Here is a 70,547-nt window from a genome sequence, read left to right on the forward strand (position 1 = left end):
TGCGAGCTACTCAACAGGTAAAACACCTCAGATACTTGCACCAGCAGTGTCGTACCTGGAGCACTATCCTGATATGACCCTTTGACACAGATTGAATTGGAGCAGCAGTTGAAATAAAGGTAAAGGTAAAGGATCCCTGGATGGTTAAGTCCAGTCAAAGGCGACTATAGGGTTGCAGCGCTCATCTCGCTTTCAGACCGATGGAGCCAGAGTTTGTCCACAGACACCTTTCTGGGTTATGTGGCCAGCATGACTAAACTGCTTCTGGCACAACAGAACACTGTGATGGAAACCAGAGCGCATGGAAACACCGTTTACCTTCCCGCCAGAGCGGTACCTATTTATCTACTTGCACTGGCATGCTTTCGAATTGCTAGGTTGGCAGCAGCTGGGACAGAGCAATGGGAGCTCACCCCATCACGGGGATTTGAACCACTGACCTTCCTATCGGCAAGCCCAAAACACTCAGTGGTTTAGACCACAGCGCCACCCATGTTCTGTAGCAGTTGAAATAAGCCACCCTTATTTGATGGGCACTTCAGCTCCACTGTGGTAACCCCTGGATAAGAAAATATAGGTTTACAGTGAGGTGTGATAGAGCTTTTTCAACAGTAGGCATAATGATCAGGCAAGCAGCAGTCTGGTTCACATGTGACTATGCCTTCTAGATTACCTCATTACTTTACGCTTGTTGACACTGTGCCAGGGACTGGCAGCACTCTGAAGAGTGTGTGGCAGAGGCAGGGACCAGGGAGTGACCCAAGAGAGGGAACCAGCGATTTTTGGGGTGTGGTGCCACCCACAAGGCAGGAGCCAGGGAAGAAGGGAGTGTCAGGGTAGACCCAGGCAGAGAAAGGATCTGACAGAGGGGCAGTTCAGGCAAGGGATGGGTCAGTAGATTCACCACCTTCCCTTACCCCACTGTCTCCCAGAACCAGGAGGGACTTGAAAAGGGAAGGGCAATGGCGACTTCCACGCAGGAGACATCTCAGGCTGCAGGGACGCAATATATCAGAGAAGGGTATATAAGTCAGAAGAGGGGACTCCCCCCCCCTCTCATTTGCTGCAACTGTTCCATAGGCTCTAGACTTGTGGACAGCTGCTTAGAGGCTAGAAGCCGGTGTATCCCTGAGCACCATGGAAGATGCTTTTAAGTGTTTCTCCTGCAAAAAAGAGTTACCATATATACTCAAGTATAAGCCGACCCGAATATAAGCCGAGGCACCTAATTTTACCACAAAAAATGGGAAAACATTGACTCAAGTATAAGCCGGTTCACCACACCACAAACCTCTCCCCCCAGCCCCTCCCGCCCCCCGCCTACCTAGGGTGCTGCCGAGAGGCAGAGGCTGGGGGTGGCAGCGGCGGAGGAAGAACAAGCAGCCCGAAAGGGCTACTTTCAGGCTGCTCCTTCCTCCTCCTCCTCTTCCACCGCTGACAGCCGCCGACAGGGACCCTCACTCGAGTATAAGCCGAGGGGGGCTTTTTCAGCATAAAAATTGTGCTGAAAAAGTCGGCTTATACTCGAGGATATATGGTAACTGTCAGACGTGTGTCTTCCTTACCTGGGATGGGCACACTAGAGTTCTTCAGGCGTTAGTATTAAGTGCTAAGGTACCAGAGAGGTGGGGACAGGTCTGCTTGCTTCCTACAACCCCCATCCCTGCTCCAGTCACCCTTCAACTTGTGGAGAGTGGCTGTCTGAAGAGTGGCTCCCCATGCATTGAGGCTTCAAAAACATGTAGGGAACCCTTCAAAAACATGTAGGGAAACATGTAGGGAGGTTCCCTGCTATAGACAGCTGCCCTCTATAACTTGGAGGGTGACCAAAATAGCTAGTGCCGTCATCCCCACTGCCCCCCAATACAGTAACATGTAACACATGAAGATGGTTTAAACTGAAATCTATTGTACTTGAGGTCAAGGTCGGAGTCTTTCCGAACTTGGTGCCTTCCAGGTGTTTTGGACTGAAACTCCCATCAGCCCCAGCTAAAACAGCTGTGCTAGAAAAATGCAATCTGTGCTGTTAATAAAGATAGTGCAACTTGTACAGCACATTGGAGACAAATATTCACACAGTTGTTCAAAAATAATTTTGTGTGTTGTTTTCATTTTTACGTACATTTTCCCCCCAGTATGTGCATTTTTGTATGCATTCCTTGGTCGGAGAACTGTATTGCAAAATTCAGAGATGTGTGGATTCAAAAGGCAAGCTGAGTTTTGGTTTACATATTGGTTCCAGAAGTGCAATTTTAGATAGTTTCTCTTTTAAAAAAAATGCACACCGAATCAAACTTCTCCCGCATCCCTAGCTGAGAACAACCCTTGCCTGAGAGCCACTTGCAGTCAGAGGTCCCACTGGGCTAAAATGATGAAAAGCTCGCCTGAAGTGGTTTAAGGCAGCTTCCCCACATAGATCACATTCACACAGGTGTTGCTGCTGGTGCAGGAAAATCCCCTCACATCCTGCATTGGATTGTTCTGGTTCTGATCCAGAGATTCCTCTGTTTACTGATCACCAGTCTCTTCTTGGGGAGAAAAATGAGTAAATGCTACTTCTCCTCATCTGTCTGAAGCAGGATGCAAACAAAAATATCTCTGCATATAAGGGATGCCTCAATGGAGAATATGAAGCAGTTGTTTTGCATCTGAGCAGATGGGCCAGCTGTCCTGTCAGTCATAACCAGTTCATGGCATTAAGGGGCTTCTAGGATTACTTAGAAGGCTGGCAGTCAAAACTGTGAAAGGTCATTTCTCCTAAAGCTGGTTGCAGCCACCAAGATCTTTTTTCTGAACTGGTGCTATGCTCAAACACACACACACACACACACACACACACACACACACACACGCACACCGAGTGCATATTTTTCATAGCCAGAAAATTGCCATCAATTATCTGATATTGTAAAAGATACTGTAACATGCTTCTCCAGATTACATCCCCTTTGCATCTGTCTATTAGGATAAGATTTATATTTCTCTTGGCTCTTATTCCCAAACATTTGTTTCTACTTGTTTATTAAAGAATTACAAGTGATCTCATTCAAATCTTTCTGCTCTTAATGATGTGATTTCTTAATATTTCATTGGCCTGCTTCCGATTAGAGCAGAGATCTTTCTTCGGGGACCAGGTTATCAGAACAGGTACAACAAATAGTTTCAGGGTTTTTTAAAAATGAAAGAATCCTAGCTGGTCCATTAACCAGAGCCTACTGGGCTATCACAATTTAGGGTTATAGCTCTGAAAAAAAATTATGCCCGAAGTAGAAAACCCAAATGTTTCCTTCTCCCACTATGGGCCAATCAAGACATTAAATGTGCAGGATTTTTTTAAAATGCAAATATCTATAGATGGTGGGGTGGTGTGAGGTCTGATAATTATCCCCTGAAGCTGGTTATTTACATCTGGAGCAAATCCCCTATTGGTGCCAGAGGATGAATTTTTCACTGGACCCAATTTGGGAAGGAAAGGGTTAAATTGCCCCTCAGTTCCTGCTCTGATCCTAGTCATTATCAGCTCCTCCTCACTGATGCAACTGTTTAACTGTGTGTGTGTTAATGCAAATATGCATTTAACAACACATCTTTGGTTTGGTTTAACACTAATGGTTCAAATCCCATTCATTTCTATGGAATTGCATAGAAATCATACTTTAAAGGGTCAAGCCCACAACATAATGGCACCCAGATCTTATCCCCTGAGCCTATTGCAATATCTAGTCTTAGCTCCATCTTAGTCATGTCACATGCCTTACAAGCTGTGACTTCTGCTTAAAACCGTGGTTTTGAGAACATCGCAGAGAGTTTAGAGGCCACTGGATTGTGGTGGAACGTGACTGAAGTAAATGTTCTGCATAACATTAGGAGACCAGGACACATGCTTTGCTGTATCCTGTGCAAACTTGATGACAAATTCAGTGGTGGCAATGAGGCGAGTGATATGTCCATGGCTGCCTCTATTGCTGCTGTCGTCATCCAGGGCCATCTGCACAAGACTGATACCAGCACAAAGTGTATCCACCAAGAACAGCAACAAGCAGTAAATAACAAGATAATATGTCTCCGTTTGCATTTTTCCTCCCAAGTCAAGATGGTGGAGAGATCTTAAAGGTGACACTTTTTTTTTTTAACATGAAGACTGCATGACTAAAGTTCTAGTAGGGGCTGCTTGCAGTCTATGCCTTTAAAACCCTTTGGGGGCTGTTTTTGTGTGTTTCGTATTATTCATACCAATATGAACAATTTTCAGTTAAGAATAAACTCTGCTGCGACCAACTAGATGCTTTTAGAAAATCCACAAGCAGGACTTCTAAGCTCAATGGCACCTTCTCCATTTGTGAGGTATGCAGATACCTCTTCCCTCTGATAGTAGAGGGAGAACAACCAGCCAGGAAAATTGTTATCTTCCACAAAATCTATCCCACAGGCCAGTCTTAGCCTTAAAGCACTAGTCCACTTTAAACCACCATGGGTTTTGTACCCAAAGAATTCTGGGATCTGTAGTTTGTCAAGGGTGCTGTTAGGAGACCTTAATTTCCCTCACAGAGGTACAATTTCCAGAGTTCCTTGCAAAAAGGGATTGATTGTCAAACCACTCCAGAAATTGTGGCTATGTGAGGGGAATAAGGGTCTCCTAACAACTCTCAGCAAGGGACGCGGGTGGCGCTGTGGGTTAAACCACAGAGCCTAGGACTTGCCGATCAGAAGGTCAGCAGTTCGAATCCCCGCAACGGGGTGAGCTCCCGTTGCTCGGTCCCTGCTCCTTCCAACCTAGCAATTCGAAAGCACGTCAAAGTGCAAGTAGATTAACAGGTACCGCTCCAGCAGGAAGGTAAACGGCGTTTCCGTGCGCTGCTCTGGTTCATGCTGGCCACATGACCCGGAAGCTGAACGCCGGCTCCCTCAGCCAATAAAGCAAGATGAGCCTCGCAACCCCAGAGTCGGCCACGACTGGACCTAATGGTCAGGGGTCCCTTTACCTTTACCTAACAACTCTCAGCAACCTTAACCAATTACAGATCCCAGAATTCTTTGGGGGAAAGCCATAACTGCTTAAAGTGGTATCATAATACAGTACTTTAAATGTATGGTGTGAATGTAGAAAGCAGATGTGATGCACTAATTACGATAATTGAATAATAATTCTTATAAACGTATAGCCATTCTCAGTCCTTTAAAATAAAATTAGCGGGCAACACATCACATTTGTGAAGTTCAGACTAAAAGCATAACCTGGGAAGATATATATGCTATCTATCCATAGATCTGACCCTCAAAGAATACTGGGACCTATATGGGACATCCGTCTGTCTTGAGAGAAAATGGAGTGCGCCTCTGAAGGGGAAGTCAAACCTCTGGAGAATTGCAACACCTGCTGTGGCTTCAGAGAAAGGTAATTCGTAACTGTTGCTTCCCATGTTGTTTTTGCTGTGTTGGCAGCACGGAAGTGACCTCTCTGAGGCACAAGCCTGGGCGGTGTGTATGGAGGTCTTGGGCTGTCTAGACAACAAGACCCCCATCTCAGCCTCGCTGAAGTGGTCCAAAAGAAAGCAGAGCAATACATTTGGCACCAGCTTGGCTGCAGGACTTGCCAGAAGGAGGTGTACTGGGCACCATCCAACCATCTTGGGGGACTCCGCTCCAAATTTGTGCAGGGCTTATTCCTTAACCTTTCTTCTCCTGAACATGTCCCACGAGAAGGCAGGTATAGATTTTTCCTCAGGGTTTACTCCTGAAGCCTTTCTCACAAATGAATATAGCCACAAGACAGCAGAGGTTTAAGATCAGAGATTTCCTTCTCCTAGAAGGGCCACCTTCCCAGACTGACGAGCCCCATCTGCTAAGGGTGTAGGTAATAGTAGCTCTGTGGCCAATGCCATCCTGGGTATAGGAGAATAATGGTGGATGTTTCATATAAAGAGATTTGTGTATGTTCAGTTTTTTGGAACACAGTGGTACCTCAGGTTACATATGCTTCAGGTTACAGACTCTGCTAACCCAGAAATAGTACCTCGGGTTAAGAGCTTTGCTTCAGGATGAGAACAGAAATCATGCTCCAGCGGCGCGGCGGCAGCAGGAGGCCCCATTAGCTAAAGTGGTGCTTCAGGTTAAGAACAATTTCAGGTTAAGTACGGACCTCCGGAATGAATTAAGTACTTAACCTGAGGTATCACTGTACTGTTCATCCCAGCTTATATATTTCCTAGAAGTTTAGCTGTTGGGTGTGATTTCATTTTGTGCTTCCTTACAGATTTGTAAGAGCTCCAAATATACATTTGCACTGAGGTACAGTGGAAAGCGACTCAGCTATTAAACACATACAGTAATCTAATGAAATACAGAGCTGCCTAAATTCCAGGCAACGACGAGTGCAGCTTGTTGATAATTCATGTATCTAATCTTCAGGACAAAAAACCTGCCCTTCAAGATGCACATAAAATGGAATCTCTGACATATTTTCAGCTAGCTTTCCTGCCCACCCCCCAAAGGAAATACTATAAAAGACCAACATGCACAACTTCAAAATGCAGCATTTAAAAGTCTTGAAATCACTAACTTTCCAGGAATTTAGATTTTAAGGGATATGTTTTTATTCTACTTCATCAGGCAAAATCAAGTTATATACTAGCCCACTGTCAAGTTACTTCAGTGTCGACCACAGTGACTCATAATGCCACTCAACTAATCCGCCAGGGCTCTGGAAAACAAAACATGTCTTCGTAGAAAATATAAAAGGGAAAGGCATCAACTCCTTTCTGCATAAGTTCCAATGCTGTATAAAACTTTTGAGCAAACTCGTTTTCTGAATGCCAGTTCTTATGTGGGCAAAACAGCGCCATCTGCTCACAAAAAGGCTGTATCAGAAGACTCCAGGAAGCCTCAAGCTTTGCAAAAGTACAAAAAATCTTTAGGAAAAACCTTGTTATAAGAGACGTCCCCCCCCCCCCAAAAAAAAAAAACCAGACCAAAGGCCCAATAAGGGCCAAACATAATCAGTGGACATGGAATGCTTACTAACCTTTGGGAAAAGGGAGGGGGAAAGGAATGACAAATCTTTGAGAAGGGCAAGGCTGCCTGCAAGCTGAAATCTTGACCAGGAACATGGGACACAGTAATATTTTTGTGCAGGTCTCATTTGTAAAAGCTGCAATGTTGGAATTCTGATTATGTTCTTAAGGGATGGGGAATCAATGGATACGTGGCACAATATATTTAAAGTGATCTTATGTGGGGGATGCGGGTGGCGCTGTGGGTAAAACCTCAGCGCCTAGGGCTTGCTGATCGCATGGTCGGCGGTTCGAATCCCCGCGGCGGGGTGCGCTCCCGCTGCTCGGTCCCTGCGCCTGCCAACCTAGCAGTTCGAAAGCACTCCCGGGTGCAAGTAGATAAACAGGGACCGCTTACTAGCAGGAAGGTAAACGGCGTTTCCGTGTGCTGCGCTGGCTCGCCAGATGTAGCTTGTCACGCTGGCCACGTGACCCGGAAGTGTCTCCGGACAGCGCTGGCCCCCGGCCTCTTAAGCGAGATGGGTGCGCAACCCCAGAGTCGGACACAACTGGCCCGTACGGGCAGGGGTACCTTTACCTTTACTATGTATTAGTGAGCGACTGGTTACAATATTGCTTGCATTCTTTTCCTTTGATCTCCGCAGGTAAGAAGGCAAGAGACCTACTTTGTAAATGAGCGCTAACCATCTACAGAGAGATAGATCTGTAAACTCTAAGCCTGTATAGATATATGTCAGGAAACTGTGAGGCTGTAATATGCAAATAATAACATAAATGAACGCAAGCCAAAACCCAAACTATTCCACACTTCTTGCGATTCCTTGTGACACTACGTTGTCACAGTCTGCAAAGCTTTGAAATGAGTACTGAATTGTGTTGCAATGACTTTGAAGTGAACTACTAGAAAAAAAGGAAGCCTCTCAGGGTAAGGTGGATTGCAAAGTGTCTCCCGTCAAACCTATTAAAAGGAATAGGCCCATTGAACCAACGAACCTGCATACTTCCCTAAATGTCAGCGCAATATAGTATGACAGGAGCCATCAGGGGCTATCCATTACAACAATAGAGCTGCCAAAAGCAGCAGGACCCCCCACCCTGCTTTCAGCTTAACATTGCAGAGGTCACACAACCACACCGGCTGCAAAAGAGCTGATCTCACGGGAGTTTGGGGGCTACTTTGGGCTTCAGGGGGAGCCAGAGGTCCTTGGTGCCATTCTGGGGGTGGGTGGGTGGGTGGGTGAGTGAGTGGGAAGCTCCTAGGGGTCATTGAGTGCAAATGAATGGCTCTTGCATTGCAAGCATGTCCAGACAACGCAGAACTTTGAAAGAACACAGGACGCTAATGGCATTTGGAGTTCGGCAACAGCCACACTTTCCATGCCCGTAATCTGAAACGAGCATCCCAGTGTCATAGCTAAACTATCTGCACCTGACCTCCTTTTTAGACTTATTAGATTTATTTCCTATTATGTCTGTGCAAAGCCCTGCATTTACAGGCATTAATGTTTGAATAAACCCATTTAATCAGAAGGCTGCACAGCAATTCTATCCAAGCATTTCACAACTGGGCAGATCATCCAATTACTTCCCTATATAAATAAGCCCATGTAACAGACCTGGGTTCCTGGACCTGTCAGAGCTCAGGGCAGCTGCTCATGGTTACCTTCAAGAGTAGGCTGTCCTCCCTTCTCTGCCATCCCATAAGACCAGAGAAGCCCTGATCAGCATGGCATGGTGGTGGCAGTGGAGAATAGGTACCCCAGATCCAACCATCTCCTCTCCAGCAGTTCCTTTATCCACGAAGTGGGGAACCTTTTTCAAACAGAGAGTCACATTCCCATCGGGGCAACCTTCTGGTGGTCACCATATGAGGTTGAAGATGTTGGCCTAGCATGCAGCACATGTGAAAGACAAATTCCACGTGGAGATCATTAGTAAAGGGACTGAAAATAAGACTGTGGTGGTGCACTACACCAGCATGGTGTAGTGGTTAAGAGCGGTGGACTCGTAATCTGGGGAACCGGTTTCCCGCTCCTCCACATGCAGCTGCTGGGTGACCTTGGACTAGTCACACTTCTCTGAAGTCTCTCAGCCACACCTCACAGAGTGTTTGTTGTGGGGGAGGAAGGGAAAGGAGATTGTTAGCCGCTTTGAGACTCCTTGAGGGGCGTGAAAGGTGGGATATCAAGTCCAAACTCCTCTTCATCATCATCATCATCATCATAATGCTATTATACATAACTATGGGGAGGCCATAGTGTACATATTGTAGAGCTAGGAAAAGTTCCGGGAAGGGCAACCAAAATGAGGAGACATAATGGAATTGCATATACAGTGGTACCTCGGGTTAAGTACTTATTTCGTTCCGGAGGTCCATTCTTAACCTGAAACTGTTCTTAACCTGAAGCACCACTTTGGCTAATGGGGCCTCCTGCTGCTGCCGCGCCGCCGGAGCATGATTTCTGTTCTCATCCTGAAGCAAAGTTCTTAACCTGAAGCACTATTTCTGGGTTAGCGGAGTCTGTAACCTGAAGCGTATGTAACCCGAGGTACCACCGTAATTTCCAGGCACAGGACTACTACTTTTGAGTTAAGCATGTGCTCTGTCAGGGATTTTTTCTCACGCGTAAAAATCTATTCCCTTGCAAGGATTACACATGCTTCCGCCTGCTGTTTGAAACCCAAACTGGGGACCTGCCCCATTGCTATCCCAGCAAACCCCTTGGCTGCAAACCCTCAAAATTAGCACATTAACTGCAAATGCTGTTCAACTTTGACACATAGACCAGGGCGGAGGCTCCCCACAGTATCAGGCTGAACACTGCTGTCCTGTGTGTTTGCTGCATATGATGGATACTGTAGCAAAAAGAGGATGGGGGGGGGAGAGGAGAGGGACTCAATGTTCTTGGTGGACTATCCACAGCTTGCTAAATCATGAATTTGCACGTACCCAGCTTGGCTGGTGTCGCTGAGATATCAGGAATATGTGATGTTACCTACCCAAAAGTCCCTCGGTGGCAAAGCTTCTGTTCCAACATTCTACTTGGTAACACTTAAACCAAATTACTTCTCCCTCGTTTCAACTTCACTTTGAACTATTGCATTCGTATTCAAGGAGGCCTTCCTTTTGTTAGCTTCTGAATGTAGCTGTGAATGTAGTTTGAAATTGTGCTGCATGTTGCTGCAAAGGGACTTGGCCAAACGCAAGGAAAGGTTGAAGGTTGTAATCATTTTGTTAAGCATCCTGCTCTTGCAGGAATGAATGCCTGTTTGCTTCCACTTAAGAGCTACTTTTAGCTTTGTAATTAAAAATAAAAATACATTATTACAAAGGTACTGTAAGTCTTCAGTCCCCTCGCATCAAAAGGAAACAAACTGCAGCAGACAGGAATGAGGGAGAATTCTGTCTAGTTCTCATTTAAAAGCAAACCCACCTAATTCACACTTTCCAAAACAAATGTGCAATCTGAAACACAGCTATTCTTTGAAATTTGCACACCTCCAATTTTTTCAATGCCATTCTCCAGCCAAGTAATCTGCACAAAAATGCAAAGGAATGTAAAGGAAAACGGACCCCTGACCGTTAGGTCCAGTCGCAGACGACTCTGGGGTTGCGGCGCTCATCTCGCTTTACTGCCCAAGGGAGCCGGCGTACAGCTTCTGGGTCATGCGACCAGCATGACCAAGCCGCTTCTGGTGAACCAGAGCAGTGCACGGAAATGCCCGCTGGAGCAGTACCTATTTATCTACTTGCACCTTGATGTGCTTTCAAACTGCTAGGTTGGCAGGACCAGGGACCGAGCAACGGGAGCTCACCCCGTTGCCGGAATTCGAACTGCCAACCTTCTGATCAGCAAGCCCTAGTCTCTGCAGTTTAATCCACAGTGCCACCCGCATCCCATATAATAGGGTAGTGTTCATGAAAATATATATATATATATATATATGCTTTCGTAGATTTTCACGGGTACAGGAATGCAGGTTTTGGTGTCCTCGGGTGTCTTCCCGTGTAAAAGTCTAGACACCCCAACTTTTACACGGGAAGACACCCGAGGACACCAAAACCTGCATATGCATATATATATATATATATATATATATATATATATATATATATATATTGTCCTGGCAGCAAGCCAGTATGCCAAGTCCAAAAAGTCCAAGGGCCGACCCACACAGTCTAAGTCCAAAGGTCAGGTAGTGCAGTTCAGGGTCAATCCAAGTAGCCAAGTCCAAAGTCCAGCAGGCAGGATACAGTCCAGAGTCAAACCCAAAGCACAGTCCCGTAGAGATTCAGGAGCATCCAAGCTGAGGTATATAAAACATGGGCAGTTGAGCAGACACAGCACCTCAGCTCTGCTTCCCTTTTGCAGCATCTGGGCTTGATGAGGCAGGTGACCCTCACCTGTCCTGAGCCTACTGCAGCTGATGAATCACACCGCTTTTCCCAGAGTTAGCGATCCCCACGTTGCCAGCTAGGGCTGGGCTGTGGGCCTTTGCCTGCCTCAGCCTCCTGGAGCACCTCTCCTGCTGCTCCCTAGGCCTCAGAGCCTGCCGTTTGCATGGAGACAGCAGCCCTTCTGGCTCTGATGATGGGTCCTGCTGCTCTAGTACCTGTGCACTGACCCCCACCACATTGTTATCCTCCATCACCCTGTGAGTACTTCCTTCCCCATCCCTTTGCCGGGGTCCTCTGCCTCCTCCCCATCATCTTACCCATTCATGACATCTATCACTGAAAATAATATACAAAAATGTATTATGCTTGGGGTGATGGTTTTTACAAAAATGTCTATATTAGGAAAAATTGTACACTCTACATCAGAAGAAATTCAAACTCAAACAGTGATGAATTGCCATGAGGACTTTCACTTTACAAATTGATGTGGAAATGTGGAGAACTGAATTTAAGACTAGGAAAATTAGAAACTAAGAGACCCTCAAATTGGCAGATTTGACCACCTTGGCCAGCGGATCTGCTCTGGAAACAGAAAAAGTGGAGAGCGAAACTCTGTGTGAAACATCTGTGGCTCTGCTAGGCGGGTTGTTAGGCAATGCTTCCTTCCGAGGGGATATGATGATGCCACATTAAGACCGTTACAGCTAGGGGTTGTTGCTAAAATATCTGGCAGTAAAACAATTAAGATGGTGGTGACAGGACTCGGTTGTCTGTAGCCTTTTGGCCTGTCAGCACATTTCATAGACCTGTTTGGTTCTTCCTTTTTTTATATATACTGCTGCTTCATTGTAAAAGGATGAATGGTCTTTGAAAAAACCTTGTACTTGAAAGGAATTTTGATACACACTCTTGTACCTGAACCATTGTTTTAGTCTGCTGCATTCCCAAGAGGCTGCTCTCCTAGCAATGAGCAAATAGTTTTAATGAAAGCTGAAAAGTTACAAGCATCAGAGCAGGTTGTACCAGTCTCTGCTTTCGTCTCTCTTGTTTTGAGCCTTTGCTGCAGGTATTAGTACAGGTATCTGTCCCATCCTTATTGTTCTAAAATGCTGACAATTGTGAATTGTCAAGCCACTGCTGTATGCCTTTTGGCTGTGCTGTTTTAACAAAATAGAAAAACGTTGCTACCAACTCAGCTACACCATCTACTGTATTTCTGAGTCCATCGCCATCCAAAACTAAATCTTGATTATTTTTACCTATTCTAACCTTAAAAGCTATGGATATATAGTGAGTAAGCAGGTCTTGTACAAAAAAAATTGGGGGGGGGGGAATAAATCAACAGATTCCTCTTTTAAAAACCGACAATCCAAACTCTAATTATTCCATGTACAAACAAAGTCAGGAAGGTGTCCATGACAAGGGGAACCCTCCATAAATCTGCTGAAACAGAGATCCTCACATCAGCCTTTTGTAATAATGTCCATATTATGACAAATAGCCTTATTCCACAGCATAATCCTATACATGCTTCCGGAGTTCAGTAGGGCTTAGTCCTAGGAAAGTGTGAACAGGATTGCAGTGTGGCAATTAAGAGAATTGTAGTTGATCTGAGTTACATTTTGGATGCGGGTGGCGCCGTGGTCTAAACCACAGAGCCTAGGGCTTGCCGATCAGAAGGTTGGCAGTTTGAATCCCCACGATGGGGTGAGCTCCCGTTGCTCAGTTCCTGCTCCTACCAACCTAGCAGTTCGAAAGCACGTCAAAGTGCAAGTAGATTAATAGGTACCGCTCCAGCGGGAAGGTAAACGGCGTTTCCGTGCACTGCTCTGGTTCACCAGAAGTGGCTTAGTCATGCTGGCCACATGACCCGGAAGCTGTACGCCGGCTCCCTTGGCCGGTAAAGCGAGATGAGCGCCGCAACCCCGGAGTCGTCCGCAACTGGACCTAACGGTCAGGGGTTCCTTTACCTTTAGTATCTTGTACTATACTTGTAGGTCCCATGAATTCTCCAGACTTTGCATGAAAAAAGGGTTGCGATTACCTCTTCAAAGGAGTCAAGCATTTTACTTGATTTTAATTGTCCATGTATATTTCATTGCTGTTTGAATGGCTTAGCTCACTAATCATCTTAAAGCTAACTTAACGGCTTCAAGTAATGATAACCCATAGTTATAGATCTACATGTTGAATATTACTTTGCTTGTAGTGACACCTACTGATTGGAAGAAGCTGTTTACTTACTTCAAAATCTGTTGACTTTTGTCCAATTAATTAGCGAAGTCTTTGTTGAGCCCTGTTGTATAGAAAATTAGTGCATTTGTGCTATTTTTTGTATAGCTATTTTATATCACTATTTTTTATATAGTTGGATTAACCCATCATTTCTGCTAAACACAGAAAAAGCAACCTTCCTCGTATGTACAAGGTTCAGGGATCTGATGCTGGCTCCTTTTGACCCAAAATGTAGTCTTTGTGGTTTATATTTAAGAGGTGACTTGTACTCCTTTTCCTGGAGTGTGCTTGTGGATGTGTAAAGGAAGAAAGAAATCAGTTTGAGATAGACAGAGAAAGTGGCGGTGAGCTTTGAGCTCTGGAAGGTTAAAACAGCTTGGGGGGTTTGCTGCCTCTCTGGGGATCCGATGAGGGGCTGTGAATCTGCTGGCTACAAGCGTGCTATGCTGTTTACCTTTACCTTATTGTATGTTCAACCTATATATTTGGAAATAAACCAAAATGTTGTTAAGAGTCCAGTGGCCTCTCCCTCAACGGAAACCAAACCCAGTTAAGCACTGCTCCAGGATGTCTCACTACTTGGGAAAATGGAGGAATAAAAGCAGTAGGGTGTAGCCACAGATTTCTTGAACTGCACAAACACAGTATTCGTGAGCAACAATATGCCTCAGCAGCTAAGACAACAGATGTAATTTTATATTTTGAGCTGCCCTGAGATCTGCGGATGGACGGCAGTATACAAATTTAATGATGATGATGATAACCCAACATTAAACATTTGCATCAGTGTATCTGTCGGTAACAGCACATTAATATTACTAAAATGATCCAACTTCATGATTTGTAAATATATTGGTTAGCCTGGGCCAATCTGGTTTGCTGGCAGTGGGCACACAATCTCATGCATGCCTATGCAGAAGAAATCCCCACTGAGTTCAGTTTGGCTTGCTCCTAAGTCAGTTTGCACAGGGCTGTGACCTGAGTCTTGGCATCCATCTTATTTTGAGTTACCACAGTGAAGTGTACAATGCCACATTTACCCTCACTTGGAAGCAAGCCCCACTGAAATCAAGGGAGCTGACTTGCCATCCATAGGAGTGTACTGTAAAAACTTGAGTCACAAATTATTTCTGGTGTAGCAGAATCCCATTGCCATCAACTGGAACTTACATCCAAGGAAATGTGCCCTAGGACCATAGTGTAAGTTCTTGGCACCTGGACTCAATCCCAACTTGTTTCCATTTACTGTGCAATTTAAAAAAATTATTTTGACAGGCAACTGAACCTAGAGCAACATGTTGATCTATTCATGTGTGCAGAGTAAAAAGAAACAAACAAATCATGAAAACATTTGGCTCACTTGCTTTTATTTATTTCATAAATATAAAGTTGCAGAATAAACTCAATTTATTGCTAATAAATTATTAGAACCCCCCCCCCATTTCTCCTAATATGAAAACATGCAATCAGTCAATTTAGCTTCACTGTTTTCCTGTCACAACGCAAACAACTTTAGAATTTTTCATGCAGCCATTCAGACAACATGAAAATATTAGGTACAACTCTGGACTGAATATATATATATATGTAAATATACCATAGGCAAAGCATCATTAGCATCCTGACATACAGACATGAACATGCAATTGCACACACACACACACACACACACACACACACACACGTCCTATGAACTCATGTCTCTACTAGTAAAGGTAAATTGGAAAAATGCCCCAGGTGTCATTGCTATGTTAGCATTGCCACACCTCTTCCCCTGACACTTCAGTAGCTGTGTGTTTCATGGAGTGGGAAAATGCTGATATGATTGTCTTGTCACACTTTACCCCCAATAATTAGTGACCATGAAGATGTGGGGCAGCAGCAACCACACTTCTCCTTGTAGTATCTAATTAGGCCTCAGCTCCACATTTCGGCCACCAGAGGCTTCAGCTCCTTAAAGGTGCTTTGCTCAAAAGGCCTCAGTTCCTTTTTTAAGGCTTAAGGTACTGACGCAGAGCTACAAGAATTATAAGGAATTGGCAGTTTCTGAGGTAAGTGAAGATTCCTAAGTCACTATCTAAGCTACACCTAAGTCACACTTATTCTCTAGATATGGCCTCTGGCAAGGAAGTTAGGAAATAACGTGGCCCATTTTTACCTTCCAGTTTGTAGGGGGCAGGAAATGGGGCCTGTGGGAATGTTTGGAGGGATGGCAGGAATCTCAGGTTCTCTATGATCAGATCCCAGCACATCTATACTATGTGTTTAAGTGGGTTTGGACCTCTGTGGTTTAACCACTAAGGTTTCTGCTAAAGGACACCCAGAGTTTTCATGTGGGAATGCTAGTGGTAAACCCAGGGCAAGTTGAAACGGATCCAAATGGATCATCTGGTCTAACCCTCTGCCTTAGACAGGCCACCCCACAGCCAACATTCCCAACTGATATCTGTCCAACCTAGATAAGAGAGCATTACCATACCTAGCAAAACACAAGATTGGCTCAACTACTTCAGCTCTGAAAAACTCTTATTTTGCTATACCTAACTGTATCTTAATCAACCACAATACAATACCCAATCTTATTTACTACAGCATAAATCCTATTCTTTTTATTGAGTCATGAGTGCCTGTCTATCATAGATTTATAGCAACAAAACAGTATCTATTAATTATAATACCTTATCGTATTTATGGATTGCGTGCTAAAAATTAGGGGAACAATCCAGGAAATCTGAAGCATTTTAAGGTCTGCCTATTTCACTTTAGAAACATAAGCATGGGCTTATACCTCTCCCTCAAAATACCTAGGACTTAAAAATGCTTTCTATTTACTTAAATCGGGACCTAATTAGAAGGTATCCTTAAAAAAAAAAATCATTAAAACTTAACATAACCTATTAAAATGGGTTCCGCTTGCTAAATAGTATCAGCCATTGCTATGAATTATCCTTGCTTTTTCGCCCCTTCAGTTTCTTCTCACTTCCCGGCCCCTTAAAGGCTGTGGCGGTCTGAAGTTTCTCAGCATGCAGAAGGCAGCTTCTCCCTCACCAGTGCAGAGGAGGTTGCGAAATTTGGCTAGCTGTGGATGAAAATGGCACAAGATTCAGCAGGGAAGTGATTCAGATGCCCAAACTCAGCCCAAAGTTCAATTACATGCATCATTTAGGTCCCCCCACCCCAAAGCATTTTCCCAATCCAAAACCTTCTGCGTGCATCAATGATTGGGAGATTACTGAGCCCCTTTGCATTTGAGATCATTTATTATCTTCAGTAAGAAAATAGCTTTGTGTGCGCATCTATCTTTGCCTGTTCAGATAACCCTTAAATCAGTGATGGCCAAACTTGGCCCTCCAGCTGTTTTGGGACTACAACTCCCATCATCTCTAGCTAACAGGACCAGTGGTCAGGGATGATGGGAACTGTAGTCCCAAGTTTGGCCATCACTGCCTTAAATGAACTGAATAGAGAACCTACTGTAGGTGTGTCAGTTCTGCCAAGAACTTCAGACCTCATTACAGCAAGGGGACTCAGCTACATTAGTCAAGAAATAGCGTTTTGAATGTGTTGTAAACATGCACCACCAGATGGCGTGTGAGAGAGAGAAAATTCTAAGCAATTTTCATAGCCTTTTATTTCTTTTGCTATAACAATTTAATTTCTGACTTATTTATAACTTTTTTTCCCCTGTGTGCAGATCCACCCAGGAAGGCTCCACACACATCCTTCTCCTACAATGCTGTATAAATGTTGAAAAGGTATATGCTGCCTAAATCCATACACAGGCACAAACTTGCGGACTTCCCATTGGCATCTGGTTGGCCACTGTGGGAACAGAATTTTGAGCTAAATGGGCTTGATCCAGCAGGACTCTTTGTTTGGGCAGATTATGCTGCCTTGGATCCTCTGAAGAAAAGTGGGTTATAAGAAATATTAATAAATTCATCAAATCACTCTGAAGTTGTACAAATCTCGTATATATTTTAACTAATCCTCACAATTTCTGCCAGCCATGTGGAAAAGATGAGTTGGGGTGGGATTTATTTCTAGTAACTATGCTTAGGCCTGCAGCCTTGAACTTTCTGGACTTTTAAAGCTGGTTGCAGGTATATTCACCTAAGATCAAGATACAGTTGTATCTTGGAAGTCGAACGGAATCCATTCCGGAAGTCCGTTTGACTTCCAAAACATTCGGAAACCAAAGCACAGCTTCCGATTGGCTGCAGGAAGCTCCTGCAGCCAATCGGAAGCCCCGTCGGAGCTTCGGCTTCCAAAAATAGTTTGCAAACCGGAACAGTCACTTCCGGGTTTCGGGAGCCAAAACGTTCAGGAACTAAGCTATTCGAAAACCAAGGTACGACTGTATGAAAAAGGTAAAGGACCCCTGACAGTTAAGTCCAGTCGCAGACAATTCTGGGGTTGCAGCGCTCATCTAGCTTTACAGGCTGAGGGACAGACAGTTTTTCCAGGTCATGTGGCCAGAATGACTAAGCCACTTCTGGCGAAATGGAACACTGAAACCAGAGCAGCGCACAGAAACGCCGTTTACCTCCCGCCGGAGCGGTACCTATTTATCTACTTGCACTTTTTTGGCGTGCTTTCGAACTGCTAGGTTGGCAGGAGCTGGGGCCGAGCAACGGGAACTGACCCCATTGCGGGGATTCAAACACCAGACCTTCTGATCGACAAGCCCAAGAGGCTCAGTGGTTTAGACCACAGCGCCACCCGTGCCCTCTGTATCGACTGTATAGTCGATTGTAAATATTTTTGTGGGTGTCATAGGCATGGTTTTAAACTTAAATAAAGATATTATTCTTTAGGCAGAGGTATTAAACTGCACCTGCTCTGAGCAAACGCTTATAGGCTCCCTGAGAATGATCCAGATGACACTTTCAAGAAGAGGAGGAGAAGTGAGGGAGCCAAGGTAAGTCCAGTAGTCCAGTGAATGGGGCAGCAGGCAGGAAGGATCAAAGTTGGTGAACCTGTGCTGTTTACCCTGAGGAGAGAAAGAAATGAGCAAACACCGCCATGGGCCATTTCCAATCTACCTTATTGCTTTCTGAAGACAGAGCTGCGCTAGTCTGCTGCAGCACAAATAACTTGGTGTCTTGCAGCACCGTAAAGAACAAAAATTTCTGGGGAAAGGGGAAAAAAAACCTTTAGGCAATGCTTTCTAAAGGTAAGAACTATTTGTCAGCAGAACAGACTGATGGGCTCACTTTTGCTGGAGGCATTTGCAGAGAAGCTGGAGGGTCACCTGTCAGGCATTGAGCAGAGGGTTCAACTATAGACTCATCTACACGGCTGCAAATAAAACGGTTTAAGTGTGTTTTAAGTGCAATATACAATGTGACACTAGATGGCGATGGTGAGCCTTATGGAAAATTCAATGTCTTTTAAAAAACGCTTTAAGAAAAAGCATTTTCAGAATGTTTTTTATAGGTCTGTAGATTCCACCTTAAGCGAGAGTCCCTTTCAACTTTAAAGTTCTATAATTCTATGAGATGAGTCAAGAGATTCAAGTTAAGCGTTCATATTAACGCAACATGCAGAATATGCTTGAACGGCTAAACATGACAAGTTTTCTGCATGTGTGTCCTGTTCATTCAGCAGGGGAAGCAGCGTGGGTCTGTCTCTTGTTTCAAAGAACAAAGAATTGGATATAGCCAGCAGAGGCTCCTTGAACACCAGAGTGTTCCTATAGCTATGTTGAATGTTGACATATGTTTTAATCTGATGGTTGGCTTATTCTTCATTTTATTATTTTATGTTTCAAATAGCTGTTTTTAACTGGTAATTTTATTGTCGTCGTTGTTGTCCCCCCCCAAAAATAAACTGCTTTGAGGTTTATTACAATCAAGCAGTACATAAATATTGTGAAATAAATAAATAAATACATTGAAGAACATTGTGGACTGTGGAAAACACCGAGAGCAGTATTCAGCTCTCTTGCTCCATCAACATAAGGTTTTTCCTGTTGCGCAGTGGGACTTCCACCTTCTCCCCACTCTGTGCATGCCCTGCAACTCTCCTCTAGGGGGCTCAGGGAAGCCCCCCAAAACAGTTTTAGGGGGCATGCAGGGGAAAGAGAAGTGGGGTTTGGAAGTCCAGTCGCAGAAGTGGAAATCCTTGTGCCTTCAGGGATAGTTACTTAGTGCTGCATTGGATATAAGCCCAAATTTAGAATTACCTTACCTTAATTTTGATGGCGTCCAAATGGTCTGTGATTTTCTTCAGCTGCGAATTGCATTCACCCACCTGTAAATACAAAGATCAACTTATTTGCCTTGCTTAGGGAAGCTGACAGATTTGTAATTTTTCATTTTGTTGATTCTTTAAATTTATTAACTGCTTTCTTGTCAAACTGCTCAAAGCAGTGTAGAAGGTTTAAAAACTATATTAAAAAATGCCTTTTTTAAAAAGTCCAGAAACATGAATAATTAAATATGGAAACATTTCCAAAATATTAGTTAGTCCTTTTTGGAACATGTGTCAGGTTTTTTTTTTTTTTAATCATTGAATCATACTAAAAGTTGAAGTTGCTGGTGGGTCAGGGTCAGGACTGCAGGGAGAAGCGTTAATTCTTTCCTCCTTGCCACACACCTAACACGCCCCCTCCCCCAACCAATGATGCTGTTAGTTGTGAGAAGCAAACTTCTATTGATGCAAAAAGGAACTTCACTCCGTGCCAAACATCAGCTTCAAGGGAGGGGATTATTTGTTGGGGCTGAGCTGCAAGAAGAGTTATCCCTCTTCTCTACAGTTCCAATCCTGGTGTTGTCGTTCCCCAATTATGTTTATTTCTGTATTTTTGAAACAAGTGATGCACTTGGCACTGCATGTAGTTTGGCTCATAGCTTCCCTTGACATTTAACTTTAATGTTTCCGAGCACAATTCAAAGTGTTGATGCTGACCTTTAAAGTAAGGTTACCAGATTTTTTTTCAGTGAATACGGGGACACTTTTCAACTTCAGTTGGAATGGATGGATTTTGTCAGGGGGCTGATTTGTAAATCCGGGGACTGTCCCCAGGAAATGGGGACATCTGGTAACCTTACTTTAAAGCCCTAAACGGCCTCAGTCTAGTATACCTGAAGTAGCAACTCCACACCCATCATTCTACCCAAACACTGAGGTCCAGCACCAAGGGCCTTCTGGCGGTTCCCTCACTGTGAGAAGCAAAGTCACAGGGAATCAGGCAGAGGGCCTTCTCTGTAGTGGCGCCCGTCCTGTGGAACGCCCTCCCATTAGATGTCAAAAAAATAAACAACTATCTGACTTTTAGAAGACATCTGAAGGCAGCCCTGTTTAGGGAAGTTTTTAATGTCTGATGTTTTATCATATTTTTAATATTCTGTTGGGAGCAGCCCAGAGTGGCTGGGGAAACCCAGCCAGATAGGCAGGGCATAAATAATAAATTATTATTATTATATACATTTAATCCCCCTGCTCAAAACCTCTCACCTGTAAGAAAACAGCCATGACTGCTAATCCATCTGCCTGGCCAGCAGCCTCCACAAAACTGGCGTATTTGTCTGCGTTCCAATGGACCACGTGGAGCTAGAAAGCAAGACATGTACTACCATCAATCATCACTTTACTGAAGCCTGACAACTTTCCATAATATCTCATGAGGAGTATTTGGGACTAGTTTAAAACTTTTTTGTTTTTACAAGCCATCTTGAGGTATGAAGTCCTTTGGAAGCTCCATGCTTCTTGGTCCAAAGCTCTGAAGATCCGTTCTAGCCAGTCCTAGTCTTGGCCATTAAAAAAAAGCAATGAAACAGTCTCTGGCCTGTTCACATGCCAGCCCTGCCCACTAGGCCATGTTCCCCACCCTCATTTTCCCCTTGACAGGTATCCTCAGATATACACGTTGGATTTGAGGGTTTGCACAAGGTCCTTGGCTGCTACGGAAGTGCAAATGAGTAAAATATATGAATTCTGACTGCTTGGTTCATTAAATCATTCCGTATTCTGGAACGTAAAGGTGTCTCAAAACACTCGCACTTTTAGGTTCACTTTTAAAAAGCTGGACGGCACAACTTTTTTTAAAAAAAATTATGCATGTTACAAAGAGGAAACAAATGCTTTCGGTCGGAATGGCTTTTATTGTAATGGAAAACAACAAACGAGAAAGGACACAAGTAAAATCTGAAACACTGTGGGGGAGGCCCATTCCCAATGGCTTGTGACTTCTCTTTTAAAGGATGTATGTATCTTGTCTTACCACCGCTTCTGCACCACAGCTTGTTGGAGAAATCTTTTAAGGCCTGTTTCTTGTGTGAATCACCACCATCATCAACATCATTGGCACTCCCGTACGGCAGCCCGCTGGAGAAACCTGGATCCAGTGGACAGGCCATCCCAGCTAAGTGGGACCTTGAATCCATTATCCTGTTGAGTTCATCTGCCAAGGGAAGTTGTGTCGTCTTCTTTGACTGAAGAGCAGCTCTTTCTTCTTGCATGTGCCAGTTAGGCAGAGGTGCATTCTTGCATTAAAGAGCCTTTTTCTTCTTCTTCGTGGAACTAAGCACTGCAAACTGCCACCTAGCCACTGATCCTTCGGAAGACTCTCCACCTGTATAGTTCTGCCTGGTTCTGTCTCAATTCTAGGGTCCTTTCTCCAAAACCAGAAGGGTTTCTCTATTGGTTCTTGAAGATGTTTATAACCAGCAGTGGGAAACCTTTTTAGACTGACTAAAGATTCCTAGATATTGCCTCTTTCCATTTGGTTTCTTAGATGGAACTTATTTTTTTGTTTTCCAGCTATATGTTTGTTTTGGAACATATTGTTTTCTAAGCACCTCTTATTAATTCTTTATATTCCAAATCACCTGGTTCCTGTGGAAAACATAAGTCTTTAAACACTGCAAATGTCATTTCCCACCCCCCCAAATTTATTTCCCCCACTGATTTTAGCCACTCAACATATTTCCCCACTTTTCTCTATTTCACTAAGGACATTGCTTCTCTCTGTCTTCAGCACTTGAATTATAGTACTTCCATTTCAGGTTACCATTCCATTAAAAATAAATAAATAACTGGACTCTTAAAAGTTTGCATCTTAATGTTAGTTAAACAGAAGCCCATTTACACTTTTTAAGGTGGGGGAATCAATATTCCAAAGTGTTAAGTTACGAATAGTGGCTTTTGCATGACAAGTTCCATTTCAAACACCGAAACAACTAAATGCCAGAGGAAGCAAAAATATTGAACACCCTGGTGCAGGGAAACCTTGATGTATCAAAAGTTTCAATGTGCACCTGAAGCTCCTTCACTTGGAAGTAATTCCTTGTTTATTTCAATGAAGGCAGCAGATACAAGTGTATGTTCTTTTGAATAGAGCGGCCAAAGCATCTAAATTACAGTGCGTGCATCAGAGTAAACGATACCTTGAAACTTAGTGTTTTCTGCACACAAGTGCTATAACCACAATGGATTCAATCATGCCCATGTTGCTTTAGGGCATTTCCTGTTTATTGGAATGCTACTATTTTCTCAGCTTGTTTACAAGAATCCGACTAATGTTTTAGAATAAAATGAACTCCCACAGAAGCAATGGCAAAATGTAAACATTTGTGCTTTTCTGTTCTGTGGCCTTCAGCAATAAACATACAAGACGGCCAACTCTCTGAGGACTGCCACACTTTATACAGCAGGTATGTCCTCCTTGTTTAGCACATGTACATGCAATGGATACTGCAACACTTGAAAGGGAAATGAGCATCCAGGCATACTGCAGACATGCGCTAGGAAGCCAAAGCATAGTGCAGCTCCTCCATGGGGGTCCTTGTGTGCTTACTGAGATGTGTCTTCCTTCAAATATTGGTGTCCACCAATATGTGGCAAACAGTGAAATTATATATGCTGTGTAACGAGTGAATCATCCCCCATTAGTCAGCATAATTTATAGAAACTTTTCTGCGCAGTATACAAATGAAAGGCAGATTGGTAATACAGCTGGATGCCTTTTCCAGAAATGGTAAGAGGCAGATTCTAGGGGAGTGGGGGCAGAGGGGGGACAGCAGTCCTGGTGAAGCATAATGAGATTTACAACTGTAAACGAATGGTCTTTCCATTGCAGAAATCACTTCAATATGTTAAAAACAGGCCTGCTTATCAAAGAACGGATGTAAAGATGCAGTCATTAAATCACAACTATTCATATAGTTCAGTGGAGTCCTTTACCTCTGCCGCAAATTTTGTCCCATCCACTGCATGCTCAGAGCCAATGTCATCACTGGGCCCCCAATGGAAGTGAATTTGCCGCAGCCTATAGTTTCCAATGAGTGGACCCCCACTCAGCACTATAAATATAAAAATGAAGGGTAGCATTGTTAGAATACCGGGAACCCATGGGAAACGTGACATTTGCTTGTCACTGCCAAAGGGCCAAAACAAGCAGGATGTGAAAGAAGTGCGACTGGATATCCCAATTTTAAAGTGGTTGCAGGGAAACTCTGATTTTGACCAGAGTCACAGCACTGGAGAAGGGCTTCAACCCCACCCCATCCCAATTCTCTGGATCTAAATCTCCATCTCCACAATAGAAAATGCAGGCAACATACAAAGGCGGGGAGCAATTTAGATCTGGAACATGTTGCTGGGAGAACTGGTTAGCTTGCCCTCTTCCAGCACTACTCCTCCGACCAAAACTGGGGACATAGCACAAGGCTACAGTTTCCCTGTTAATTCCCTGTTTCTCCTGGAAATTGCTGGACTACATGAATCTTTGGGTTGAATTCAATAAGGCAGTTCTTAGAATTTCTGCACAGGTGTGTGTATATGTTTTCTCCTCTAATACTAGCAGCAGAACTTTCTGTATAAATAAGTTTGCCCATCTGCTATGAAAATGTTTTTTTTAATACTAAGATCTTCCACTACTGAACATAGTAACAACTGAAATTAGCAGGTAATCACTTGACTTGCTCTTTCAATCCCCCTGCCCCTTAATCTTCTGATTTTGGAAGAATGAGCTTAGGGCTGGGACATAACTTGCTCGCTGACTACAGGCAAAAGTAGAAACGAGAAATCTGAACTGCTCCCATGAAATCAGACCTACGATCAGAAACAAAGGCGCCAACTATGCTGCAGACTAAATGAAAGCTGTGTTTGGAAGAGGAATTTTGCCAATTTAAACAGGGTTTGTGGGGGGCAACTATTCAGCTCTCTTGCTGTGTATAAGACTGAAATATCTTCAAACAGAATGAGGCTAGGGTGTTTGAACTCTGGTAAATTCAGATAGATGCAACTGTGGATGTTATGAGAATTCTCAGATAATCTTAAACGATAGGCCTAGCTCGCAAGTCACATTAAACCATAGTTAAAATAAACTATGGTTTCAGGTGAAATGAGCAGTGTACTGGTACATGAGGCTCGCATCACTAGTGTTTTGCTCCTCCTAAAGTCTTGTCTGTCCTTGGTAAGCAGAAACAAATCAGAAAGCTTGCTTTGTGTTGTGCTGGTTTACCTCTGGTGGTTTATCAAACTTGCAAACCAGGCCTATATTTCCTCAAACAAACAATGAATGCTGATTTTATGTCATGCAAAGCTAGTCTCTGCTTAGTTTCATCCCCAGAGCACAGAAGGAAGGAGCGAAATGTGGTCATTTGTCCATTCACAGCAAATCATAGTTTAAAGTGCCATGCAAACCAGACCATGTAATGTTATTTGACTCAGGAAATACTGAGAACCGCCCTAAAATGAAAGCAGAATGAAATCTACCACAAAAACAAACCTGATTTATTTTCAGTGTCATCGAATTCCACACTGGTTGAGTGTCCATTGTTGAGTATAACTTTAGCGGAGGAAGGGTCATAGTTAGGGTAGAGAGGACGCAGAGTGGGGTCATATTTGGTCGTCTCAGTTTGGATATCAATGGGAGATTGACGGTCTCCAGTCGCGAGAGGGAAAAGTTCCTTCCAGCGAGAAGGCCCTAGAATGTATTGCAGTAGAAAAAGGTGTTCATTAAAATGCATTCCAGGCAGCCAGAGAAACAAAGGAATTGTTATGAGAAAGTAATCACAAGAACCTACCTGGATTTTCTTATTTTTTTCTTAAAAAATATTATTCAGATAATTAAAAAATGGATGGATCTAAAGGGATGGAAAGTACACCGCCCAGTTGTCTTTGGTGAGCTATAGGCAGCTCTCTCTACATAAATAGGTCTTAATTCTAATATGAATTAAATACCCAAGGATGCGGGTTAGAACCCTCGGGTGAGTCATTTTCTGCCTACTTCCAGGCATTCTGGTCATTAGGAATGCAGCAGGCACCTGAAATTGACACACATGCAAATGATTCAGAGAACATTTCCCCAGAGCTGATTAATGTGCAACTGACACATCTAAAATGCTTCATTCTGGTTCCATTCCTATATGGGACAGCTGCATATTCCTGCATCGCAGGGGGATTGAACTAGATTGTCCTCCTGGTCCCTTCCAACTCTACAATTCTATGGTACCTTCTGAAGTGGTACAATCAATTCAGCTACGACCTCAGATCTCTGCCATTGTTACACAGCCACAGTTGTCCAGGCCCCCAGCCGTTTGGTGGCGTTAACTCACATAATACATGCATATTTTAAATGACAGGGCTGAAAACCAATTTCCTAGGCTAGAGTTCAGTTTATTAGGAGGTGCCATCCTTTGAAAGAAAAAAAAGAAAAAGAAGTTCTTACAATATTTACACTTAAATTAATTTTATCCATTTAATCTGCCACAGCTATCTTCCAAGAATCTTGTGGGAACTGGTGAAGGGGTTAGACTGCTCTGTATTAAACAACCCTCCCCAGTTCATAAAACTGCAGTTCTCCCAATTCCTTGAGGGAAGGGAAATAACGGTTAAACCACAGATACACCATCAGATACTAGTACATTTTTAGGTGCTTTGGTGACCAGCCCTGGAGATTTGTCCAGTTTTGCATGTTAATGCATAATGTAACATTCTAAAGAACAGCAACAACAAAATGCCAGCAGGGATGGTAGGAGAATCAGTTCTAGTTATCAGCTTCCTTTTATTCAAGAATTCTTCACAAGGGGAGGAATAGCTCCAGTGTATCCTCATATCCTTAATACTGTGAGGAATGCTTTTGGTGAAACTTAGGGTATATACCTCCTCTGCTATCCTACCGGTGGCTTAGAATGTTTGTGAAGATTATAAGCAGCATTCTGGAGATCTGCCCATCAGTTTCCAAGTGATCTACCAGTGTGCAAATAAAAAACGCCAATATTGATTCATCACAGATTTCCAGGGATCTTTGCTTTAATCCTAGCTGTAGGTCTCTAGCATCAAAGTGGTCCTCCCATCCCAATACTGTTGGGGGGGGGGTGAGCACGAAGGTTAACAAAAAAAATGTTTAGCCTGGAGAAAAGGAGGTTAAGGGGTGATATGATAGCCATGTTCAAATATATAAAAGGATGTCACATAGAGGAGGGAGAAAGGTTGTTTTCTGCTGCTCCAGAGAAGCGGACACGGAGCAATGGTTCCAAACTACAAGAAAAAAGATTCCACCTAAACATTAGGAAGAACTTCCTGACAGTAAGAGCTGTTCGACAGTGGAATTTGCTGCCAAGGAGTGTGGTGGAGTCTCCTTCTTTGGAGGTCTTTAAGCAGAGGCTTGACAACCATATGTCAGGAGTGCTCTGATGGTGTTTCCTGCTTGGCAGGGGGTTGGACTCGATGGCCCTTGTGGTCTCTTCCAACTCTATGATTCTATGATTCTATGATTTATAGTACTGAGTATTTGCACAGCACATTTCAGTCGTCCGGTGTCATTTATCTACATTAGCTCAGAAATCCTTACAACAGGTTTGTAAGGTAGGCAAGTATTTTTAGCCCAAGATTGCAGGCAGAGGGTTGAGGCTGGCTTACTTACTGAAGGCAACCTACTGAGTCTGACAAGATAACATCTTGACTCACTCTGGGCCTCTAATTCTTGGAAAACACCATCACACCTAATGTTATCTGGGATGCACAGTTTGTTCGACGTCAGACATGCTTCTGTCTCACCAAGATTATCTGTCCCGCAGGCTTTCAAACTGTGTTTCTTACCATATGTGGTAAGTCAAATTATAGCCCCAAAATGGGTTGGCTACACAATTACATGAAAGATTCTTCAGGTTATAGAATCACTTTAGCATATAGCACCAAAAGCACCATTTGCAAAGTAACGTTCCTACCACTGTAAATTTTAACTAACTTTTCAACTGTGCAACTTGTAAGTTAATTAAGCCTGCACAAGGACTTGTAAATTGGCTTTTATTCACGTAAAACAAGGAAGTATTAATTTCATGCCATCTGATTCAGAGTTCAATCTTGAGCATGCTTTGTTTAGGAGTTCTTAAGCAGTGTGTGGATTACACTACCCAGGTCATTTGGTGACGCTGTGGTCTAAACCACTGAGTCTCTTGGGCTTGCCGATCAGGTCGGCGGTTTGAATCCCTGCGACGGAGTGAGCTCCCGTTGCTCTGTCCCAGCTCCTGCCAACCTAGCAGTTTGAAAGCACGCCAGTGCAAGTAGATAAATAAGTACCGCTGCGGCAGGAAAGTAAACAGCGTTTCCATGCGCTCTGCTTTCCGTCAGGTGTTCCGTTGCAACAGAAGCGGTTTAGTCATGCTGGCCACATGACCTGGAAAGCTGTCTGTGGACAAACGCTGGCTCCCTCGGCCCAAAAGTGAGATGAGTGCCACAACCCCATAGTCGCCTTAACCGCCCAGGGGTCCGTTACCTTTCTAATTTAAAGAAAGTTTGAAAGCTACTCATCTCTGTTACTGTGCCACCCTTCTCTGTAGTAATGAACATTTTATCACCTGTTAACCACAGATGTGGAGTAGAATATATGTTTTAAAAAAAACCTATTGAAGACTATTCTAGTTGTAAGGAAATGATCTGGTATTTCCAGTTCAGAACTCTTCTTTGTTTTCAACACACAGCACAGCTTGTAGTAGTACCACATCAGCTAAAGTTCCCCAGATCTTCAGTGTGCTCACATAGATTCTTGAAACCGGGGGTTCCAATGCGCAAGTAGAACATTCCACACATTTTGAAAGAGAAAACACATGGGGTATCCATTCAACATTTTGTATTCACACTAGAGCCCTGCATGTCACTAACACTGCTCATGATGTTTGCCAGCCATCTATTTAGTTTGCAGAGGAGGTACCTTGCTAAAGTATCATATATTATTAAGAAGACATACAATAAATCATTTGGTGTGCCACCATATGCAGCAGAACACAAAGCTGTGCCGTTGTATCTTCAATATGTGTCTTGCTAAACAGACCTCATCCATCCTTCTGTTGCATCAAGATTAGGCAACTGCAACCCAATACAGTATAGAGAGCTTTTAACAGTACAATCCTATACATCCAGTACAATCAGAAGCAAATCCCATTGAGTTCAATGGGATTTACTACCAAGTAGGTGAGTACAGGATTGCAAAAGGTAATGCTGAAACATTCCATTTACTAAGTTGCCTTGCCAGGTACATATGGACTAAGAAGTGCTGGTTCTAAAGTGGCATTATTAGTTAGATTATGTTTATTCCGTAAGGTAGAACAAGTATCAAAAGTCAGAGATGTCCCCGAGCTCATTAACTGAGCCTCCAGAAATTTAGGGAATGCAAAGATGTATTCAGCTTGGAGGGATTAAGGGATACATCACAAAACAAGGTTGTTTTGGTGCAGAAGGAAATATGTAAGCTGCACCCTAACTGTAAAGGTTGATTATTGGCTCACACCTTTCTCTAGCACGAGATGCTGTATTTTATACTGTATTTTATATGCTATATTTTATACATGATCCCTGATCCCAAAGAACCATGAGTTCAGTAGACTTCTCTAACTCCTGCTGTTCTACACTTTCCCCTGTCTAAATCCGGAGATTCCCTATAATATACTTTGAAAATCTGAATAGAAAGCCGCATTGACTGCATAGGGAACCTCTGGATTTAAGATTATTGGAGGAGAAAGTGTGGGACATCAGTAGCTGGAGGGGAAAGCCATATGAAAGAGGGAGAATTAAAGGAGGTATGAGGGATATAGAAAAGCCCATAGACTGCATTTGCAAGCAGAAATGGGGAATGCACGCAGAGACACCATGAAATTAAAAAGAGCTGAGTTCTGCAACTGCTCTGTTTTATTTTTCATTGTTGCTTTAATCCTTGTTCCCCATTCCTTACTTTGATCTTTAGCCATTTAATATTTTTTTTAAGTGTGCAGTATTAATTAAGGTAGAATTTAAGTTTAGAACTCCTTCACTCTATGGCATCGCAGCAAATCACTTTGGTGGTTCAACACCTCTGAATGCTTCATACAGGTTTGTGTTTAAGTTAAGTCCTACTGAATTCAACAGGGCTTATGCCCAAGTAATGGGGTTAGGACTGCTGCCTAAATCGCTCTAAAACATTAAAGTAAAATTCATACTGGCTAGAATGCATCTTTGGTTTTCCTCCTGCTTTCTGACATGAACAACATTCACACATAACACAAAGAATTGAGTTGAAATACATGTGCTTTTGAGTGTCACAGAGAAAAGGTCTCATGTGTAGACTGCCCTAGCACAGATTTCAGAGGTTTTACAGAGTTATAGAGTCTTTTATAGAAGCGGAATAAACACTGTGGAATGTAATGCTAGTTCAGAAAATATTATTAATGCAATACCACAAAAAGGGAAAAAAGAAACCAATTCATGTTAAACCACCACTGCCTTGCATTTGATTTAGCAATCACTATATCTATCTATCTATCTATCTATCTATCTATCTATCTATCTATCTATCTATCTATGCCTTCCTTGCCCTCCCAAAAAAACTACAAATCAGCTGCTGTTTTAAGTTTTGCAAGCCTTGTTATCAATCAAGAAGTTCCCCGTTATCTCCCAGAAGCAGCAATGCTTTAAAAATCCCTAGTTTAAACCCCATTTCAAAGCGTTAATTTGTTTGGCAAATTGTGATTAACAGCACCTACAGTACTAGAGATCCATCCCTCTCCCACCTCCACTTGCCTACAACCGCCTAACTTGCAAACAAATCCCACCACTACAGTAATACGCCCCGGATCGAGATGCACGTGCTGTGGAACTGGCCCCACCGCACTTAAAAAGTTGTCCATGCCTTCTAACTCCCTTATTGAACGGACTTTGCATGTCGCCAAGGCCCGAATTAAAAACAAACATCTGCCAGTTTTTCTCAACTTGTGGGTCCCCAGATGTTGTTGGACTATAACTCCCATCATTCCTAGCCAGCATGACCAGTGGTCAGGGATGATGGGAGTTGTAGTCCAACAACATGTGGGGGCCCAGAGGTTGAGAACCCCCCCCCTCACCCCAGCCCTCACCCCGGGTCCCTACAGCCCCCTCCCTTCCTGCTCTGATTGCCCCAGAGAGCCAGCAGCAGCAGCTCTCCCCCCTCACCGTTGTGCTCATCGTATCCCCAGTGCATCATGGCTAGTCCCCTAACGGGATGCTCTGGCTGGTGCCGCGGCAGCAGGGGCGCAGAGAGGCGGACGCTCCACGAGGCAGGGACCAAGGGCGCCCAGGGCGGCCCCGCGGCGCCTTCTTATGCTCCGCGCGCCCTGCAGCGCTGCGCTCGGCCGCCAGGGGACCCAAGCGAGGGCGTCGCGGCGCCACCCTCGGGAGCCCAGTCACTTGAGAAGACGCGCAAGGCGCAAGTTGTGTCGCCTTGCCTGGCCTTCTCTGCTTCCATATAGATGTATTAGAAAGCATTTCGAGGCCGATCCTCGGCAGCTTTACTCCGAGGTTAGCCCCACACAAGCCTGCGGGATAAGGACCAGCATCCTGTTCTTACGGCGACCGACTAGACGCGTGTAGGAAGCCTGCAAACTGGACGTGTGCACGGCAGCACTCGGCCCACCTGCGATTCCCAGGAACTGGGATTCAGAGGCATGGTTCCTGCTGCAGTGGTAGCAGAACGTAGCTAGCCGTCCTAGCTAGTAGCCCAACGAGTTACTTCCTTGTAAGATGCGCAATGGATTAGGAACGTCGGGAGGGATTCGTGCTGGATCAGCTCCCAAATATATCTAGGCCAGCTCTGCCCACCCCGCCCCTCCTCGCTCCCGTGCATTTGGGAGGATTTCCAGCGGGGTAGCCCTGCAGTGCGATCTGCTCGGAAGTAAGCCCCACTGAGTTCTATAGGACTTGCTTCTGTGTAGGCACTGCAATCCTCCTAAACAGGAATATTATGAGTAAGAAGGGACTAGAGAGGGGGCTGTTAGTGAAACATCAGATCAGTCCGAGCTACAGCTAACTCAATAGTTGCACGATTGAGATGTATACAAGCCACATGGTAGGCTCAGTAGTCGCGCCAGCCCTGTGGAACACCTTCCTGTCAGATGTCAAAGTGATAAATAATTATAAGACATTCCGTAGACATCTAAAGGCAGCCCTGAATTGGGACGCTTTTAATGTGTGATGTTCTGTTTTGTTGTTGTTGTATTTATGTATATTTTGTTGGAAGCTGCCCAGAGTTGCTGGGGCAACTACTACTTCTTCTTCTTCTTCTTCTTCTTCTTCTTCTTCTTCTTCTTCTTCTTCTTCTTCTTCTCTACTACTACTACTATTGCTATTGTTGTTATTATATAGAAAAGTGGCAGAGCCATTAGGAGCTTATCAGCAATTCAACGATGAAAGTATTAGTGCTTCTTTAGTTTTTAAAAAAATCCTAGGGGAGGGATTGAAGGGAAGCGTGTATTATTTTCATGTTTGGTTTATTGTATAGTTTGCATTACTAAAAATGCAAATAAAGACATTTAAAAAACTGTAGCTTTTAAAAATGACATCTGTTTGGACTAATCACTTGAAACTTTCCATACATGATCTGCCTGGTGAGCTCCTCTATAAATGTGCCAGATTTCAAACCAATCAAGATTGCCACAGCTATAGCAAGTTAGCTGTGCTAAAAACTGAATATCATTCTTATACATATATTTCTTTCCAGTTCTGTTGAATATGTTTCAGGGAACATTATCACTTCATGTACGCTGGAAGTGAGGCATAGCAGGTGGTGGCATGAAGTCATTCTCAAGTGAAAATAGGGCAATTAGTCAGCCCCTAAGCATAAACAAAGGTGTCCCACAATTTCATCATCCGAAGGATGTTTTAGGTCAACATGGACAGGGATTCCAGGTCATGCCTGGGAAAGTAATCACACGCAATTTGGGCAGAACTAAAACCAGGCTAGTGTGCAGTAGCTCCACTTCCATTAAAAAAAATAAAAATCAGACTTGCTCTTCCCTCTTACATTCCTTTCCTTACCTGTGGCAACCCCAGAGTCAGCCCAAAACCTTTGGATGTCCTTCTACCATAGAAGAAGTCAACTGACCAGAGAACTGAATCTTACTTGAATACTCATTCTGGTCAGTGAGCAAAATAAATCAATTCATTTGTTCATACTTCAATACCAGTGACAGCACAGCATCCTTGACCACACCTGAAAGAAGCAAGCTAGCTTAGGTGCTGAAACACTCATAACTCTGTTGCCATCAACACTGCACCACCAGCACCTGTCCCTCAGTTTCTGCCACCCAAGGCAGCCACCAACTCCTACCTAATGGTAGGGCTGGCACTAAACGACCCAAAAAACTTCTCCCTGTGTCATCTTTCTCGACTCCTAGCTAATACTAGGGTTGTATCGAGGAAGGAACCTAGACCTCATTTATGCAGAGGTGGCTTTTTTGTGTGAGAGATGTCACTGTGCTTAGCTGGGAGTACAGGCTGTTTATGAAGTTGAATACTGAAGTAGGATGTTGCTGATAAAATGCAGTTTGTCCCATTTGCTTTCATTGCTATTGAGCTATTGTGTGAAATACAACTATTATAAGCATGTATTAGAAATCAATGTTAACACTGATATAATCAGACAATGCTGCAGGCATCTTATATTTCGTTTCCACAGCAATCGTGTATGTAAAGGCACAGGTAGCCACATACAGATGTAAAATATGTACATGATTTGGCTACAGTTGCTCTTTTTCTGCTATTTCTTAGGTAGTTGTTGTGTTTTAATTTTTCTGAACTGAGCAAGCTTATCATGTTTAGTATATTTAGTATAGTTTTCTCTCAACCTGCTGTCCTTCAGGGATTTTGGACCAGACTGACTGGGAAGGGCACCAGGTTGGGGGAAGCTGGATTTTGTACATGCTATTGTACATGTAAGGTGATAATCCTTACTATGTGAAATGTGCTCATTACATGCATGCCATGGCAGGTTTTCCGTATCTGGATGGAAAACATTCAGTAGAAATCACAGGAATATCATCCAGTCCTAACCTGCTATTTGAAAGGCAAGCCCATCTATCTAGAATATCTTCCTCTCCTGTCACCCCCCTTTACAGTTAGGACGACAAAGGGACAGAGACAAAGCAGCTGCACTACACAGTGGAATAGCTCTTGTAGAGCCGCTGGCATGCATTGTGTAGGCAAGAAATGAACACGAATGGCAAATTGTTCAGTGCCGTCTCTTGGTTTATCTGCTCCCAAGGCAGCAAGAGAGAGATGCTTGTTGAGAATGAGCACAAAAGGGATATGTGAGAACAAGGAGATAGTGCAAAGAATACTGGCCGGGGAGATAAGCGATTGCCCTTTCCCCAGCCCATATAATGAAAAACCTGTTGCAACTACGGCTGCACTGGTAAACTGGTGTTGAGCAAAAAGCCTTCAGAAAACCACTGAATTGCTAATGTAAGAGTGTGTAGTACCTCTGAAATAGAACACACTGATCTTCAGCTATTTCAAAACTATGTGAGTTTTCCCCTCTAAGGTTTTGCCTCCATAATAATGTGCTGTCATAAAGTGAGTCAGAATAGCACAGTGGCTAAGAAACAGAATTGTGATTCAGTTCAAATCTCACCTCTTGCCAAAAACTCACGAGCCTCTCAGCCTCAGTTTTCTCTTATCCACAATATGTGGGTAATAATCTTTTTTGTCCTACCTTTCAGAATTGTTGTAGAAATAAAGCAATGCAAGGGCTATAAAAATGCTATGTCTTATCACAAAATGTGCTGTACTGGCAAGTTCGTTCTGTCAGAACTTTAAAACCACTATGCACTTGAAGGTATTGCAATTCTCTGTGCACTCAGGCACTTCCTTATTTCAGTAGTTTTGTTGTTGGAACAAATTCTTAGCTTCGATGATTGGCAAAAGAATGAAATACCTCTTAATAACCAAACTTCTGGATGAATGCATCCAGAATTCTGTTCTGAGCTATAAGAGAACTGCATAATACCCCAATCTGAAAGGGAATAGAATGGAAAAGTACGTAATTGCGGTCAACATGTCACACAAAAAGAAGACAGAATTCTGGGCTGACCCATGTGCTGTTCAGCAGAGATCCAGGCAAGCTGAACACAAGTCATTTCTCCTCTTTTCTGTCTATGACTTCTTTAGCATTGTCTACAGCAGTTCTGGGCAAGGTGATTGCTTCTTAAAGGTGCATCCATGTGGCATTTTGAAGAGCACATGAGTGTGCAGGCATGTATGTATACATCCAGTGCACACGTCACATCTCCTTATCTGAAATCCTGGACAGCCACTGCTAGTCATTGTAGATGATTATAAGATATATGGACCGATGGTCTGATTCAGTATAAGGCAGGTTCCTATGTTCTTTATCCTATTCTACAGCATGTGTGGAATAGACCTTAAACAAACTGTGTGAGCTAAAGGGAACCTCTATTTGTGCCCCTAAACACCAGTTTTTAGGGAACTGCAGTGAGGATAGAGTAGACTACAGTGGTACCTCGGGTTACAGATGCTTCAGGTTACAGACGCTTCAGGTTACAGACTCCGTTAACCCAGAAATAGTACCTCGGGTTAAGATCTTAGCTTCAGGATGAGAACAGAAATTGTGCTCCGGCAGTGTGGCAGAAGCGGGAAGCCCCATTAGCTAGAGTGGTACTTCAGATTAAGAACAGTTTCAGGTTAAGAACGGACCTCCAGAACGAATTAAGTTCTTAACCCGAGGTACCACTATATTGCCTTCGTGCTTTACTTGTAAGCTTGTGATTTGCCACTGGCTGAAACAGGATGCCAGACTTGTGCACACAATGCAGCTTTTAAGCCCATTTGAAGCACATTTCACTCCTCAAAGAATTCTGGCCACTGTAGTCTGTAACTCTGTGAGGAGTAAACTACAGAGTCCAGAATTCTTTGGGTGAGGTGGAAATGTGCTTCAAATGCGGTTTAATGTGATCCAGCAACATTCATCGTGTGTTTTTAAATATATTAAATTTAAGAGCACATTGCCACCTTCAGTTTGGTGCTAATATTGCAATTTGGGTTATGTTTTCCAAAGTGCCTAGGCAGGTTTTCCCCAACAATGCCATTTTAAAACTGAGATTCCCAAAAATATGTGATCGTCTGCAGAATATACAGCTTTCTACCCTTATTTGTCAAGCATAATTGCCTCTACTTCCAGTGTTCAGACACTGAGTGTTGCTGCTTCTGCAGTGAAAGCCACAAGAGAGTGGTGTAAGCTGGCTTGAGGGAGCCCTGAGGCTTGCGAAAATACTCAAAACACCAAGTGAATCTCCTTTTCGAACCGCCAAAACAACCCAATGAAGACTGAATATGCTCAACGGGCAGGGAATGCTGACTGTGTGCATATGTAATATAAAATCAGGTAGAAACAGAAGTTAGTGGCTAAGATCTAATCAAACCGCAGCACACACACACACAACCCTGCAAGTTTCATCCAGGCGGGCACAGGCAAAGATTGCGCCACCCAGGGGAGCTCTCAGCAGACACGCAGCTTCTGACCCGGCCATATAGCTGGGGAACTCCCTGTCGCTTTCGGATGACGTCAGGCGCCGGCGCCGCACGTGGTGCAGTAGGGAAGGGAAGAGGCTGGAAGCCGGACGAGTTTGTAAGGCGTTGGCTGTGCGTGCAAAGAAGGTAAAGCCGTGGGAAGAGCGGGGTGGGGGGGAAGCGTGGGCTCGGACTTCAGGGTGTACCCGCGTTTTACCCTCGTGTAAGCGAGGTATATAAGCGGCGCAGAGTGCAACTGCGGAACTTTGCCCCCCGCAGGAGGCAGTGATGGCCACCAGGTTTTGTTGGGCAAATTTGTGGAGGGCGACGCTGTTAATGGCTCTTTACCCCCGATGGCTGTGCTCCCCCTTCAAGGCCGGAAGCAGCAATGCGCCTACATGCCAATGGCTGGGAACCGGAGGAGGGCAGAGGGGCTCTTGCGCTCACCGGGTCCTGCTCAGGATCGGATTTAGGTTTGATGTGGCGCTGAGGGTTAAACCACAGAGCCTAGGGCTTGCCGATCAGAAGGTCGGCGGTTCGAATCCCTGCGAGGGGGTGAGCTCCCGCTTCTCGGTCCCTGCTCCTGCCCACCTAGCAGTTCGAAAGCACCTCAAAGTGCAAGTAGATAAATAGGTACCGCTCCGGCGGGAAGGTAAATGGTGTTTCCGTGTGTTGCTCTGGCTCCCCAGAAGCGGCTTAGTCATGCTGGCCACATGACCCGCGGCTCCCTCGGCCAGTAAAGCGAGATGAGCGCTGCAACCCCAGAGTCAGCCATGACTGGACCTAATGGTCAGGGGTCCCTTTACCTTTAAGCTACTGAAGGTAATGGGGCCTTTTATATGTCCAGCTGTCCTTTGTCAACAACAAATTGTCGCTGTTTTTTGCTTTGAATATATGCTATGTGGTAATTTATGGACCACCTAATAGGTATCTAAAGCCATTTGCACACAACAGAATATGTATGTTATCAAAGTAATTGTTGAACTGAAATACAATTAAGAGGAAGTATATTAATAGTGAATTTTTGGGGGGTGGGCGCAAGAGAGGGGGCCCCTAAGCAATAGCTTGTTTAGTTTATACGTAAAGCTGGCACTGGTCCTGCTTGAGGTTTTCCTGAGGACATCTACGCGGCCTCTGGGATAACAGTCTGCTGGACTGGATGGGCCTTTGGCCCGACCCATCAGACTCTCCTTGTCAATGTAATGTTGCAGTGTATCCTCAGGGCCTAAGAGGAGTGCTCCTGTTTACAGCTGCAACCAGCCCAGAACTCTTATTGGGGAGATTTTCTTCTTCTCCCGTATGCAGCCCTACTTCCCTTGATGTGTTGTAGTTTCTCAGATGTTGGACTACCGTTCCCAATATCTTTGACCATTGGGCATGCTGGCTGGGGCTGATGGGAATTGTAGATTGGGGCCTCAGGGCTGGAAAAGGCTGTGCTAGAGGACTGCCAGTGCAACTGGACATTTTATGGCTGTGCGTGGGAAAGGGCACACAGTTCTGGAGAGGATATAACTCATTTTTCTTCTAGTGCTCCTTTATAGAAGGGATGGGTGCGACCCTGGTTCTCCAGATGTTGTTAGGCTACAGTTCAGATCATGTTCGCAAGATCTGAGTTGGTTCATATGGGGAGAGGTGGTCTGTTGTTCTGCTATGAAGCTGTACTGACTGATTCAGATTACTAGTTGCATCCTGCTGGCCCTTTAAACTTGTTGCTTACAATCTTAATATACTTGACTTAAGTGCGCACTTGAATTCTGGGTTGAATTGTGGCTATTATGTCTCATAGCACTTGAATAGCCAGGAATCTGGGTTTATAGCTTCATTTTATGCAAGTCTCAGTTGCTTTAATGGGACTTCTTCCCACATTAGTGTGTAAAACTGCAGCCTTATTTGCATGAAAGATTCAATGAGCTTTTAAGTATTAATGCTTACTACAGCAGCCAAAACACATTATTTAAACTCTTGAAAACAATATTTTAGGCAATGGGCAAGAACAAGGGAAAAAGTCAGAAGCCGATGAATGTATTCCATGTGGCCAACAAGAAAATTGCAAAGGTTAAAAGGAAAGCAAAGCCAGTGACAACAAATCTAAAAAAGGTTAGTTTTAGAAAATTCCTTCTTGCTATTGTTTTAGATTCTTCATTAGGAACATAACAACCTGTGGTGTGCATGAGAAACGGAAACAACTCTAGTGCCATATGCCATTCTTCCTCAACCGTGGGCCCTCAGGTGTTGAACTACGACTCCCATCATCCCCTTCTCACCAGGGATGATGGGAGTTGTAGTCCAACAACACCTGGAGACCCAAAGTTGAGAAAGGATGGCATATGCAATTGCTGAGTGATGGAAGGTACAGGACAGTCTACTAGCCCCATTCTTGACTTCAAATCCAAGGTGAATTAGGGGCGGGGAAAATGGGATTGTGCTTGCTGACCCAACATCTCCATAACTTCAACTGAGGTTAGTGAGGCCAGAAAATATGACCCAGCTCTCCCTCCATATGCATGTAAAGGCAACAACAATACTCACAGAATTGTAGTGCTGGAAGGGCAGTCTTGTCCAGCCCCCTGCAATACAGGAATATTTTACCCAACATGGGGCTCAAACCCACAACCCTGAGATTAAGAATATCATGCTGTACGACTATGACTTTCTCTTGGCTGAATAAAGACACAGGTCACTTCTAGATTATCCGTTTAATGAGCATTCATCCTGATTTATTTGCTGAGAGATTAGATGACACTGGCTGTTTAATGATTTGTTTGTGGAGAGATTAGCTAACGCTTTGATGTAATGTAATCCCCCATTTTCCAGTCACTCCTCATCACTTGAGAGTCTGATCTTTTGGGAACATGGGTTTGTTTTAACCAGAGCTCCAAATCAGCTTTAATTGTACAGTCTGAATCTGCTGGAATGGGATTGAATTGCCCCAAGAACAGCAACAGTCTGGAAATGCCTGTAGTAATTTTCTCATGTTTAAAATCTATAAGCCTGACTCATGGAAGTGAGTGATGCAAATCTATTTTTGCATATTTTTGAAAGACTTCACCCTGCCTCAGCCTAATGAACAAGCTGAGCCGTTATGTAAGAATGGTTCCCTTGGTGAACTTTTGAAATCTTAGTGTAGTTTAGTGTCATGTATACCCTCCAAAGTTATTTTAAAACACAACACATTGAGTTTCTATAGCTTACTGCACAGAAAATGCTTTTAGGTTGATCTTGAAATACAAAAGCATAAAATTTGTTTTCTTTTCCCCCAAAGATTAATATTGTGAACGATGAAAAGGTTAACATGGTGAATAAGGTATTTACAGAAGTACAGAAAGAAGTTAAGCAATTGTCCAAAGCCATTTCATCAGACTCTCCAAAGAGCTTTCAGGTAATTCTTTTGCATTATACAAAAATAAAGTAAAGCCTCTTTTCACAGTGTACTAGAGCTATAAGGGGAATGTAAACCCATTGTGTTACTTGGAACTTTGTGATATTAATTTATTGCATTTGATTTTGGCATGGAAATCTGTTCCTATATGTTTGGTTCCAAATATCCCCTTTTACTCTTTCATTTGGCATCTATTATTATATTATATTTTGTTGTGTTACTACGCTGCATTTAGGCTTCAGTTTTCAATAAGTTGGTGGTTATAAGCGTTTTCTTAAATTATACATGGACACTGGACCCAAATCGCTGAGCATGTGTGTTTCCCTGATCAGATTCCAAAAGCTATGGAAGGTGAACCAGCCAATGTGGATACTGCTACTGACTTGCTGTCCCAATTGTAGCACCAAATAGTACGTATTACATCAATATTTGCACCCCCTGATAAATCGGCAAAAAGCAACTCTTTGTATAGTTTTATTTTAAAAATCTTGTTAATGTACAAGCATTGGCACTCTTTTAATACAAACTACAAATAGTGCTTTCCTAAATCTAGGAATGTGGAATGTCAGAAGTAAAAAACAGAGAACAAAATAAAGTGCTAATTAAAAAGGCACTCCACAAAAGTGTTCACTGAAACAATGTAGCATAAACTAGTTAATGCCCTTCATTCTATAATTGGCAGTGGAAGTTTTAAGACATAAAAGGTCAGAATTTTGGAATGATTGTAGAGGATTTCCAGGTGTATAAAACGCAGCAGTCTGGAGTTGTACAGGAAGCAGAGTTGGGCTTATGAAACTTTGGTTCCTAAAGAACAAATTAAAAAGAACTGGGGCTTTCAAGTAACTGTATTAAGCTACTGTAACATCTCTAGGAACACCATTCCCTGCACTGCAGTAAAAGGAAGCTTCTGTTTTACTGAGTTTATAAGTTGATCAAAATAATGAAGTACAAGGAAGAATGTACACCCAGCGTTGGTGAACTACAGAAGTTTTACATTCATTATTTTAAATACTTGTGTTATGAAATTAAGTCTACAATATTATATCGTTAGAGGTAGATGAGGCAATCTGGCTGCATCAAATCTAGTAGTTCAATATCTGCACATCAAAGAGGTCACAGACTCCTTCGTTATCATCCAGGTTGAAGTTGTAGTCATCTCCAGGAGTAGGAGAGAGCCGTAAGAGGGGGAAGACTGCAGAGGGGAAAAGAAATATCAATTTAAGCACAGTTTGCGTCACACAGCTACAGTACCAGTCCTTTGCAAATGAACACATAACTATCCTGATGCCTAGTTCTGAATTGGCATTATTATTCTCCCGGCCTCCAAAACCATTATCATTGCTGCCACATTCACCCAACATCCCGGAAGGCTGTTAAGGCGCACTACATTTACTGTACTGAAAATGTAGAAGTGTTAAATTGTATTTTCCCCACCCCCTCAGGTATGAAGCGGAAGGGACAGCTCACAACCAGCTTATACAATTTGGAAAAAGCAACTGGAACGCCTCTGATGGAATCAAAAAGACATGAGATGCAATGGTCTTCAGGCAACAGCAGAGACGTTGCACGAGTTATTTAAGATGAAGACTCCCATCCATATGGTGCACATATAGAAGGGGACTAAGTCATTTTTCTTAACAGGTGGGCTAAAATTGTGGGCCTCTGGAACAGCAAGTGCAGTGAAGTGAAGCAACCATTTTTAAAAAAGCCTATCAACCACAATTATAAAATTAAAATTTCTTTGTTGGCTTGTTAATGTTACGCAACAAGGTTACAAAGAAAGCAGTTGTTGAATTTGCTTGCTTCATTCGGAAAAAAGTTATGACTGAGAACATTTATTTTTTATTTACAGCTGAAGTGCAAAACCATTTCACCAAGATGCTAAAGATCAGAAACATCTTTGAGAGAAAACTTAATCCAAAAGGAAGCTTAATTATTATAGGGGATCGTGGGACAAAAGGAAGCTTAATTATTATAGGGGATCGTGGGACACCTAAAGCTGATTTGGTGGTGGAAAGCCCCCACATCCTCCTAATTCATGGGCAAATTCAAAAGGGAAAAACACTATATATGGCATTTGAGAAATTTGTGGGGAAAGCTTGGACCAGGCATGCTGCTGGTACAGACTCCTTGTACACAATTTGGCAGAGCAAAGATTTATTTTGCAATGCAGTTCATGCACCACTGGCAATTATTAGTGTTGGAACATGACACTTTTTGGATTGTGCAAAAAGAAAACTCGGGCAGAGTCTGCTGAAGCATTTCATAAGGGACATTCTCCTGGTGAGTTTAGTTTGAGATTCATGTTCAACAATCTTCCTGTATTGGCACAGGGGCATCATGGGTCAAATCTTGACTAAAATTGTTAAATTTTAGCCTCACTAATTCCAATAGGCCTCAAGTTCAACCAGTGTGCTAGTCAGGATTCAATCCCATGTGTGAAGTGTAAAACAAAATGAAGCTTTGAACAGGGGGAAACTACTAGCAAGAGGAGGAGTAAAACTGGAGGAGTAAAAGTCTGTTTCAAATGTACATGTTTGTAGACTGCTCATGCAACAATTTATGATGATCCAACTTCATCCTTGCAGAACAGATGACACTCTTAGAGTGTAGGAAACCAGATTTATTGGGTGATTGTGAGAAAGTCATAATTTATCTCAGGCTAAAGTGAGAAACTCAAGCATACCATCCTGACCTTTGAAGGCTGGTGGGTAAGCTGCTGAATAATTCTGCAAACAGCATGTTGCAGTAATTCACAGGTAACAATTTGCAAGTGGGAAAGGCTGTCAGCTATAGGTTCCCCTGCCATTATTATGAAAACACACTCAATTAGATTAGTACAATGGGTGATCTGCTCATTCAGAGTCTGCAATAAAAGGATGCTGTTTCAATTAACCCTGATGAATCCTGGGAGTCTGGAATTGGTATTAAAATCTGGAGGCTATAGGTGGTTGCCTGGTGTTTTCAGTGAGCTAATCTCCCAGCTGTTTGCTGGTCTGATTTACTCAATGTAAATCTTAGTGCTTCTGAGTAGTGCCATTCAACTTGCTATATTACTCATCCAACAAATTATTCTAGAATGTGTCATATGAACAACACAATCTAAAGCTACACTCTTATGCAAACTTTTCAGACAGTAAACCCCATTGAAATCAGCAGGACTTACTTCTGAGTAAACACACAGAGGATTGTGTTGATGATGCTACATATTTAAGAAAGTGGGAACTACAGTATAAAATATACTTTGGAGCCTAAAGAGGGCTGTGGTTAAAATTGTGGGCAGAAATCATTTTAAAAGCAAACTGCAGTCTTCCACCCTTTCCTTATTTTGTTAGGAGTTTTGCACAGGCAAATGGAAATAAAAACGATAATTTGTTTGACTTTGTTCACATATTTCTTGCATTCCTAAGGAGTGTCCCAGTAGTGTCACCCCAGCATTGTTTATAATGAAAGATTGGAGGAGGGCATACGTACTAAAGTTAGGGAAACTAACTGCTTTGTTAACTGCAGGCAGCAGAATGCCCACATGCTCTAAACTCGAACAGGGTAAAAGAATAATGAAATCTAACTGCTTCAAGTATATGTCCACCTAAAACTCTAGCAAAGGGATGCTGAGCTGGCATTTGCAGGGAACTGTTAACTAGTGAAGCAGAGCCATCACACTTTGTAAAGAAGGATGAGACAATGAGAACATAAACTTACCATCAGAGGACATCAATTCATCAATGATATCGCTGTTAATTATTCCTACGAACACAAAAAGCAAATTCATGGCTATCCACATAGACAATAAGATCAAATTGGCTAAAAAACGTTATGAGGCTTTTATATTTCCAGTTGGCATGTGCGGTTAGTCAAGTAAATGAGTTAGCTAGCTACAGGTATTTAAGGCTCCTGAAGTTTTCCATGGTCTTTTAATATTTCATGTACAGTGGTACCTCCGGTTGCGAACAGGATCCGTTCTGGAGCTCTGGTTGGATCCCAAGGAATTCACAACTGGAAGTGCCGCTTCTGCACATGCGTGCACGGCGAAACCCGGAACAATACTTCCGGGTTTGCTGCGTACGTATCTCGAAGGATACGTAACCGAAGGTGAACGTAAGTAGAGCTCCCACTATAGTCTACTCTTTGGTATCTCTAGTGAAATGGAAATACAGATTGGCTTAACACCCAGCATGATTCTCAAGTTACAGGATTCAGAAAATTACAAAACAAAATGCCAGGTCAGTTATGAAGAGTATTTTGTAAACTACCATGCACACCTCCTGTTTAGCCTACCCTGGAGGGGTAGCTAGGAGACAATCAAGTACTCCTTTATAGTATTTTCATAATAAAACATGCTTAGTTTTTATGTACAGTCAGCCTTCCCCAAACTGGTGCCCTCCATATACTCTGGATTACAACTCTTATCATCCCATACCATTTCCACCAAAACCTTTTGAACATCTGCTTCAGCACCTCACAAAACAACTACAAAAGCAAAGATACTCTCCTCGAAATACAGCCAATGTTAAGACAGTAAAAAAATAAAAATCCCACAGCTCAACATTGTCACCAAATAGCACTGGGCTGCTTTCTTTTCCTGTTTTACGCTTCAGGACACCAGCAACTGTCCTCCCCCCCTTCAAAGTTATAATCAAACGAAGTATGTAATTTACCTCCAGGCTCATCCATCTTTGCAATGTCAAACGCATTCGGCTTCAGAATACTATTTACGTCCAGCGGAAGGAAGGACTGGCAGGTATTTGAGCTAGGTGTAGTTTCTGCTATAAGGCTGTTATACAGCTCAGAATCTGGAATGCCAGCATACAGAGTTTCAGGCGTCTGGCTCTCCTGCAAACTGATGTCTACGGGGTGGGAAAGTTCACATTAGAAATCAACAGTATTAGTTCAACGCAAATTTCTGGAACACAGCATTTCTGATACAGGCACAAACAAGCTCACATTTTAATATTGGCATGCACTTGCTTTTAGTGACGCTAATGGGAATAGCAAAAATATGTCTAACTAATTCTTAATACATGGGTTTTGCTGCTAGATTTTAGAACACTCACATGTAAGCATTGTCTTCCGCCCACAAATCCTTAGCTCAACCTGCCCCCCCCCCTTATATTTTTAATTTGCTGCTAATTGAGAAAAGGGGAAATCACTACCTGCTGATATATCTGTGACTGGTGGTATCCGTGGAAGGGACTGACCCTGATGAGGAGGATCTCTAGACTCCAACTTTTGAGGATCTACATTCACTTTAGGAGAAATCAATGGAGCTGGCAACTGAGATGGAGGATGCATGAGGTCATCTGGAGGAGGTACCGGAAAAACCACTGGCTTTGAGGAACTGGACTCTTTGTTTATAAGCAGCACATGGATAGGCCCCGAATGACTCTTCAGATTGATCTGGTATTTGTTCTGTCTCTTTAGAAAGGAAGCAAAGTTAAAAGGTAAAGTCACCATCCTTTATGGCAGTAGGCTTAGCAATTAAGCCAAACTGGACTGAAGTAAAAAAAAAAAAACCTGGACAAGTAAAAAAATAATAATGCAGGTGAAAGCTGTGTACTGAACAGATGAGAATGTGCTAGTTGAGAAGTTGAAATCATAAAGAACGACAATACAAGTACACAAGTATATCTCCTCACCTCTAATCTACATCATAACCCAACATATCTTCACATGGTCAAGCTGTTTGGAAGCTAATTGCACACTGAATGCGCATCCTGTCTCAGAACTGCATCAAAATTTCAGTGAACGTTGCTGCTGCCTGTAGTGATAATGCTTTTGCTTTATACTAGTGATGTGAAACCTCTAGCCCCCGAGCCTAACCAGGCCCGCCAGAGCTTCCCATTTGGCGCATGAAGTCATTTGAGCCACGCTGCAACCACCTATCCTTCTCCTGGTGTCATATGACATCAGGTGAGGGACAGGCAAAGTCATGGCTTCAAATAGTGCCAAATTCAAACCATTCAGAAGGTAATGTTCTGGGTTTATTGGAAATTTAGATGGCACCACTCACTAATTCTCTCTTGGATCAGGATGTGAACACTCATTTGGAATAGTGGTCAATTTCCTCCTTCCAACTGCGACAAAAAGCTATTTGTATGACTTTTGTAGCAGCAAAGGAAACTTGAAACTGAAAATGTGGAGCAAGTATTTCCTCCTGGAAATTCTAAAAAAAAAACCCCAAACCTCTATTGTGTAAATATGTTTCACTCAGGCTCAGCATAAATAACTATTGGTAATTTAATAGTTGAAGTGATGAATGCCGCATGTTTCAAAGAAACATAAAAAAATAACAGATTAGAACACAAACTAGGTATACTATTCTTTGCTATTAATTTAACAAGTTTATTCTGTAAGCACAAGCCCCAGTTAGAACATATACACTACCTGAGTCCAAAACTTTAAAAAGAAATATTATTAATATTTGCTAACCACACAGATTAAAAGAGCTGTTTATACATACCACATGAGGTACAGGAACTTCTAACTCTGTGCCAGAAGGAGCCTGAATTGCTAGTAGTGTATCCCCTGATTGTGGAGTAATTGTCAAGTGTTAAGCTGAATGCATGCACACACATTCCTGGATAGTATACAGGGAGGTTTTGTTTTGTACTGGCTGAAGGACATGGCGAAGAGGTCATGAAAACATGTCAGAATAAATATACAAAATAAAATTCACCATACTTGCAAAGGGTTACATGATCAAATAAGATATGCTATATTTCAGTGTGGGAAAAAACAGTACAGGATGGCTACACTGTATAAAGAGAAATCATGTTTTTAATGGAAGAAAGTCTTAAGTGATCGTAAACTGGCCATTTCACTTCCCCATATCCTACCAGCTTTATTTTCCCACCCCTATTGCACACAAAAATCTGGTGCTATCTTTGCTTTAGCACATTTACTCTGAAATCAAGGGCCACTATATTCACACAGGGCTTACTTTCTCGTGTTTTAGGATTGTAGCTGAAGTCCAGGTCTACATAAAGCAGGGGCAGAGAATATGCAGCTCTCCAAGTGTTGTGAAGCTGCAACTCTCATAAACCACAGCCAGCATGGCTAATAACTTTAGCACTAACTGATAAGGGGACCATATAGTGAACACAACTGGGTTTTCTCCTGACACCATTTAACAAACATGTCAAACTTCTCAGCAACTTACCGTTGAAGCAGTCACAAATGTCTTCATGAGTGATGTATGAAAAAGTGATCTGTGTCAAGGAAAATTTCAAAATAACATGATACTGCTGACCTTTTTCAAGTACGTTTTAGGAAATTTACCAGGCTAGTTAGGTAGTTCTGTTTCAATATTTTGCCCGTCATACCCTGGACTAGTAACTGAAATTGAATAGTTAAAAACACATTCATTTTAATTATTAAAACAAAATTTATATACCATTTGATTGTAAGAAAGCAGCTCTAAGTTGTTTAGCAAAAAGCAGCCTCTGCCCATTTTGTATCTTGGGTATTAAAAAGTCCCATTAGCCTGAATCCAAAGGTGCTGTTGCATGAATGGAAAAAAAAATCTGTTCAGACAAGTCACCCAGTTCACTGCTGCCTCAAAAAAGGACTCTGTGGATGAGGGACAATCTGGACCAAGATGCAATATGGTACAGAGGGCTGCAGCAATGGGGGAGTAAATGAAAAAGGAAGCACTGCCTTGTATGAGAATGTTTTCCATTCTTGAAACAGCACCTGTGAATACGACACTTCTGTGTAAACATTGAATGGGATCCAACTGGTAGCTAATGCTAAGCTAATGGCCATGTATGGAATTTTGTCTCCTGGTGGGCATTTCACTTCCCTTATTAATCCACTAAAGGTCTATGTTCCCACAACTCATTTTGAATAGTAGACAAAAATTAGTATCAACTGTTGTCAAACCCCTCAAAACTCCCATTTGAGAAAATGCCCATCACTTATTCCATCTCCATTTTCTGTGTTTCACCAAGGCACAGCAGCAATAATTCCATCTGCAAGAATTACACAGCATGTTTCAAAGGATATCATTTATTTGTGGAATCTTCCTTGACATTTTTTATGCTTTGCTGTAACCACAGTTTCTGCTGATCCAGCTCCTTTTCTTTTAGCTCCAATTCTTCAATTTCTGCTTCAAGGTACCTCAGTCTATCTACGACTTCCTTCGTATTGCAACCAGCACCTACACCTCTTAAGAGAGAGCAAAAAAATTCAGTGCTACTGTAAATGAGTAACAAAAAGGCAAAAGTAGAAAAGATATCATAGCAGCAAAAAAATTAATTCTATAAATAGTGTAATATCAATTAAGTTTAAATTGCATTTTGATTCTGTATGATATGAGTAGGGAGGCTCTCAAAGGTTGTGCACAAGAGAGACAATCCATCTCTTTTTTGGGTTTTCATGTGTGATTTTCTGCTGAACTGTGGAGCCTCTGTTGCCTGACCACCAATGAAAGGGTTTGCATTTGTGGCAAAATATACTTTCAGGTCCTGACAAACAACTGCTTGGAGACTAGTGTCTGCAGAGAATACAAAAGCTGGTATTGCTGACATACATTGTTTTCATTACATATATACCTTATTTTTGTTACATAAATACCTAACAGTGATAACATTCATCTGTGAAGGAAAACAGCATTCTGTATTTCTATGTAAGAAAATAAAAAATCAGTTATCTTACTTCCACTGGATGCTGTTTTTTGACTTTTTTTCTATGAGATCTATCCCTTCCAAAACATTGGTGATGTCGTAGATCCGCCTTTTTTGTCTTACAGCAAGTGTGTCGGCAGCCTGGTAAGATAAAGAATAATTTATGCAGATGAAGGGCAAAAGGGGAGGCTCATTAGACAGCTTCAGTGAAGCTGTACAAACCTCCTAGAGAATATTTATCACAAGCCTAAAAGGGTAAATCTTCAACCTGCCACAGTCACAGATGCACAATTAGATGTGTTAGACCACCCTCTCTGACTCTTGGACAGGGACAGTAACCTTCAAGCAAAATGCCTAAAAGAATGACCTCCTTAAAACATGTCCACAGAATTCCACACATGGGAATGAGTTCTTTCAGAATTAGCCATGCATGAGAACAAGGGAAATGGTAAGTGGGGCTGAAAAGACAACATGCTTTCCTTGAGCAGGATGTAAAGGAATAATCTGTCATTTCATTTCTAAATATGGGAACAAGATTTGTGGAAGGGAGTAGGATGACAATGCATTGTATCAAAGGAAGATAAACTTCTTAATGTCACTTATGGAAGAGCAGTGTTATTATGGGCTTTGCTATCATTCCAAAATATAATGGCAATGGTTAAGATTGAACCTCAGTAACAAACACCACCAAACAAATGAAATCATGGACCTTTTGAGTAAAAGAAGTAATGAGGTAAAAAGGGGGGAAATCAGGGATGCTCAAGAGGTATGCTCTAGAACACTTTATGTTGTTGAACTGTTGCTGAAAGCAATAGCATAAAGAGTAAAATTTAACCTGCAAGTAACAGCCAAAGTGATTAGCAGCCTAAGCTCTGAGCCGCAAATTTTTGCATTGGCATGGGTCCAAGACTCTTACCAATGTAAATTCTTTAAGGATCAAGCTGCCTGAAACTTCCACCCCCTGCTCATATTCCACCAGAGACAAATTTCACTTTAATATTCAGTTGTTCATTAACCCACATATATACATATACACTTTTTGGCAACAATGAAAAACACATTTTTCAACTGTAGCATTTTCATCCACATCTACTGGCAAAGAAGCTATTGCTTTGATCCAACCTACAACCATCAATTAAGGTGAAGGTAAAGGACTCCTGGACAGTTAAGTCCAGTCAAAGGCGACTATGGGGTGCGGAACTCATCTCGCTTTTCAGGCCGAGGGAGCCAGTGTTTGTCCACAGACAGCTTTTCGGGTCATGTGGCCAGCATGACTAAACTGCTTCTTGCGCAACGAGACACTGTGATGAGTACCAGAGCGCACGGAAACGCTGTTTACCTTGCTGCAGCAGCACCTATTTATCGACTTGCACTGGTGTGCTTTTGAACTGCTAGGTTGGCAGAAGCTGGGACAGAGCAATGGGAGCTCACCACCATCGCACGGATTCAAACCGCCGGCCTTCTGATTGGTAAGCCCAAGAGGCTCAGTGGTTTAGACCACAGTGCTACCTGCGTCCCCTAACCACCAATTAGGGCTGTTAACAACAGCCTTCCTCTTCAAATTCATGCTTATAGTTGATCATTCAACACTAAAGACACAATCCTAACCACAAAATTAACATTCCGCTTTCCATCAGTCCAGCTCCGCTGGAGGGATGTGTGCAGAAAAACCAGACTTTTGCATAGTTGGAATGAAACCTACTGTACAAAGCTAAGAGTTACATTTATTGCTCTTCCCACTTTTGCCTCTGGTCCATCCACTTCTGATACAAGCCTTTTTGCAATGTCCCCCATAAGGAACTTCAGCTCTTGGGTTGAAAAACGTTCCTCATTCCTGCTTTAATTGGAGGGAAGATGGAATCTTAATGTGGCAATGTGCACCTAAGACCTAGTTTGTACACTCAAAGATCATTTATTTCCCCAGGGTGGAGTGGATGCACAAGACCCCCTCATCTTGCATACATGTAAACCCCTACATAAGATATCCCTTCCCCATCCCCTTTTTTAAAGGGGAAGGCATGTACATTCCATTGGCTCCGATGAAGTTAGCTAAATTTAAATCCCACTGAAATCTTCAGTACATCTAACTTAGACTAGATTCATCCCTTTAGATAAATATGAGGAGCGCTCATGTTACATGCCCTTTATGCTGAGTGATCCATGGAAGAAGGTGAACATGCATGCTATTCTGTCACGATAAAAGGGACTTTATTTGGGCAAGTGTATGAATCTGTCCTTTGTTGGAGTATAATTATAGTTACGTTTACTTTACCCAGCTGAATATCTATTGAAAATACCCTTCATTACGTAGTGTAAGAGCAAAGAACCAATCTCCTTTAATAGCAAAATTATTCCGGTAGGTTGATTCTAGGCAAGTTTACTTGAACACAAGCTTAAAAGAACTAGCTGGAGCTTATTTCTGGGCAAGCCTGCATAAGTTTACATATTGCTGTTTCTGTATGTGTATAGGGGCGGGGGTTATTGTTGAACCTGATGTCTGTTTTTAATTAAGTGGATTACAGACCTTTTGTTACAGGGGACAAATAAAATAAGGAGTAGCAAGTTTACCAGAACTCTGGAGCAACTACACAATTTTTTGCAACTCACCTTGGAGGAAGTTGCTAATAGTTTAATAGTAGTTTTAAATGTTTTACAATCTTTGCCTTGTATATTTGCTCAACAGTTCTGGGAAAGAGACCATTGTTATCCTCACAGAAATGGGTGGCAGTTTGCCATGGGCCATCAATAGAATGGAGAACTAAATAGGAATTTGAACCCGTGTCCAATTCCAGGTCTGGTGCCAGATGATCACAACTCCTCTATTAGAGGTTCAATTAAAACCCCTCAAAATCTCTCTCCAAAAAAGCGCTTCATTTTTTGTCACAATTATTGTTATTATAATTGATAAAATTTGTACACCGCACTATACCTACAGGTCTCGGGGCGGTTCACAGGATAAAATCACAATATAAAAACACAAAATACATAACCATCTCATTGGGATGAGAGAAAAAAGATGTGGCAGATCTCAGTCTCAGTCAGGCTATGGTGTATATCCCCAACCCTGGCTCAGCTGAAGATATGCTGGGGTAACTTGCTCAACGTGGCTTGGCCAATGCAAGTTCCCCAGAACTGGCTTCCTGGTGGTGGGATCGGCTAGAGGATACAGTGGTGCCCCGCAAGACGAACGCCTCGCAAGACGGAAAACCCGCTAGACGAAAGGGTTTTCCATTTTGGAGGCGCTTCGCAAAACAAATTTCCCTATGGGCTTGCTTCGCAAGACGAAAATGTCTTGCGAGTTCCTGCGGGGTTTTTTCCCTTTCCCCCCCCCCCTTTTCCTAAGCCGCTTATCAGCTGATCCGCTGATAAGCCGCTTATCAGCTGATCCGCTAAAAGCCGCTAAACCGCTAATAGCGCTAATCCGCTAAGCTGTCAATAGGCTTGCTTCGCAAGACGAAAACCGCTATACGAAGAGCCTCACGGAACGGATTAATTTCGTCTTGCGAGGCACCACTGTACTTAAACAGGATCCTAACTCTGTTCAGCTCAGTCACGTGACTTGGCAACCTGGCGGAACTTACACTGACAAAATGGGTGGCGTGAGTCAAAATCTATTTTGTTTTCCCTCTGGCAGGCTTGGGCCAGCTCAGGTGGCAGTAGCCGTGCTCTCGAAAGGGGTTGGATCTGGCACAACTTTATGTTGGCCTAACTTGAGCCAGTGTAAATTACAGTGGCTTCCCCTAGTTAGGACTACCCGCTTCACAATAGATTCTGCAAGTTCCCCACTTAGATTATAGAAGAAAGAAGGATTCAGGCCAAACTTCTCCAAGGGATTCACTCTATAGCCCTTCTGGTTTTGATTATTCCTCAATATGTAATACCAATTAACTCTACTGCTGAGCTACAACTCCGTTTCTCCTACTCACCCTAAAAAACAAGCTCAATGAATCCAACTCCTTCTAAAAAGCCCCACCAGCCATATGTGTCTCCAATCCAGATATGCTATAAGAGTTCAGAAGTTACATACTTTTCTACTTAAAACCTTCCCCAGGATATATAAAGGGGAGAGGGTGCTCTATACAGAGATAATAATAATAATAATAATAATAATAATAATAATAATAATAATTACTTATACCCCGCCCATCTGGCTGAGTTTCCCCAGCCACTCTGGGCGGCTTCCAACAAAATATTAAAATAAAATATTCTATTAAACATTAAAAGCTTCCCTCCACATGTTTCAAGAACGCAGGGTCATGTCCCCAACATTTCCACCAGCTTGTCTCGACATAAGTAGGCATGGGATAAAGAGCACATATTGGGCAAATACAAGTTTTTAAGGGACAAGCTGTAGGATGAGCAAGTGCAACAGTTTTCAGGACTGGACTTAGACTAGAGTTCAAATCCCTACTCAGCCACAAAAACTTACTGTGCACCTTTGTCTGTGGAGGTAAGAGAGGGTGGGAGAAAAGAGCAGGGGCTACTCCTACTGCCCAAAGCTCCTTAAGAGAAGTCAGGTAGACTCTTAATCTGAGGGTCGTGGAATCGAGACCCACGTTGGCCAAAAGGTTGGCCATGGGTTGGACTAGATGACCCTCGTGGTCTCTTCCAACTTTATAATTCTAGGTTGGGGCAACCTAGAAGCGTGTTCAGGCGCTGGCAACTAGGAGGAAACACATAGCATCAATTTGAAGCAACCGAGCCCTAAACCGCTAAACGCACCCAGGGCAGGGGGGCAAAAGCAAAACCACATACGCCAAAGCCTGCAAAAAAGGGGTGAGTTATTAAAAAGGTGCCTACTCCCAACATGGAACTTTCCCCCTCACCAGATCCCAGTCGAGAGATCCTCCCGCTGGATGCCTCAGAATATCAAGGGCCATCGCACCCCACGTGTTGTGTGTGTGTGTGTGTGTGTCTGTCTGTCTGTCTGTCTGTCTGTCTGTCTGTCTGTCTGTCTGTCTGTCTGTCTGTCTTGGATTACAGCCTGAGTTAGCCACGCTTCAGATGGAAATTAAATGGAACAGTAGTTCAAATTGCACAGCACCTATCTTGCATGCCAAGGGAACCCAAAAATTGATAGCAGAGGCATCACGGAAGTGTTCATGAATAGTAATAAGGTGATGCGTTGTTTCCTATGGGCTTCACTAACTACTTAATTAATGTCTATAGTGTGGTACTTAGGGAATGCAGCCTTACCTAATAAATGACCACAGCATACATTATTGCCTAATTATGGTATATCATTCTCTCTCTCTCTCTCTCTCTCTCACACACACACACACACGCGCGCGCGCGCACATGCACGCTCCTCCCTCAGCGCCCGGATCCCACCCGCAGCGCCTGGACCGAAGCCCCCCATCTCCCCCTCACCGCTTTCAGGTCGAGCACGCCGTCCTTGGCCTCCTGCAGGAGGGACACGAACTTGGTGGTGAGCAGCCCCAGGCTCTTCTCATGCCGGCTGCTGTTGCCCCCGGTGCCCGCACCGCCTTCCAGGCTCCCCACGCCGCCGCCGCCGCCGCCATGGCTACTGGAAACCGACTCGGGCAGCGCCACCGCGGCCATGCTGCATCCCCCCACCCCCCCCACCTCCTCCGGCGGCGGCCCCACGTGGCCCTCCCCCCAGGCTGCCCTTCCTCCGGCCGCGAGGGAGCCCGGATGGTCCCCGCGCGGAGCCGCTGCCCCGCAGAGACACAAGAGCGAGCCCTCGTCCTTTCCTCGCCCACCGCCGGCTGGCCTGCAAGGGAGAGGAAGTGACGCCGCCCGCGCAGTTGCCGGGAGACAAAGTTTTGTGTCGGGAAGAGCGAGAGAAAAGGGGGCAGCTGCTCCGTTTCCCGAGAAGGTGGAGCCTGAGGGGAGAGAGGTGCGCGGTGGTTGCGCCCCTCTCTCGTCCCCGGGGGGGAACGAAGCAGCAAACGGGGCGGGGAGGGTGGAAAAGGCGCCTTCGAAGTGCCCGGCAGTGGTGTTTTCACTCGTTTCTCTGGGGACTTTTCCGCGCAAAGTTGCGCTGCGCGGAAGCGCGCGCGCGCTTGAATTCCGCGCGGCTCCCCTCCTCCCGAGCAAACTTTTCCTGGGGCGACGCTAAGCAGCCCAGACTCCAGCAAAATGATCAGCCCTCCTGTCTTTCCGCCCGGAAAGGAAAGCAACGACGACAAGCCAGGTGGTGGCTGGAGTCCCAGCCGTCGCTTTTCCTTTGGTTCCCGTTGCGAAACTCCCTGCAGGTGTTGAGCAGCGTTGGCGGCGGCGCTTCCCCGCTCCAGGCTTGGTGGGGTTTGAACTCCCCTTTTGCTGCTGCTTTTCCTAGCGCCCAACCAGGTTGCTGTTGTGACTGGGTGAGCAGGGCCGTCTTAAGCATATGCGGCGCCGGAGTGCAAAGATCCGTCCGGCGCCCCCAAAGCTGTTGACCTGTTTTTTTGGAAAGGTTGCCCAGGGTGGTTTACCTTTTTTTAGGGAGCTGGCATCACGCTTACACATTATCTCAGTACCTTGTGACAGTAAACTCTCTCTATTCCCATAGGTTGAAACCACCACAACCAAAATACTCCCCCCCCCAACCCCCCATGTCTTGCAAACAGAAATGCTCAGACGGAGACTTTAGGTGATACTGATTTCCTACTTGCAGGGAGTCATTTGTTTTAAAGATTTTAAAAGAGAGGAGAAGATTTAGTTTCTGCTGCAGGCTTCCCATGCCTGATTCAGCAGGGTTCTTGTTTATAAACTCTGGGTTTTTCAGTTAAAAGGGTCAGGTGGTAACTAATGGAAAGCTATTACCAGCCAGAATAGACAATACAGGGCTAAATGGACAAAGAGTAGTATCTAGGGGGAAAACCTACTTTCTTCACTTTATTAATGCAATACCATGGTGCCAACTTATTATGAAGTTAACCATTCCTGGTCCCTGACCCAGATTCTCCAGAATAAACCGACCCCTTTGATTGTATGCTGCCACCCCTGATTTTCATGAATGGGGGAAACCATAGTTAGGCAAGCAAAAAGGCTTAGTAATCAGATGTCACATTTCTCTTACAATTTATTTTAATGGAGGTTTTCTGGTTGGTTCTCTCTGCATCTGGCATAAATATGAATATTACAAGTAAACACAACAGCAACTGATCAAAAGATCTCCCGTCAAAACACAAATATTCCTTAGTAGCACATTTACAGAAATAATTAGCATCTCCCTTATCAAACTGAACGTCTATACCACTGCAACCTTTTTAATGAAAACAATACAATGGTCAAGTTGCTAGTGACTTTTGGCAAAATACTTGCAAGAATGTTTCTCAACCAATAATTCATAATGTTTAATTTGATTATAACTGCATTTCTAAAGATGTTCCAAGTCACCCAGGCTGCACAGGTCAGAGAAAATAGTACTTTCACACTTTCTGTTAATGAGAGGCCTTCTTTGTTCGCAGAAACCATCCTGTTAACGTTCACAAATGGGGCAAGTTCTCATGGGTGCTAAAACTATTTTGCTTCTTGATCTTTCAGTCTTTATGAAAACAGATGTTGGGAGGAAAGCATCCTTAATTTCCTCAGCCAACATAATTTATCTCCACATGAAACAAGCCCCAGAAAACCTAAAAGTGGGAAGCAAATACACACACACACAAACAATTGTTGCAGTTTTGATTCCAGGCAGACCTCCTTAAGATCATAAAATTGTCCCTGTTAGGAATTGGGTAATATAATTGCAATGTCTGAGTTGAGGAACAGAATAGATTAGGTAACATGGAAGCTTAGACATTTCCCTTCATTAAAAAAAAAAAAATCCTTATTGCTAGCTTCAAAGGAAACCCTATAGGAAAGGTTAATTGCTACTAAAAGACCAGGGTAGACACCAGTGTGTGCACACATCTGCCAAAGGTTACAGTACTGCCGGCCACATGTCACAAAGTCGGATTTGAACATGCCCAGATCCCTGTCTTAAGTTGACTGGACAATGTGCATTGCTGACACATGGAGCTGCCTTTTACTGGGTCAGGCAACTGAGCCAATGTGGTTGTACTGGTTGTTACAGTGTCGAATTAGGGCCTGGGAGACTAGAGTTCAAATCCCGACTCTACCACAAAGCTGCTTGGTCCAGTCGCTCACTTTTCAGCCTAACCTGCTCACGAGGTTGTTGTGGGGATTAAAATAAGGAGGGGGTGGAATAATGCAAGCCACCTTGAGCTCCATAGAGAAAAATATGGGGTATAAACACAGTCAATAAATTTAGCTCAGTATTGCCGGCACTGCTTGGCAGCAGCTCTCTAGGTTTACAGGTAGGAGTCTCATCCAGCCCTGCTTGGAGATGCCCTTGGGGATTGAACCAGGAACCTTCTGTGTGCAAAGCAGACGCTCTACCCCTGAGCTATAGCCCTTTGCTTAAAAGCAGTGGTAAGATGCTAGTCCTCATGGCTCCAAATAAAGGGCTGAATTAAGTAGGAACACAAGAGGCTTTCATTTATCAATCAGAACACTGGTCCATCTAGCTCAGTATTGCGACATTCTCGGCATAGCTCTCTCGGATTTCAGGCAAGGGTCTCTCACAGCCCTACTTGGGAACGCCTGGGATCGAACCTGGAACTCTCTGCTTGCCAAGCAAGAGGTGCGACCCTTCGCGAATTGTTAGGACAACTCCTATATCCAGAAACAGCAAAGTCCAAAACAAAACGGCACCCCGCCTCAAAAAAATGCCCCTCAGAAAATGTACATTTCACTAGGAAGTTGAGAAGCAGAATCAGCGAGACTCCTGCCTAGAGTGGCAGCAGGCGTGTGGTGGTGGGGCAATAGGAGAGAATATTAAGGAGCCCTTGCCTGATCAGCGGTTTTCACCCAGCTGGCGCCCCTGTGTAAGTTTTGGACTACATCTCCCAGCAGCCCCCGGAGCATCGTAGTCCAGAATCCTCTTCAAGACAACCGGTTGGAGAAGACTGGGATAATGCAAACGCTTCCCCGGAACTTGCTGGCTTTAAAAACAGTGCATTTAAGGGGCTATAGGGTGATCGTGGAAGAGAGAGACCTGTGCTAACAGTGTGCCCCCTTCTCCAAGGGTGGGTCCTCATGTAGCCAGAGTGACACCATTCATGCCCAAGGGGAAGGTTATTTGCCCCCAAAGTTTGCAAAAGTACAAAAATACTCCAGCAGGTGCAGGACATCCTATGGGGAGGACATATAATGAAGACTAAGTGGTGAACCTGGAATGCTGAAGGACTGGAAGGTGGGAAGGAAGCGCCTTCTCCGTTGCCAGAGTGAGCTCAGCATTTGCTTTCTCGTTGCTCCCATCACCTCTTCCAGCCTCAGCCTTTTGTCCCAGCGGCACCATCTCTCCTCAGCCGCTCACCGTCAAGTCTTCTTCGACCGCAGCTAAACCAAGGAGGGGAATTCCTGCGCGCCTTGCTCCACCTGGCACGGGCGCTCCAGAGCTGAGGCGGCACATCTGGCCACCTTCTCATGGCTCCTTCCGCAGGCTTTTCTGCTGCGGGCGACTCTGCACGAGTTCGGCAGTGAGCGTTGGGAGTCCGGAACGAGCCGACGTGGCTCTTCCGTAGACTTCAACGCTCGGCCAGGGACTCTCGGCCTGGTGCCCCTGAGCCCGTCGCTCGGTTGCCATGCACCCCTCACACCCGCGGTTAAGACGGCCCTGTGTGTGAGCCTTCGTTGCTTATCTTGGCCTCACACTTAGCAGAAATAAATACACCCTGAGGAGAGGGGAACCTTGTGTCCCAGAGTGCTATGTTGTGCTGCGAGACAGTGGTTTTGTAGAGCATAAGAAAATTCAGACACCTGCCACTCCAGTCAAGAGTGGGAAAAAGTAGGTCAGTTGCTGGATGTGACGCTGTTGCAGCCATCCCTCCTGGCTTGGTGTCCCGCAAGATACAGCAGTGGTTCCACAAGACCATATTTCTCACTTCCCCATATATAGGATTCTTCATTTCAGCACTATGGCAGAGAGCAAAGACCACTTTTTAAAACCTTTCCAAGTTTCCAGAAGTTATTCAAGCCTTTGAATTGCCTCTTTAGTAAATCAGTAATTTAAGAAAGGTAACTATTTATTTTGAAAATATTATACATAAAGTGCAGATATAAGTCATGCCAATATGCAGCATTTTTTTTCAGGAGACTAACTTTGAATAAATGGCTAATGTCATAGTTGTGCCCATCAAGACCGACTATCTTACTGAATTTTGTATGCCTCTACAGGAGTGTCCCTGTACTTCAGAGCTCCTGCTGAATGTCACTCAAAGCAACTGTCAATCGTTTGATTTTCTCTTCCATGGCCTTTTTATTGCTTGCAGTCTCTTGCAAGAGCTGACGCATTTCTTCTTCAACTTGGTAAACCTGAAATAAAATTTACATCTGTTATGAACCACACCTGTTGTAAACTTGTGGTCTGTTTGTGCAATGAAAGATACGTAAGATATAATAGGAACTTTTTCATTTTTTCCGAAGATGTTATAGAAAGGTAGGTAGAAGTTTGAAATCGGCTGAAGAGGTTACATTTGCGAAAGCACCAACATACATTTCATGGAGACTACGTAAAAGGTAATGCCTATCGTGCAAAACCCATTACACTTTAAAAAGTTAAAAATATACTTTAAATGTATACAATATACAATAATGAAACATTAATGGGCTGCAACCAGGGAAAAGCATACATACAGCGGCTGATGGAAGCTGACTGCCTTTTCAGACTCGACTCCTCAACACCCTCCTGGCTTAGTAGGATTCCCCAATTCAGAGGTTGTCAACCTTTTTGAGTCCGCCGCTCCCTTCACCAACTACATTCTCTCCGCGGCATCCCTATGGGGCTTAGGAGCCCTGTTATGTCACCCCTTGCCTACAGTGTCAGTAGCCTCTCACCCGTTCTCAAACACCCTCCCTTGTGGAGGCCTTCTCCCCTCTCCTTGGGAGTCCCTGGTCTCTGAGCTCCCTCTACACCAAAGAGAGGTGCCTCTCAGAGGCACCATTCGCCTGCGGAGCTTATAGTCAGGGCTGCTGCAGTAGACAGCTGTGCAAGCCTTTGGGAGGCAGAGACACAAAAGGGCATCGGAGGAGGAGGGAAGGAAAGAGGGACAGAGGTCAGTGTTGCCCGTGGCACCCCTGAGCATCATTCAAGGCACCCCAGGGTGCCCACGGTGCACTGATTGAAAACCACTGCCCCAACCCTTTTTTTTGGGGGGGGGGAGGACATGGGCTACTGGGGAAGACAAGAAAATCGGCTTCTGCCAACCCCCTTCTGTAGTCTTTTATTTAGATCCATTCCAATTTTCAGTAAATGTTCCTCACAAAGACAGAGGACCACTACCATGTACCTGCACTGACTAACTAGAGAACACATTCATCCTTAAACTAATTTCACTCAAACTTCCAAAAGTTTCCTAATGGGAAATTACAAAAAAGGGTCTCTAGCAGCCCTTTCATTAAATTTTTTAAGAATGAACAACCAACCACTGTTACTGAGAATTATGCAGTGTGTTTTTCTAGATCTATCAGTACAAATATGACTTTCAGCAAGGCACCACTCGTCAACCTTAAGGCCACGTGAATATTCAGTAATAGGCAGCAGCCAGCCCATAGAAGCTTTACAGGTTAAGCCCCATCACCTTGAATACAGACTGGTAGTGGGTGACATTGTCAAAAGAACGAATTTTATGTATTTTTTTCTGATCCAACTATATCAGAAGGTCAGCTTTCCATATCTTGCATCTGCTGATCATTCTTCTGCGGTAGCTGCAGTAATCAAGGAGTTATCTACACATTGTTAGCAAACAAAAACTAGCAGATTTATTTGCTTAATGTGTTTTTTAAAAGTGAAACAACATTTGGGTGCTTTTAGCATTATCTATCACCTTTTCATTTGCTGCCGCAATTTGTTGTTGCTTTTCATTTGCTAACTGCAGCAGTTCTGCTTGATGTGCTGCTAGCGTTGATTCAAGTTGTCTTCGGAAAGCATCATCCATAGAATGCAGCTTTTCCACCACTGCCCTAAACACAAAATGAACTCTTAAACCTTATATCTATATCACTATTATTGAGATATGCATGTTGTGTAGAGAACTATTCTCCTACAGTCAGAAAACATTATTTACTAAGTACATCCCAGTAACTCATTCACATATTGTAAGCAGCATTTTCTGACTGGATTTTTTCTACTGTAATCTCAATTTTCTAGATATTTTGTTACAGAAACCACATTAGCAGAGACTGTGTATGTATACACTAGAAATTTGGAGAAATATGTTAAGGGGGAAAAGCATGGATCTCTTGCAAGTTTAAACCATAAACTTCTGGGATGCCATCCATGCTTCCCATGAACAGAATTCCTTACTCGGGAAGCTCTGCTGAAAGGAAGAGTTGGGGGGGGGAGGCAAATTTCCTCACCACCCACATTATTTCAATTCCTCTGGAGCAGCTGTTAGAAGGCAAGAGGGCCTATAGAGTAAGCAGTATCAGAAAAAAATGGCTTCCACCACATACGTCCAACCAAAACCTCTATTGGATTGGAAGTCCTTCCGTGAATGGAAAGAACCCTTTTTATTTTTCCCCACAGATAAAACAGAAATGTACTAGGTTTCCACAGGGGAACTCTTTTTACAAATACCAACAGATATTTATGTCACCTCCTAGAGTTCATAAAATTGGGCTAAAGAATTGCTTTCAAATTTTGTCAGGCTACAGGTGGTCCTTTATGAATTTTCAGTTTAATTAGGGATAAAAACAAACAGTATTGTAATGACAGTTGTGAGCACCTTTCACCAATAGAACTTTCATTATATGCCATACTGCAAACGAAAAGCTTCCCCCAAAGCCACAACCGCCATTCAGGAAAGAAAATTTCTTTCTCTAATTTCTCTGAAAGACACCCTGTTCTGCAAGATCTTTCATGAAGAATACATAAAAAATCTGACTGTCTTGAATAAATTCACATTAATACGATCAGAAAGTCAAATATAGCAACTTACTTTTGTGCCTGAATACTTTTATCTCTCTCCTCAATCAGCTGCTTCTCTTTTATATCAAAATTTTCTTTCATTTGTTTGACTTGTGCTTCCAATTTGCTCAACAATCCTCCTTTATCTTGCCACTTTTTATTCATCGCACTGAAATGTAATGGACATTTTCACAGAAGCTTCAGAGACTTACTCGTGCTACAACGAAAACCATATCCCTACTTTTCAAGTTTTTGTAATAGGAAAAGAAAAGCTTCCCATTCTGCCTCAATATGGCTTACTGACACTTTAGCATTACTAACATTAATTTAGCAGCATTACTAGTTAGTACCTATAAGTTTTCTTGATATCTTCAAGCTCTGCTTCTTTTTCCTGCAACTGCTGTTTGAGTTCCTCTTTCCTCTCATTTTGCCTTTCCAGTTTTTCCATGAGATCATCCAACTGAGTCTCTCTTCCCTCTAGTTGCACCTGAAGTCTCTTCTGCATTTCAGTACTTTCTTCACGATGCTTTCTTATCTGCTCATCTCGGTCCTGTGAGGCCTTGAGAACAATTTTATCAATATATTTGCCCTGGACCACAGCTAAAACTTCAAGGTGCAAAGTGGATCAACAGGAAAAACTCTGCTTACTTAGTCTCCTATAGTTAAAAGCAGAGGACACTTGTCAGAAAAGAATGGCCATTATACCTCTATCACTGATGGATAACATTTTGAAGACAACCCATGCACAATTGTTGTGCCATTTCTTTGCTTTCCCCTCCTATATCATTACAAGAACCTTTATTGTATTCAGTATCTGTTTTCAGGCAAGTTTGTTAAAAAACAACAACCCTTACTTCTTTCAACTTTCTAATTGTTTCTGTTTGATCCTCCACTATTTTAGACTTAATCTTCAATGTGTCGTTGTTGCGCTCGATTTGTTTTCTCAGGGTCTCATTCTCACTAGTTAGTACTTCTATTTTGGCTTCCAGTTTCCCCCGATCTTGAGCAAGAGATGCTCCTGCGGAGGGAGACACAAAACAAAGTCTATGTTTTCAGTGCTGCAGATAATGAAGTTAATTTGTCGTGTTAACAGATTGCAAAGCAGTCAAAACCACCCCCCTCTTCTCCATGTCTGAAAATTAACATCGGGCATCCAGGCTTTCTTAAATGCCTCTTTGTTTAGGCTACTGTAGTAACTGTTTGAAAATTGTTAACCTATTTAGCTTAAGAATGAAAAAACACACCCGAGTCTCATTAACAGAACAACCTTTTCTTAGTAAATAGTATTTTGGAAATTCATTTCTGGAAAATCATGATACTGCTGGAAGGACACCTAGACACTATCAGCAGCTCTTATGCGTGTGATACAGGAGCATGCCAGATTGGGGATGAATGCCTCTACTGTGTAAAGCACTACCAAAACATAAAGCTGTGATGCATTAGGAAATAGATGCAAGCGATGCAGCTACGGAGCTTTTTGCCAGTACAGCCCATTGCAACACCATTAGAATGTAGACACTTTGCATTCTTACAGAGGCTTAACATGCAGGTTTAAGTTTCACTTTGTTCTTTATCAGCATCCTACCAAAGCAGAATACAAGTATTTACCCTGTTGCGCCAACTCTTGTCCCCATATTTTCCTCTCCGCTTTTAATCCGTCAATTACAGATTCCTGGGCTGTTATCTGTGAAATAAGTTTTGATTTCTCCTGTTTAAGAAGCTCAAGTTGAATAGTCGCCTGTTTATCTTCCTCCACCATATTTTCAAGAGTTCGGATTTGACTCTGACAAAAAGAAAAAGGACACATGCCATTGTGAAAGAAGGCTTTCACTGTATTTGAAGCTGCAGTGCCATTCAATGTTTCATGCTGTTGATTGACAACAGTCTTCTGTGTATTAACACAAAATGCAGTGTACAGAAGACAACATACAAAAGTTAGATAAGCCTATTAATGCATACTCTCAAGTTGTGTGTTGTTTCTTGCTTCGATCTGATTAATTCTGCAATCTTCATTTTTTGTTCTTTTACCATGGATGTCAGCTCTTGGATTAGGGTGGCCGATTGCTTTTCTTTTTGCAGAGACTGAGCGAGAAGATGCTTATGTTCTGCCAGCTCGGCAGCAACATTGTCAAAGCCTTCTTTAACCTATTTCAGCAAGGGGAAACAAATTGCAAATTATGAGAAAGGTTATTGCTACGTGTGAGTTATTTCTTACACAATAAAAACTGCAAGGTAACTTTCGAATGAATGACAAGAGGTTAATTTGAAAACACATGACATTAAACACCGAATATTACCTTGCATTTTTGGAATAGAGAGGCTCAATATTTATTCCAAATTATGAACTAAAAATGGATGCTGAATATCACCAGTTAGCAAAAAAAGAGAAAAGACTAAAAACTATATATAAAAGCTATAGTAAGTTCCTCAATTTAAAATAGAACTGAAATTAATGAAAGCATGTAATATCTTAACATGAACTTTTAAGCAGCTTTTCTTTGAGGATGCGGAAACTTTCGGGAAAAACATCATCAGTCATAATACATTTCTGAGCTGGAGGTGATCCTTTAAGCAGTATATGTTTGCTGAAGGATACTTTCAAGAGTTACTTGAATGAACTGAAGGAAGACAGTGGCTAAGCATTTTAAACCAGGGTTCCTTCTATAACTAAGTCAGCTCTTCTGCAGGCACAGAAAAAGTGTTTGGAGTTGTTTAGGGGCGAGATGTAATGTAACACAAGTGGGCATCTACAAATGCCACAGACCTTCTTCCTCCTCTCTTCCTGCATGCAGTCCCCAAAATCTGCTCCAGAGAATTGGAGGATACTGTGCAGCAGATTTTGGGGGCGTACAGGAGGGCTGGAGAGCCTTGCCTTGTTGTACAGTGGAACCTTGGTTTTCAAGCGTCTCAGAAGCTAAACATTTCGGAACCCGAACGCAGAAAACCCAGAAGTAATTGCTTCCGTTTTTGAACGCGCCTTGGAAGTAGAACTGCTGCTGAGGCGTGTTTTTCATTTCCCCCCATTGACTTTGCAGCCAGCCCATTTATCCTTGGTTTTTGAACATTTTGGAAGTCAAATAATCTTCTGGAACAGATTACCATAAAAAAACCGAGGTTCCACTGTACAAGCAGATTTCTGTTGCATAAGTGAGCAGCTGTTGCACTAGAATCGGAAAAACAGGTATTTCTAAGAGTAAAATGAGTGTGGGGAGAATGAAGACTAGTTTTATAAGTTTTTTAAACTTTATGAAATTACTTCCTATAACACATTAGTTAGTTGCTAAAATACAATTATTGCGGTACGTGTGCAATGTATTTTAGCTTGACACAATTTAGCTTGGCAGTATCTGAAAATTAAAAAATTATATACAACACACTGATTTAAGCCAATAAAAACACAAAGCCTTCAATTTTATACACACTTACCTGAGAGTAAATCGCAGTGGGACTTACTTTTGAGTAAATGTGTCTAGGTTTGCACTGTCAAGTTTCTTAATTTTGTAACTTGACAAGTGCAATCCTATCCACATCTATACAGAAGCGAGCAGCATTGAGTTCAATGGGATTTGCTCCAAAGCCAGTGCATATTGCAGCCTGAGTGTATCGTCAAAGTTTGCATAAAAGCACTAATCAATTTTATAGCAGCTAATTAACAGATATGTTTATTTAGTAAAAACTGAATTTATTTAGTTATTAAATTTATATACTGCCCTTCATCCGTAGATCTCAGGACGGTTCGCAACATAAAATTACAATATAAAAAAACCCCTAATATATGGATCTTATTGATTGTATTTATTTATTTATTAAATTTATATGCTGATATATTTTCCTCCCAAAGAAACCCAGAACAGCAAACACATGTGTGATAAAATAATGCAATAAAAATAAAAACACAGATAAAATAAAATGGAGTTCCAGAGCACAGACTCTTTAAAAATGCGGAATGAACTTATTGTTGCAAATGTACTGCTATGAAAAAAGGAAAATCATTTCTGTTTTAGCAGAAGAATTCCTAATATAGATCTCCTCATACACTTTCTATTTCTTACCTCAGTAAATCTTCTGGCCTCTATCGTTAATGCAAAACGAAACTCATCCTCTAGATCCTTATACTTTTGGTGCAGCAGAGTATTCTTCCCCTGCAGTTCTTTAATATGATGTTCGTGCCTCTGCTGCTCTCTGGCCACTTCTTTTGACAAAGCTTCTTGGAATTCTGAGCCGGTCAATGTAACTCTAGTTTCAAGTTCTTTTCTGGAATAACAAGACCTATGAGTGAGAAGCTACACAGTAAAAGAAATGAGGAGTGCATGTCTGCAGATGGGCGTTCTTCCATACAGTGGTACCTCGGATTACATACGCTTCAGGTTACATACGCTTCAGGTTTTAGACTCCACTAACCCAGAAATAGTGCTTCAGGTTAAGAACATTGCTGCAGGATGAGAACAGAAATTGTGCTCCGGCAGCGCGGCAGCAGCAGGAGGCCCCATTAGCTAAAGTGGTGCTTCAGGTTAAGAACAGTTTCAGGTTAAGAACGGACCTCCGGAACGAATTAAGTACTTAACCTGAGGTACCACTGTACTTCTTAGTTCTTAGATACCACGTATGCAGAGATGAGGCTCAAATGATTCTTGAGATCACAGATGTTAATTAAGATACAAGACTGCCTGGATAGCACTTTACTTACAACCATTTCTTACCACCAGGACTTGCTCCCTTTAAAAAGGCATCTTTGCCTGTTTATAATCTTGCTAAAATCAGCAAATGGTAGTTTCGGTTTGCTGGGAAAACCTAATGAATTCTTCTGTATGAAGTACAGAATTAACTGTCTCTGCACTCTCTTTCTTTTAATAGAATATTCTACTGTCTGACCATGGGAATAACTACATGCAGAAGTTTTAGCCTTGGTTGTTATGCCCAACCAAGGAATCCCACTTTCAAAACTTGCAAAATGCTTTCTGCAAGAGAAGGTGTCTGAATTAGAAAAAGATAAATTTACAGCACAATCCTAACCACAACTACTCAGAAGTAAGTCCTAACATCTTAAATGGGGCTTTAGACTACAGCTAAGTGCAGGCTGTCTATTTTCAACAACACAAAGCTGAACTTTTTTTTTAAATGCACAACTAATGTATTCCTGTGCTTTCTGGATTGTCTTGAGGCACATACCTGTGTTCCTGCTCTCTCAGCATAAGAAGTTCATGGACTTGTTCCACCTTCTCTTTTTGTTGCTGCAAAGAAATTCGAAGCAATTGCACTTCTCTCTCAGACGCTGAAACTTTTAATTCTGCAGCTTGAATTTGCTTCCTCTGTGCAATGTATCAAAGGAAGATAAGGAACACACTATCATGGTTGCTGAGAGTTGGCACTACAAGCAAAACATCTTGGCGGAGCTGCCAGCTTCACCATGAGACATCATGGAAAACTCCTGATGTTTATCTTTCTGGCTAGCATGTACTCCTACCCCCTACCCCCCTAAAAAACCCATGAAGCAATTGGGCTTGAAAACAGCCTTATGTCAGTGGCAATGCAAGAGAGTTTCAAGTCAAATTGCCATGCGGTTGTGTGTGTGTGTGTGTGTGTGTGTGTGTGTGTGAGAGAGAGAGAGAGAGAGAGAGAGGGGGGGAGGGGGGAGAGAGAGAGAGATTGGCAGGCAGGCAGAGGCAGACAGACTGAAGATGGAGAATTAAGCATCAATATTTCTATCCTCAGCTGCAAACTCCATAAAGATCTGGCTCTGGTTTTGCCCTCCTTTCCCATATCAGCTTTTTGATGTAGCACAACTAGCATGTGGCACTGGGAGTTGGGCAGAAGGTACCATGGCTCTCAGGCTGAAAGAGCTTCCCCTCCCATGGAATACACTTTTACATTACTCCCCCTGCCCCCCAATCACATCTTTCATTGTTTGACTCACACTCATATCCACAGTACCATTCAATAACTTTATTCAACATAAAGTTGAAGATAATTAGCCACACATCCCTGCAATTATACAGGAAGCTTTTGAAGGTCTTTCAAATTTCAGTGATGCCCTGTGCAAGGTCAAGGATAGTCCCGTTCCCCCCCCCCCCCGCCCATCACCTTCAGTTCTGCTTAATACACTATGTATGTCATAGTTGTAACATTCTGTGGAACTGGTTGTGCTGCCCTATAGCCAACCCTGGCTTTTGTACGAAGGGAGCTGCACAAGGTTTACTATGCAGCAGCAGTTTTTCCAGCTGTAGAGATTACAGGAACTGGATATGGTGATGCTCTCCCATTGCAGCCAATGCAAATGCAGGGTTATTTAGTTCTTTGCTCGATGTCATGTTACATCAGCAATGGGAGAATGGGAGAATGAAAATACTGACACTCCAGTGCTAGAACACACCAGATAAAACAGAATCTTAACATGCCAATGGTCTCAACCAAAATATGCTCTAGAAAATTTTGAGTTCTAAATCTACGTAGCAGACAGAATTTTGGCAGGTGCAACTCATCATGCAGAGGTGTTGAGAGATAAGATAGAACAGACCAGTTCTCCCTTACACCTGATTAACTGAACTGTAAGTACTAATTTTCTTCAGTGAGAAACAAAGGTTGTACCTCTGAAGCTTGCCGCTGTGCTCTTTGAGTCTCCACTTTGGACAGCGTTTCTTCTAAAGTCTGAAGTGCCTTTTGTTGATCCTCAACTTTATGTCGTGATTGATCTAGTTCCCTGTGAAGTCGTTCAACTTCGTCTTTCAGATGCTGAATGTCTACCTGAAGTTTGGTTTTCGCATTTCTTTCTCTCAAAACCAGCTCTTTTAGCCTGAAAAACATCACGTTCATTCAAAATCACTATTTTTTCAAAGTAAGAAATGGCGCTGTTTAGGAATGTATGAAGAGATGCCACCATAGTATCGTATAGCTTTTGATACTCAGTGTATCACTTAAGGTCAAATCATAGTTTACATTTCCAAAGCATATAGGCAAGCCATGCTTTAAACCTGCTCATCTGCTCCCCGACTCCCAGTACTCAGTTTCTGACAGTTTCTGACACTCATGGAACAGCAACCTCCAGAGGCAAAGGGCCAGACATAACTATGGCTTGTCCATTCAGATATCATGCCGGAACAGTTCAGCTTCCTTAACCATGATTTGGCATGATGTCTAAGTTGACCTGTGGTTATACAATGGATTTAATTTTTACTTATTAAAATTATTTTATACCACCTTTCATTTTAAAAACCAAGGCAGATTATAGGAAAATAAAAAAGCCATTTTAAAAAGCCGTATCAGCAAACATCAGTTGCTATTAAAATAGCCAGAAATGCTAGGATCCGGTATTAACAGTCAGGAAAAGCTTGGGTGAAGAGGTATGTTTTTAGTCAATGGCAGAAGCACTCAACAGTCGGTGCCTAAGTGATCTCCGGTCAAATTACTGTTTCGTACAGTATTTGTCATGCTCCCCACCTAAGCAATGAGTTGTATTAATAGTTGATAGAACTAAGTCTTTAAGTGAGGAGGGGAAAGCTTTTCCAGAAGGGCAACGAGAAAGCACTCAAAGTTCAAGAGGCAGAACTGTAAATATTTAACTCAGGAGTTAAATCATCTGCCTAAAACTACTGGAATATACTTTGGCATCCAGCTTTGTGCAGTTTCAGCATTTCTGCATCAAGCTTGTAGAAGTCCTTATGTTGCTGTATTCCAAGGGAGATTCTATCTGGCACAGTAGTGCCCATGCTAAACTGCAGGATTTCAGGGAGGAGCATTTTTCAGTCTTACCTGGAGAAGCCAAGGACTGAGCATGGAACCTTTCCCATGTAAAGCATATTCCTCTACCACTGAGCTATGGCCTCCTTGTCAAATCCTCATAGCAAGGTCCAGGTATGTCCATTAGGGTTGTGCATATTTCAACATTCCCACAAGTACAGAACACACAAAACTTGACAATAGATGCTGAATTCAGCAGCTTGGCTTTCCTTCACAGAAAAACAAGCAACTTTTCTGTTCTTATAGGCTGAAAAGGATGTGGACTTATCCAACTGACAAACATTCACAAGAAGGTGAGTGGGAACTGCAAAGGTAGCTTAATAGCAAACACAACCCATGTTCATCGTCAGGAAATAATGGCCTGATTCACACATTACACTAAGCCATGGTTTGTTTGACAAACCACAAGTTTGCCACAAGTATGAAGTTGTCCTACAGATGATCATACAAACCACTTCAGAGGATTATAGAAACCATGGCTTGTTTCTACAAAGTTTGTTCTGCAGCTGCTATGGCCTTTGTAGTTCAGTGAACAAACAAACCTAAGCTAAGGAAGGGTTCATATGTAATGTCAAGTCACAGTTAAAACAAACCAAGGTGCACAAGCCAACAGCAAAAAGCTATGCCTTCACATATTGCTGGCAGTAACAAACCATAGCTAAGCTACAGGAAAGGGCTCAGATGATTTATTTCAAAAGCACATTGGTAAATAAACCAAGAATTAGCATTTTGTGCAAACCAGACCAATATCTGAAATGCAATGTTGTAAAAGTAATATTCTTTTTATGAAGGATAAACTATGCATAGAAATTTTGCAGATAATCCTCAGAGTTATTTGCATATATTCAAATGCCAGAAGTGCTAACAAGGATTTTTCAAACACACTTCAAATTATTTGAAGGCAAAGTCAATTATAATATTGCTAATAGTGTCACCCTGATGACGAGGTTGATCAGTTTTCTGAAAAGCTGCACCTCCATCCACCTTTGACACAATTTGTTCTCCCGTTGAAGGGTAGTAACACAGAACAGGTTTGTGGAAGATTTATAGCCTAAAACACACTCAAAGTTATTGATTTGCAAATAAACCTACAGATACCTACAGAAACTAGTTGTATTTTATTGCTCTAAGATACTCCCTCTCTGGTGACTGAAAAAATGCAAGTGGGAAAAAACTGGTAATAAATTAATTTCCAGAAGCTCATTTTAACATGCTGGATCCTTACCGGTCTGTAGTATACACGGCCATACTTTGAATACCCTTTTCTTCTTTTGCTTGGTCCTGCAGCTCTTTGATATTTTCTCTCAGTTTCTTTTCAGCTTGTTCAGCCTTCCACCTTTTCTCTCTCTCCTGATCCAGCTCTTGAATTAGTGCCTGAACAAGACAGAGATCCCATATATTCCAAAGGAGAAACTACAAATGCAGAAGAATTGCTTCTACTAAGAAGAAAGGTGGATGCATTTTGGGGCAGGAAGGGTGTTGGCGCTGA

At 42.9% G+C, this 70,547-nt stretch overlaps 4 protein-coding genes across 6 annotated transcripts in view; 1 reads left to right on the forward strand and 3 right to left on the reverse strand.

Annotated features, from left to right (window-relative positions):
* Positions 1–14,990: 14,990 nt before the first annotated feature.
* On the reverse strand, positions 14,991–31,212 carry LOC309348940 (carbonic anhydrase 13-like). The gene is made up of 7 exons (XM_081874762.1): positions 31,057–31,212; positions 25,382–25,579; positions 23,833–23,951; positions 21,106–21,201; positions 19,837–19,899; positions 18,482–18,637; positions 14,991–16,723 (listed from the first exon to the last, which is right to left on the reverse strand). Exons 1-7 carry the CDS (start codon positions 31,085–31,087, stop codon positions 16,610–16,612), a joined length of 777 nt encoding a protein of 258 aa, XP_081730888.1. The 5' UTR covers positions 31,088–31,212; the 3' UTR covers positions 14,991–16,609.
* A 5,191-nt stretch (positions 31,213–36,403) lies between these two features.
* RBIS (ribosomal biogenesis factor) lies at positions 36,404–41,578 on the forward strand. Of its 2 annotated transcripts, none has more exons than XM_081875060.1 (5): positions 36,404–36,552; positions 38,386–38,502; positions 39,668–39,784; positions 40,117–40,194; positions 41,227–41,578. In XM_081875060.1, the coding sequence occupies exons 2-4, from the start codon at positions 38,389–38,391 to the stop codon at positions 40,183–40,185; spliced, it is 300 nt and encodes a 99-aa protein (XP_081731186.1). In that variant the 5' UTR covers positions 36,404–36,552; positions 38,386–38,388; the 3' UTR covers positions 40,186–40,194; positions 41,227–41,578. The 2 variants fall into 2 exon arrangements, with proteins under 2 accessions (XP_081731186.1, XP_081731187.1); XM_081875061.1 differs by having other exon boundaries at positions 36,471–36,560.
* On the reverse strand, positions 40,245–53,985 carry E2F5 (E2F transcription factor 5). The gene is made up of 9 exons (XM_081875059.1): positions 53,779–53,985; positions 48,440–48,549; positions 47,789–47,950; positions 46,944–46,987; positions 46,245–46,309; positions 44,938–45,199; positions 44,443–44,631; positions 43,487–43,531; positions 40,245–40,976 (listed from the first exon to the last, which is right to left on the reverse strand). The coding sequence occupies exons 1-9, from the start codon at positions 53,968–53,970 to the stop codon at positions 40,867–40,869; spliced, it is 1,179 nt and encodes a 392-aa protein (XP_081731185.1). The 5' UTR covers positions 53,971–53,985; the 3' UTR covers positions 40,245–40,866.
* A 4,439-nt stretch (positions 53,986–58,424) lies between these two features.
* Positions 58,425–70,547, reverse strand: part of LRRCC1 (leucine rich repeat and coiled-coil centrosomal protein 1) — a 20,051-nt gene continuing 7,928 nt past the window's right edge. The window contains exons 9-19 of one of the 2 annotated variants that reach the window (XM_081873303.1): positions 70,284–70,432; positions 67,910–68,114; positions 66,494–66,555; positions 65,377–65,578; positions 63,284–63,469; positions 62,933–63,107; positions 62,179–62,342; positions 61,675–61,883; positions 61,356–61,493; positions 60,243–60,378; positions 58,425–58,731 (exon numbers count right to left, since the gene is read on the reverse strand). In XM_081873303.1, coding sequence (XP_081729429.1) covers positions 58,609–58,731; positions 60,243–60,378; positions 61,356–61,493; positions 61,675–61,883; positions 62,179–62,342; positions 62,933–63,107; positions 63,284–63,469; positions 65,377–65,578; positions 66,494–66,555; positions 67,910–68,114; positions 70,284–70,432 — 1,749 coding nt within the window. In that variant the 3' untranslated portion in view covers positions 58,425–58,608. Of the gene's footprint in view, positions 58,732–60,242; positions 60,379–61,355; positions 61,494–61,674; positions 61,884–62,178; positions 62,343–62,932; positions 63,108–63,283; positions 63,470–65,376; positions 65,579–66,493; positions 66,634–67,909; positions 68,115–70,283; positions 70,433–70,547 lie in introns of both variants that reach the window. The other variant, XM_081873302.1, reaches the window with a different exon arrangement.

This window comes from Podarcis erhardii, assembly GCF_964252035.2.
Source record: "Podarcis erhardii genome assembly, chromosome: 8".
Taxonomy (NCBI): Eukaryota; Metazoa; Chordata; class Lepidosauria; order Squamata; family Lacertidae; genus Podarcis; species Podarcis erhardii.

Excerpts from the sequence above, each read along its gene's own strand:
- E2F5 (XM_081875059.1), bottom strand. The coding sequence starts at position 53,970 with ATGGCCGCGGTGGCGCTGCCCGAGTCGGTTTCCAGTAGCCATGGCGGC. Across the intron at positions 46,988-47,788 it reads GAAGATTCCACAAATAAATG|TTTTTCATACATCACTCATG; the intron begins ATATCCTTTGAA and ends GACACAGATCAC. Across the intron at positions 45,200-46,244 it reads AAGTTCCTGTACCTCATGTG|AGACAGAACAAATACCAGAT; the intron begins GTATGTATAAAC and ends TCCTTTCTAAAG.
- LOC309348940 (XM_081874762.1), bottom strand. The coding sequence starts at position 31,087 with ATGATGCACTGGGGATACGATGAGCACAACG. Across the intron at positions 18,638-19,836 it reads TGGACGCCATCAAAATTAAG|GGTAAACAGCACAGGTTCAC; the intron begins GTAAGGTAATTC and ends TTCTCTCCTCAG. Across the intron at positions 16,724-18,481 it reads TAAGCGTTTGCTCAGAGCAG|CTAGCCAAATTTCGCAACCT; the intron begins GTGCAGTTTAAT and ends TTTCATCCACAG.
- RBIS (XM_081875060.1), top strand. The coding sequence starts at position 38,389 with ATGGGCAAGAACAAGGGAAAAAGTCAGAAGCCGATGAATGTATTCCAT. Across the intron at positions 38,503-39,667 it reads TGACAACAAATCTAAAAAAG|ATTAATATTGTGAACGATGA; the intron begins GTTAGTTTTAGA and ends TTTCCCCCAAAG. Across the intron at positions 39,785-40,116 it reads ACTCTCCAAAGAGCTTTCAG|ATTCCAAAAGCTATGGAAGG; the intron begins GTAATTCTTTTG and ends TTCCCTGATCAG.